The sequence below is a fragment of the Podarcis pityusensis genome (assembly GCF_964106645.2).
Source record: "Podarcis pityusensis genome assembly, chromosome: 6".
Classification (NCBI taxonomy): Eukaryota; Metazoa; Chordata; class Lepidosauria; order Squamata; family Lacertidae; genus Podarcis; species Podarcis pityusensis.
The window spans coordinates 73,669,725-73,724,013 of record NC_138030.1 but is presented as its reverse complement, the minus strand read 5'-3'; the positions used below and the strand labels follow the sequence as shown (position 1 = coordinate 73,724,013).

Here is a 54,289-nt window from a genome sequence, read left to right as displayed (position 1 = left end):
CGTGTCGAAGAGTCAGATCATTGGAAAAAAATTTTAAAGGGAACATTGGCAACACTGGCCCAGGGTGCTTGTGTTCGCTGCCGCTTCCCACCACCTTCCCCACCTCTGTGGTTGAGAAAACACCTTGGTGCGCAGCACGAAGAGCCACACTTCCTCAATCTGGCCATTTATCGGAGTCCCAATGCCGTGCACCGTGGCGCTCGGGGGAAATTGCAATTGCAGGGCGCGCGCGATCAGCTCCGGACATTGTTGGACTCCAACTCCCATGAGCCTCCGCCAGCATGGCCAATGCTCGGAAGGAGAAGAACTGTAGTCCGGCAACCGCTGGAGGCCCACAGCACCGGGCCCAGAACCTGGCGCATTTTGGTCCCCTCCTAATAATAACAACAACCACCACTTTATTACTTGTACCCCACCCATCTGGCATCCACTCTGGGCGGCTTCCAGCACATCTGAAAGCATAAGATGGCAAATGATCACGCCGCCTGGGGCTGAAGGAAGCCGGAGCGCAGAGCCGGCAGCCGGGGAAATAGAGCCTGTTTTGCAAGCGCCAAAGGGCGCATTTTGCAACGGCCTTTGCGGCGACTTCCCTCGGCTTCACAGTTCCTCTTCCTCCCTTTTCCCACCTCCTCCTCCTCCCTTTCCTTTGCTGCTAGAGCAGCTCTCGCTGGGCGTGGGGAGGAGGGCATGCCAAAGGCGAAGCCGAGCAACCCTGCGCCGCCGCTAGAGCCAGTCTCCCTGCACGGGGCGAGCGCAGCAGCCTCCTCCTTCCTGGAAGCCCATCAGGCAGGCGGGGCTATTCGCTGCCTTGCAGAGGCCGAGCCTCCTCCCGTTTGGGGCTGCGTCCCTCACTCTTCCTTTCCTTCCTCCCTCCCTTCCCTCTCTCCGGTCCGTCTCTCTTTCGACTCCCTCTTTGCGCGCAGGAGCCGCGTCTCCGGGTGAGTGGCGAGAGGCCGCGCGCCGTATTTATAGACAATCGCAGGCGGGGATAATAGGGGGGGGACTGGCTCTTCAGTGGCGCCGCCGGGGCAGGTCGCATTGTGGTATGTGGGGCAGGTGGTTGGGAGGGGGGGTTGGAAAGGAGAAAGAGTGACAGGCGCCAGCCCCTCAGGCCCCAGAGGAACAGCGCCCTCCTGCAGACCCGCACGGAGGTCCTGGGTGCTTTGCAGCCTCGCCAGATTTGGCTGGGAGAGAAGGGTTTTTTGCGCCCTTGGCAACCTTCCCACACACCGGCCTCCACCTCCCTCCTGCCCGGCCCTCTGACACCGTTCTCTGCCGAGTCGTTTTATTGCAAAGGGGGTGGGTGAAAAATGTAAGTGCCCCTGTGTCTGGGAGACTTCTTCAGGAGGACTTTCAAGGTGACCCCTGCATGCGCCCATCTCCTCCCTTGCCTCCTGCAAAACGCTGCTCTTTTATGTATTTTGTGTATGTGTCTTTTGCTTGCCTAGGAGCCACTCCTTTCTTTCCGAAGCTAATCTCTGTGGCCTGCAAGGGCGGAGAAAGCCAGGCAGCCAAGATGCCCCACGCTAAGCAGACAAGAGTGCTTCTTCTCAACGACATGGAAAAGCTGGACAAGACCCTCTTCCGGCTGGAGCAAGGTCAGTGTCCCAGGCGGCTGCTTGTGTGTTCGGTTTTTTTGTTTAACAAGTTGCGTTGGATCCTTGTGCAAGAAGAAACTCAAACAGTTGTTAACTCTTCCATCTCATCCTGTTTTCCTGTGCACAGAGATTGATGTATGCTTTACAGAGGAAGAAATAGATTTTTTTTAAAATGGAGAGGCCTCTGCCCCAAGCAGCTTACACACAGACAGCATGCAGACTGTAGCAACAGAGGAGCTTACATCTGGGTAAATGGATCACATATGGCTGCCAGGAGTTAAGAAATGGGTCTTGTGAAAAAAGTTGGGTTTTGAGGAAGGCTTTGGAGGAAACGAATTAGGTGCATCATCTAGCTGGGACTATGAACCCTGACATTATAAATAACTTCAATAAATAAATCAGTACTTTAACAGACGTAAGAGGCAATGGGAGAGGTGGGTGGAACCATTTAAGAAATAAGAGTTTAGTTTGCTGAGGAGTATGCATAATGCATAAAGAAGTCAATATGATCCATTAATTTTTCTGAAGCTGCTCCATGCTTTTCAAATGGTTTATGAATACAGCATTCCTCTGAGTGGTCATAAACTGACTAATTATATGTGAGGCTCCAGGCTTGCAGTGTTCTTTTTTAAAAAACAACAACGCTTAAGGGCTAAACTAAGTGTGTGTTGGCAAACAGGTCAAAGAGAACAGATCACTATTTCTTTGCTTTAAAGCAGTAAACAGAGGTGCTCTCAAATTATGCTGTTTGCTGCATGAAACAGGGGTGGGTAGAGAATAGCTCAGGAATGGCAGGGGTACAATAAGCAGGGAAGTATTAGCCACTTCTATCATTTCTGCCATACAAATTGTCCTTAGCACCTGCCAGTTCATTTTTGTCTTTCTGTTTTGTAATGGGAACAGGGTTAGTAATCACAAGTTTGCCACTGAACCCTTAGCATTGGAGGTATGGCATTTTAATGTGCCCTTAATAAATAATTCCCAATGAACACAATGAAAGCGTTCTTCTGAATAAACTTGTGCAGCTGTGTCTAAACATGGCTATAGTCTTGCAGTTAGTTGTAAATCTGCCAGTGTTGTCATCAAGGACATCTATTACCAAGGTTTCTGCTGTAATTCTAAGCAGTTAGTGGGATTGGCTTCCAGCTAATTTTTCTTAAGATGGATGTGCCATCTTCTAACATGGGAAGAACGTTCTGACCCTGAAAGTAAGATGCTAGGATTGCAGTCATCAGAGGGATATACACAGGAACTGACCTCAGTCGGGCCCATCTGCTGTAAGAGGAAGTACAATGACAGTTTAAGCTGTTGTAACTTTGAAGAAGATTCTATTGAAAGTTTGGAATGCAAGGAAGGGCATTTTGGGATGTGGTGGTGAATGACATAGACTAGAAAAAAATTGGAATGCGCTTTCATTCCCCCACAAGAGAGGGGGCATTAAATGTTATCGTAGCCATACTGGAGCCGCTGTTGATAGAGGCTGGTGCGTGGGTTCTGACTGCAGAATTGGCAGCCAAGTCCACAGAGTTGGCTTGCATAAATGTTATCCCAAGTGCTAAGCACCCACTTGCAGAAAATTGGTTACCATGCAGCTACAGTAACGTTTAGGACTGCAGGCGAATGCCCCAGTTAGCTGGGAGTGAGCCCTGTTCAGTTCAGTAGAACTTACAGTGCAATCAATCCTAACCATACCTACTCAGAAGTAAGTCATATCCAGAATTTAAAAGTTACACCTCCTCTACGCAGGAGATGTTTCTGCAGTCTTGGACAGGGAACACACTAAAATAATACAGTGGTACCTCGGGTTATGAACTTAATTTGTTCCTGAGGTCCGTTCTTAACCCAAAGCCGTTCTTAACCTGAGGCGCGCTTTCGCTAATGGGGTATCCTGCTGCTGCCATGCCACCGGCGCGCGATTTTTGTTCTCATCCTGGGGCAAATTTATCAACCCGAGGTACTACTTCTGGGTTAGTGGAGTTTGTAACCTGAAGTGTTTGTAACCTGAAGTGTTTGTAATCTGAGGTACCACTGTGGGTTACATACGCTTCAGGTTACAGACTCCACTAACCCAGAAATAGTACCTCAGGTTAAGAACTTTGCTTCAGGATGAGAACAGAAATCATGCTCCAGCGGCGCAGCAGCAGCAGGAGGCCCCATTAGCTAAAGTGGTGCTTCAGGTTAAGAACAGTTTCAGGTTAAGTACAGACCTCTGGAACGAATTAAGTACTTAACCCGAGGTACCACTGTACTTCATTGACCGTGTAGGCTAGGAAATAGGTAGTTTGAAGCATTTGTGCTTCCTGCTTCATCTGTACCATCTTGGGTGCTCGTTTGTACATTAACAAGGCTATCTGTTGCTCAGAAGGAAGCTCCATTCAGGTTAACAAGACTTACCCCCATGTTACTTGTAAAGCATGGAATCCCAAGTACACAAACTGGACAACAGCCTCCATAGAAAAGAAGTAAACATAAAGCATGGTTAGGTTCAGGCTGTAAGAATTTTAATTGCTGAATGCCGAAGAACTTTTGAAACCTCAAAATGTGTTACTTTTTGAATTTTTATTTTCTTAAATTCCAGCTTTTCATTTATAAATTATGAGTCTCAAAAATGGTTTCCCCACATACATAAAATCAATAAACAACAGCAGTTAAAATTGACCCAAATAGTAATGCAATCTCAACAACTAGCCAGAACCAAAAATAATTCAACTGTGTTTAACAAATTATGCTCCTTTAAAACTAGGAATCAAATCAGGTGATTTGATTTTATAATTTGGAAAATGGCTAGGGGAGCACCTCAAGGGCAATGCACTATGACAGTGAAGGAAAATGAAGCTAGTTCTTATCTGTATTTCTGCTCTGCAAGATAGAAAAAAACGACTTGGGAAAACTTTTAAAATAGAAAAAGCCATGCACTTCCACATAGCAAAAAGGACTAACAGATAGACGGTGTAACTAATATGAGCTATGCATTTTTAGTCTACATGGGTTTTAGGGAATAAGATATCGGTAGCAAACATCTCTGCAGTCCGATCTATGTTTAGCAAACTATAAACAAACTTGTCAAGCCTGTAGCAAAAGCACAAATGACCTGTTCTTAAATTTATTTTTATAGACATTGTTATGAAGGCAAAGAACCTTAGGCTTAACAAATTATTATTATTACAATATTTATTAAATTGGTATACTATACTCTATCCATAAATCTCAGGGCGATTCACAACACAAAAACACAAGATAAAAAAAACAACGCAAAATGCATGATGAAAACAAGAACAAAAATAAACCACTAACCCCACAACACATTTAAGATGGTATTGGATGTAATCAGCCAAAGGCCTTTTTAAAGATGAATGTTTTTGCCTGGTGCCTAAAGTGTAAAATGAAGGCTCCAGCCGAACCTCCCTAGGGAGAGTATTCCACAGACAGGGAGCCACTCCAGAAAAGGCCTTTCCCAAAGATCTTCACACTGCTTACCAATTCATTTCTGTGTCAGTAAATGAAGGTAAACAGATGCAGATGAAATAATCATGGACTACTCATGTATATATTTGTACAACATCATTCTGGCATTGCTTTTGAGCTGGCTCCGTTCCATACGTTCTTTGAAACAGTTATAAAATGTTTCTCTCTTGTATAATTTCGTAAATTGTGTGTAGTACTTTATGAGCTTTGGAGGCCACAGTAGCCAAGGCTGTTTTGTTTTGGATGAACAGATACTTTGTGTGGTGTTGGGTTTTAAAAGAAAATAATCTTTGTGTGAGTGCTTTGTTCTTTGTTGTTCATGGCTCCCTCTCACATATGGTTTGCAAGATCTAGGCCTTGGTCATTAGTGGCTCTTAATGAGTGAACAACTATACCGTTCTGTTCATATCTGTAGCTCAATCGATTGAGCTGGTTGATGTCTAAATATTTAATTTCCAGCATTCATCTGCCCTGAGAGCTAATGCATATAACCACAGTGGGGTCTTTCAACCTGTGCAGCCATTCCTTTCCTCTGTGCATAAACAGAAGAAGAAGAGTTGGGATTTGATATCCCGCCTTTCACTCCCCTTCAGGAGTCTCAAAGCGGCTAACAATCTCCTTTCCCTTCCTCCCCCACAACAAACACTCTGTGAGGTGAGTGGGGCTGAGAGACTTCAAAGAAGTGTGACTGGCCCAAGGTCACCCAGCAGCTGCATGTGGAGGAGCGGGGAAGCGAACCCGGTTCCCCAGATTACGTGACTACCGCTCTTAACCACTACACCACACTGGCTCTCATGGCAAACAAACCAGCCATTTCCTCAACAGTCCTTTCTGGCAGTTGGCTCATTGAGCCATCAGTCCATGTTGATAAGTTTTAAGATATGGGTGTTTCCGCTCTAACCGTTGCCTGTCTTGCTCTGTTCAGGTTTTGAACTACAGTTCCGTCTGGGGCCTACCTTGCAAGGCAAGCATGTTACGGTGCATACCAACTACCCAGCTTCTGGAGAAGGGTTCAACCGTCACAAGTTCAGGTGCCTGTCATGGCACAACCCAACTGGGAAAGAAGATGATTCTGACAAATACTGCAAACTAGATCTCCAGATCTCTGGGTCATACCAGTATTATTTCAGTCATGAGTAAGTAATGGTTGGCTCCAGAGGAAGATAAGCTTGCATCGGCACCTCCTGTTTCTTATGCTGTCATACCTTCGATCTCAGACACCTTGGCTCTCGAACAAATTGGCTTCTGATCGTTCGAAACCTGGAAGTGAGTGTTCCAGTTTCCGAACAATTTTTGGAAGCAGCTTCTCTGGCTTCTGATTGGCTGCAGGATGCCCCTACAGCCAATCAGAAGCCGCGTCTTGGTTTTCAAACAGTTCCGGGAGTCAAACAGACTCCCAGAACACATTCTGTTTGAGAACCAAGGTACAACTGTATTGGGAGTCATTCACATCTTAACCCTGCTGGCAGTCCTTTTTGTGTGACAGAGGAGCAGGCCGCAAACATTAAGATAGCCCAGGAGGCTGGTTCTCCATTCAGAGGTTTGTGTGTGTCTCCCCCCACATCAAAAAGAGATGGGGAACAGTCAAGCAGTTAGATCTATATGTGTATTGACTTACAGTGGTACCTCGGGTTACATACGCTTCAGGTTACAGACTCCGCTAACCCAGAAATAGTACCTCGGGTGAAGAACTTTGCTTCAGGATGAGAACAGAAATCGGGCTCCGGCGGCGTGGCGGCAGCAGGAAGCCCCATTAGCCAAAGTGGTGCTTCAGGTTAAGAACAGTTTCAGGTTAAGAATGGACCTCTGGAACGAATTAAGTACTTAACCCGAGGTACCACCGTACTATGTTGAGTGCCTCCTTCAGACATTGAGTTAGGCAAAGTTAGATGCTACCTTTCTTCTGTGGTTAGCAAACAACAATATATGTTGGTCATTACCCCCCAAAATATATGTTGGTCATTACCCCCCCCCAAAATTAAAAATACTAGGCGCAGTGGGGGCTGGTTCTCATTGGACCACAACATGTGAAAGCAGGAGGTTTTCTTCTCCAGTTGTGATCTCTCTGAAAATGTGCCCTTGTGCTGCAGTTAGCACTGGGGGAGAAGGAAATTCGCATTGGCACAAATGGGCCTTTTCCCTCCCAGTGCTAACTGCAACACGGGGTGTTTTTTGTTGAGAGCGCAGCTGGGAGGGAAGAGTTAAACCTCCCCTCTCAATGTGCTGCAGGCCTAATGAGAATCCTTTTCCCACCCCTTCGCTAGTACTTAATTTGGGAGGGGGGAGAGAGAAAGAGACATGACTGCTAACGAGTCGAGGGAGGTAACATGTAGTTTGGCCTAAGATAATGTTTGACAAAGGCACTCCCCATAACAAGACTATATACGTAGAGACTAAATTTGCTATTTTGTCCTCTACCTCTTTCTGAGCTGAGAAGAGGCACACAAGCCTCAGGTGTGCATTGCTGACACGTGAATTAAGAGAAGTTGCTAATAAAGGAAGACACAGAACTCTGGTTTATTGAAAATGCAGTCCTTGATCTTGAAAAAAATTGGTGGCATATTCTTATTGCATGTGAATGTCAAAGAGGAAATGTAAAACCACATCTGTTTATAAGTCATTTAAAAGAAGATCCCAGTACTGTTTTAAAAGTTAAATTCTCAGATATTGTTTGCTAGATTTGTCATATTGGGAGGCAGTCTGTGGTATTTACAACCTTTAGGTTTGTTTTCAATAAATGTTGCGTGTTAGTGCTGATCTTCAAATGCCAGGAAAAGATCAGTTCAGCGACTTAAGAGGTCAGCAGTTGTGCATGTCATGGTTCTATGTGTTTTCCTTTTTGAAACGCCACAATGAGTTTTTAAAACCTGCATGTCATTAATGTGGCTTTGCCAGCCAAGCGCACCAATACTCCTGAGGTATGCTGCCTTTTGAGTGCAGGGAGTAGGTTCCAGATCAGCTCATTGACCTTGCCCCATTTTCTGGGCTTCTCTACTCAGGTTACTCTAAAGGCAGGGAAGTGTTCCTGCAAGTCAGACAGCTATGAGGATACAGTATGGGAAAATGTAATAGGAGACCCAGAATACATACAGTTTCTCTGCAGGAAGATCCTGGAAACTTCTGTGCAGATTACAAGCTGCTTGCATAAATCTTCGGACGGAGAGATACTTAAAAGCGCACCCATGTTATGGTTGCTTTTTTTTTAGGAGAGACTCTGTATCTCGATAATTTACAAAACAAAAAACCTAAACCTTTTACATCTCTTGTGGCAGAATGGGCAAGCCATCATGTCCCAGCCTGAATCTGCAACAAAGCCATAATAGCCAATATTTTATTTATTTGGGTATTTTTTCATCATTGCTTTTCAGGGCCAAGGGGCAACTCGGGGATATTCACAGTTAAGGAGCATAAAAATATATAATTTAAAACAGTTAAATCATCCAACCACAAATAAAAGCAGTAGGAGTTAAAATTGTGGACAGCCGTCCTATTCAATTAAAAACAACTTTGAATAGTAAAATCTTTAAGGCCTGCTTGAACACAACTGGAGGGAGTGGTCCAGAGGCATGCAGGGCATGTGAAGCATTTTGAACACTATAAATCAGGCTTCCTCAAACTTGGCCCTCCAGATGTTTTGAGACTACAGTTCCCATCATCCCTGACCACTGGTCCTGCTAGCTAGGGATCATGGGAGTTGTAGGCCAAAAACATCTGGAGGGGTGAGTTTGAGGAAGCCTGCTATAAATTGCTTTATAATTATAATAGCAGCAGCAGAGAAACAGTCTCATAATGTCAGGAAGGTCAGAGGTGAATTTGAGATGGTTCCTGGGGGAAACTCCTTGATTCTTTATAAAACATGGGTTAAATGCATTTGACTTTCCTAGCATTCCTATTTCAGCCATTCAACAGTTTTTATTCTATATTTGGCTTCTCTAAAGAACAATTCTATGTATATCTATGTAGGAGTAACATCTATTAAGTACAGTGGGGTTTACTCTTCCGGGCTAGTGAGTACTTGCAGGCTTAAAGGGCTTTTAAAAAGCAGTATCTTTTGAGCTTCAAAGTATTGTAAATGCTTTCGGATTCCCTTAAAGACATTAAAATAATTTTAGAATAGCAAGCAAAAAATATCTTATTAGGTCTTGGTAATAATTGGTGGTTGATTCCAGCATTTATTAGCTTTTGTATTGATAAAAGATGTGTGTGTGTTCTTGCAGAGATAAGAAAAGCGGTGGAGGTTACATAGTTGTGGATCCTATTTTGCGTGTTGGTGCTGACAATCATGAATTGCCCTTGGATTGTGTTACACTCCAGACATTCCTGGCTAAGTGTCTGGGACCATTTGATGGATGGGAAGATCGTCTTAGAGTCGCAAAAGAATCTGGTAATAAACACATTGACTCCCAAATCAAATCTCTGGTACATAGCACTGATTGACTGACTGTATTTAAATTTCCTATTTCTTCCGGAGAGCTCAAGGCAATCCACACATGGTTCCCAGGCAAATCTCCCATTTGGATGCTTACCAGACCCAGACTTGCTTGGCTTCACCAAGCTTGCTGCATGCTTTTATGAAGGGTTGCTTTCAGTACTCAGCAAGGAGCGGGTGGCGCTGTGGTCTAAACCACTCAGCCTCTTGGGCTTGCCAATCAGAAGGTCGGCGGTTTGAATCCCCACGACGGGATGAACTCCCGTTGCTCTGTCCCAGCTCCTGCCAACCTAGCAGTTTGAAAGCACGCCAGTGCAAGTGGATAAATAGGTACCGCTCCGGTGGGAAGGTAAACAGTGTTTCTGTGCACTCTGGCTTCCGTCACGGTGTCCCGTTGCACCAGAAGCGGTTTAGTCATGCTGGCCACATGACCCAGAAAGCTGTCTGTGGGCAAATGCCAGCTCCCTCAGCCTGAGAGCGAGATGAACGCCACACCCCATAGTCACTTTTGACTGGACTTAACCATCCAGGGGTCCTTTACCTTTGCCTTCAATACTTAAGACTGCCCAGTCTACTATAAGTGTCATGTTAATACATTTCATTATTGCTTTGTAGGTTACAACATGGTTCACTTGACACCAGTCCAGAAACTTGGTATATCAAGATCATGTTATTCATTAGCTGATCAGCTGGAAATAAATCCTGATTTTTCAACCCCAAACAAAAAGTGTTCTTGGAGTGAGCTTGGAAAACTAGTGGAAAAAATGAAAAATGAATGGAATATGCTTTGTATTACCGATGTAGTCTACAACCACACTGGTATGTTCATTTTTGCTGTCATTTGAATTTAACCTCAAGGGTGAAAATGCCTAGGGTAATAGTTTCTCTGTCTTATCCACTGCACTTAACAAATGCACAGATTTGTATCCAGCAACTTTTGCATGCATGTGCAAACTTCACAAAGACCAGTCGTGTCCAGGAGTATAAAAAGAGAATTTTTTAAATATATTTTTAAGAATTAGTTCGAGCTAGGCAGTAAATTTCCCTCTAGGCTCTGTGTGTTGTTTAAAACTGTATTTTACTTAAATAACCCAGAAAAAAAATAGGGGATGGCGTTTGGTGGTGATCTTAAGATTTGTAACTATTCAGACATTTTTAATTCACTTGTTTTCAAAATGCTTTGAGGGTAACAGCTACTGCAAGCACAAAACCTTGTGTCTCCGTTACCCAAGAGAAGAAGAAAGCCTTTACTTTTTTCAGTTTCTGAAAGGGGGGAGTGGAGGACATTTCCATGCCAATTTTCAGAACTGGGCAAAAGTATTGCAAAAATAGAAGCATTTGTGCAGCTAAGTAGAGACTGACGAAAGTGTCCAAGTGGAACGCAACCTCATTTTGTCAGTTCAATTGGCTGGCTGCTTTTACCGCTGATGGCAGAGCTCCATGTTTATAAAGGTCAGACCTTCAGTGAAAAGTAAGATCTTCGTGGCTTTAGAATGCCAGGTTCTAAAGGATCTTGAGTTTCAATGTTGGAGGACAATTTTAGGTTAAGGAAGAACACCTTGCACCACAACAGAGGTGCTGTTCTTCCCAAGACAGTTTTCTCTGTTTCCTTGATATCCATGCAAGGGCTAGGTTTTATTTTCTGTCACTTCTATGAGACAGAGAGAGAGAGAGAGCACTTATTGAATGCCCCCCTCCAGCAGGCATACTGAGACACACATGTACCTCAATGATGGGCTGGTGAACCTTGAACTGCTTGCATCAGGAGAAACTTTGGGTCTGGATGATGGTTTGATAGTTAGAACATCATCACTGGATATATTACAGCTATCAAGTGATGAATGCATATTTGAGCTTGCACTTATCCCCGGAGAACTGTATCGCACAAGTCTCACTCAGTGGAATAACCATTTTTTGAGAACTTGCAGAGTTCCTTAGTTCCTAGGTGCGGGTCCTTCAACATTGTCTCCTTTGATTACAAAATTTAATAAACAATGCAATTTCAGTAGTTGGCAAAGTTCTCCCCAAAAAGGAACATAACTTCATGTGTGTTCTTCAGAATTTAAACTTCTAAAGATCTAGGGCTGGATTCAGCTATAAGGTTCCATTAGTGGAAGCCAGTGCAAGGACTGCTACTAGTGCAATGGTTATCCCCATGTGTAACTCTGCATCTCCCCCAGTTCTGCTCTGGAGGGTCAGGAAAAACCCCAGATCACCCCATGATGGGAGGCAAAGATAGATCGTTCTGTGAGCACAATCATTTCTGCTTGCCCAAGAGAACGATCTCGTTAGCACTACGTTGAAGCCTACCCAATACTTGTGAGTGTTCGCGTCAGGCTGATTAGTAATGGCAGGTTATTGGAAAAACACCTGATCAGTTAACATTAGAAAAGAAGTATAACTTTGGCTGATTGCCGCCATTGAAAAACTCACTTGCCAACTGCATCCGGCAAAAGGCCAAGCTACAGATATGGACTTTGAAACTTGGCAAGGCTTTATTGCTTTAGCACTTGGTTGCTGATTCATATAGAAAAGAATGAGCAACAAATCTCACCGCTGTGGAACGGAAAGATTTATAATATCCTAGTAGTGACTCTTGAATGGAGGAGACTATATGTGCTCAGCTTCTTCTGAGTTTTTTACTTTCAGCAGTATTCCTAGACTTCTCTGTAGACCAGGCTTCCTCCAACTCGGCCCTCCAGATGTTTTTTGAGACTACAATTCCCATCATCCCTGACCACTGGTCCTGCTAGCTAAGGATCATGGGAGTTGTAGGCCAAAAACATCTGGAGGGCCGAGTTGGAGGAAGCCTGCTGTAGACAGAAAGCAGTAATAATAATAATAATAATAATAATAATAATTTATTATTTATACCCCGCCCATCTGGCTGGGTTTCCCCAGCCACTCTGGGCGGCTTCCAAAAGAATATTAAAATACTATGTTACATCAAACATTAAAAGCTTCCCTAACCAGGGCTGCCTTCAGATGTCTTCTAAAAGTCTGGTAGTTGTTGTTCTCTTTGACATCTGGTGGGAGGGCGTTCCACAGGGAGGGCGCCACTACCGAGAAGGCCCTCTGCCTGGTTCCCTGTAACTTGGCTTCTCGCAGTGAGGGAACCGCCAGAAGGCCCTCGGTGCTGGACCTCAGTGTCCGGGTAGAACGATGGAGGTGGAGACGCTCCTTCAGGTATACTGGACCGAGGCCGTTTAGGGCTTTAAAGGTCAGCACCAACACTTTGAATTGTGCTCGGAAACGTACTGGGAGCCAATGTAGGTCTTTCAAGACCGGTGTTATATGGTCTCGGCGGCCGCTCCCAGTCACCAGTCTGGCTGCTGCATTCTGGATTAGTTGTAGTTTCCGGGTCACCTTCAAAGGTAGCCCCACGTAGAGCGCATTGCAGTAGTCCAAGCGGGAGATAACCAGAGCATGCACCACTCTGGCGAGGCAGTCCGCGGGCAGATAGGGTCTCAGCCTACGTACCAGATGGAGCTGGTACACAGCTGCCCTGGACACGGATTTAACCTGTGCCTCCATGGACAGCTGTGAGTCCAAAATGACTCCCAGGCTGCGCACCTGGTCCTTCAGGGGCACGGTTACCCCATTCAGGACCAGGGAATCCCCCACACCTGCCCGCCTCCTGTCCCCTAGAAACAGTACTTCTGTCTTGTCAGGATTCAATCTCAATCTGTTTGCCGCCATCCATCCTCCAACCGCCTCCAGACACTCACACAGGACTGTCACCGCCTTCACTGGTTCTGATTTGAAAGAAAGGTAGAGCTGGGTATCATCTGCATACTGATGAACACCCAGCCCAAACCCCCTGATGATCTCTCCCAGCGGCTGCATGTAGATGTTGAAAAGCATGGGGGAGAGGACAGAACCCTGAGGCACCCCACAAGTGAGAGCCCAGGGGTCTGAACACTCATCCCCCACCACCACTTTCTGAACACGGCCCAGGAGGAAGGAGCGGAACCACTGTATGACAGTGCCCCCAGCTCCCAGCCCCTCAAGACGGTCCAGAAGGATGTTATGGTCGATGGTATCAAACGCCGCTGAGAGATCCAGCAGAACTAGGAAACAGCTCTCACCTTTGTCCCTAGCCCGCCGGAGATCATCAACCAGTGCGACCAAGGCAGTTTCAGTCCCATGATGAGGCCTGAATCCCGATTGGAAGGGATCCAAATGGTCCGCTTCTTCCAGGCGTGCCTGGAGTTGTTCAGCAACCACTCGCTCAATCACCTTGCCCAAGAATGGAAGATTTGAGACTGGGCGATAGTTGGCCATCGTGGCCGCATCTAAAGATGGTTTTTTAAGAAGCGGTTTAATAACCGCCTCTTTCAGCGGGTCTGGGAAGGCTCCCTCACGGAGGGAAGCATTCACCACCCCACGAAGCCCATCGCCCAGCCCTTCCCGGCTAGCTTTTATAAGCCAGGATGGGCAAGGATCAAGGAGACAGGTGGTTGGTTTCACTCGTCCAAGCAGCCTGTCCACATCCTCGGAGGTAACAGATTGGAATTGATTCCACGCAATTTGACTAGACAGGACTCTAGCACTCTCCCGCCCCGGCCCTGCTCCCACGGTGGCGTCTACCTCTTCCCGAATCTGAGCGACTTTATCTGCAAAAAACTTTGCAAAATCATTGCAGGAGATCATGTGGCCCGTACTGGGCCCCGATGTAGCAGGTGGTTCCGCTAAATTGCGGACCACCTGAAAAAGTCTCCTGCTGCTGTTTTCTGCAGATGCAATAGAGGCGGCGAAGAAAGCCTTCTTCGCCGTCGCTACCGCCACTTGGTAGGCTCGACACTGAGCTCTAACCTGTGTCCGGTCAGCTTCAGAATGGGTCATCCGCCACCGGCGCTCTAGCCGTCTCAACGATTGTTTCATTGCCCTCAGATCCGTGGAAAACCACGGGGCTGTCCGGGCTCCATGCAATCGGAGAGGGCGCTTCGGAGCCAAACAGTCAATAGCCCTGGTTAACTCCACATTCCAGCGGGCCACCAGGGAATCAGCTGAAAGGCCATCAACATGGGATAAAGCATCCCCTACCGCTCTCTGGAAACCATTTGGATCCATTAAGTGGCGGGGGCGGACCATCCGAATCGGTCCCACCTCCCTGCAGAGGGGAAGGGTCGCGGAGAAGTCAAGTTGCACCAGGAAGTGGTCTGACCATGGCACTTCTTTTGTTTCGCTTTTACTTAGTGTCAGAACACCAACATCCATGGAGGTAAACACCAGGTCCAAGGCATGTCCGTGGCTATGGGTTGGGCAAATATGAGAGATGCCTTAGAATTCTGTACATGGTCGTTTTCTGCATTAAGAAATTAAGAAGCACCTTTAAAAAAATACTTAATTTGACATATCCAATGTAAGACTTCCTAGTTTCCTGTCCATTCAGAATCTTAACTTTCATACATACACTCCATAGAGGTAATTGGCAGGATAATGGAAGTGCCATCCTGAGGTGCTATGTGCTTGATATTTAATTTTCCCCCCCTTGCTCATTGTGTATCTCTTTGTTTTCCCCAGCTTCAAATAGTGAGTGGATAACTCAGCATCCAGAATGTGCATACAACCTTGTTAATTCTCCTCACTTGAAACCAGCCTGGCTTTTGGACCGAGCCCTGTGGCATTTAACCTGTAAAGTGGCTGGTGGGAAATGCAGCGACAAAGGCGTTCCTCCGCTGCTTGAGAACGAACACCACTTGAATGTAAGAAATAAACACATAATATATCGCTTGGTGGGATGCGGGTGGTGCTGTGGGTTAAACCACAGAGTCTAGGAATTGCCGATCAGAAGGTCGGCAGTTCGAATCCCTGTGACGGGATGAGCCCCCATTGCTCGGTCCCTGCTCCTGCCAACCTAGCAGTTCAAAAGCACCTCAAAGTGCAAGTAGATAAATAGGTACCGCTCCGGCGGGAAGGTAAATGGCGTTTCCGTGCGCTGCTCTGGTTCGCCAGAAGCGGCTTAGTCATGCTGGCCACATGACCCGGAAGCTGAATGCCGGCTCCCTCGGCCAATAAAGCGAGATGAGCGCTGCAACCCCAGAGTCGGTCACGGCTGGACCTAATGGTCAGGGGTCCCTTTACTTTTACCTTAACACATGCTGTCACTGAATGAAAGGGAAGTCTAATTTATAATCTGTGGAACTTCTAACCGTTTCACTTTTCGGCTTGCCTTTCTGTAGGAGGACTAAAACTTCATTTCCTTCAGTATGGTAGTAGTCTTTTTATATAACAAAAAAGACGGCATCGTATGCTGACCCTTTCTATTGTACTTCATAATATTTGTCTTAAGTAGAGTTATATTGAGTTAGATCCAATGTGTGGCAATTCTAAGGTTACCAGTTTTTTTTCAGTGAATCCAGGGACACTTTTCAACTTCAATGGATTTTGTATGGGGACTGATTTGTAAATCCGGGACTGTCGCCGGGAAACGGGGACATCTGGGTAACCTTAAATTAGACTCCTGTTTGCACAGCAGGACTTTCCATTCCTCTCTTCCCGCTCTTGCCTCCTCAAGAGATGTCTTGTTGCACAAGGAAGAGAAGTGTTGTTATGCAACAGGACAGGCTTTTCCCATTGTAGTTCCAGGGTATATGGTTTTTTAAAAAAGTTTTTCTTTCTGGCTCTGTATTGCAAGTAGTCTTGCCATGAATATTTTGTAGAATAGTGACTCATAAGTTCATATAAAAGTAAGTCATATAGGTACTAGGGTTCAGCTCAAAACTTTCCCTGTTTGTTTGTTTTGTACATAAATAAAGTATTTGCTGCTGGATTCTGTGCTTTCTTTCCTGTGAAACAGTATAAATGCCTCACAGAGTGTTGTGTATGTAATAAATGAATGATGGCTCAGAACAGTTTTGGCACAGGAGCATTTACAATTAATTTTTGCATATGGCACCGAATTTTGTTTACCTGCCTGATGTGCTGCTTTTATTTTTGCAGAATGTCCGTAAAGTCATTTGGGAGGATATTTTCCCGAAACTAAGATTATGGGAATTTTTCCAAGTAGATGTTAACAAAGCAGTCCAGCAATTTAAAACTCTGTTGACTCAAGGTAAAAAAAACCTTATAACTCTCAGCACGAACAAACGCCACCTGGGATCCAGGTAGCCGCGGTTGGCTTTGGCTAGGCCAGTGGAACTTTTAACTACCTTTCTTGTAGCATGTTGCAAATAAAGCTACTTTCAAAAGTCCCTTCCGTTCCCCAAAGTAGCTTGTCACGGGGCAAGAGGACATCATGGGGAACAGGGTTCAGCTGGTGGGGCAGATTCAGAGCTTCCCCATCCCTGGCAGGCCACTTTGAGAGGGTCTATGCCCTGGTATCTGATTACCTATTCTTCTTTTGCAGTGTGGCCAGAGTTCAAGTGTAGAAAGTAGCTCAAGCTAAATGGGATGTGTCTGTGTACATATGGTTATGTGAGCTGAGAAATGACCATAAGCTACATGGGAGACAGGGGGCAGGTGGGTGCGGGGGACTCCCTGGTCCTGAATGGGGTAACTGTGCCCCTGAAGGACCAGGTGCGCAGCCTGGGAGTCATTCTGGACTCACAGCTGTCCATGGAGGCGCAGGCCAGTTCTGTGTCCAGGGCAGCTGTCTACCAGCTCCATCTGGTATGCCGGCTGAGACCCTACCTGCCCGCGGACTGTCTCACCAGAGTGGTGCATGCTCTGGTTATCTTCCGCTTGGACTACTGCAATGTGCTCTATGTGGGCCTACCTTTGAGGGTGACCCAGAAACTACAATTAACCCAGAATGCGGCAGCTAGACTATGTGACTGGGAGTGGCCGCTGAGACCATATAATACTGGTCCTGAAAGACCTACATTGGCTCCCAGGACGTTTCCGAGCACAATTCAAAGTGTTGATGCAGACCTTTAAAGCTCTAAACGGCCTCGGCCCTTAAGGAGCGTCTCCACCCCCATCGTTCAGCCCAGACACTGAGGTCCAGCTCTGAAGGCCGTCTGGCAGTTCCCTCACTGCAAGAAGTGAGGTTACAGGGAATCAGGCAGAGGGCCTTCTTGGTAGTGGTGCCTGCCCTGTGGAACGCCCTCCCATCAGATGTTAAGGAAATAAACAACTGTCTGACTTTTAGAAGACATCTGAAAGCAGCCCTGTTTAGGGAATTTTTAATGTTTGATCTTTTGTTGTCTTTTTAATATTCTGCTGGGAGCTGCCCAGAGTGGCTGGGGAAACCCAGCCAGATGGGCGGGGTATAAATAATAAATTATTATTATACTATTATTATGCTTTAAGGGCACTGAAAGCCAACTTTGTGTGTGGGGGAATTTTGATTATTTTAGAATGGAAGGAGTCTGTCCACTCTGCAACAGGTTAGACTGCTGGGTAGCATTTGGATCTATGAGTTCCTTGGCTTTCAGAATAATAAAGAACTGCCCAGTCATGTAGGCAATAAAATGCTTTTAAACTCATTAAAAAAATATTCTGTTTCTTAAATCTACAACAGGTGGTTCTAAAGTTAAAACTGACCCCAATCAACATCTCACAATTGTTCAGGATCCTGAATTCAAGAGACTCGGCTGTACTGTAGATATGAACATTGCATTGAACACCTTCATACCTCATAGGTATGTCCTTTCTCAAAGTGTTTTTAAACACTGAAACGTCTTGGTGGCACATGCTTTTCCAAGAGGGGAGAGTCATTTATGGGTCAGAAAATTGGGTCTGCTCCATTCACAGAAAAACGAGGACCCTAAAAAATGTGCTGTGAAAACTGCACACCTAGTGGCACCTCGTTCAATCCAGCTGGCTGTAGCATTTGCATAAAACACACCCACTCAATTTGGTATGAAACAGGTTGCTTAGCACCTGAATTTTCAGTTCTCACTTGGAAGGCTCATTGGCTGGTATGTCACATGTTGTATGGTTCTTCTAGAGTGCTGTTCCCATACATATATTTAATGCAAAGTTCAGTGCAAAAGATGTGCGGAACAAACTATTCCAGATTCACCAAAGGTGAATGTTTGATATCAAAGGTAGCTTGAATGAGAAAAGCCTTGACTGCCTTAGACACAGATGATTCATTTTGCATCGACTCGATGTTGACATTGGAGTGTAAAGAGACACCAACTTCCTCATGGCTGTGCATGAATTAAACTCAAAACTCCCGACACGTTTATTTGAGTGGCATTTCATTGTTTCCATGCATTGTTGTTTTCAGCAATGGGCCTGCAGCAATAGAGGAATGCTGTAACTGGTTCCGCAAGAGAGTTGAAGAACTAAACGGTGAAATGTACAGGCAGACAAACTACCATCAAGAGCAGGTTGTAACAATAAGACATCTTTGAAGTTCATGCTTGCATTCATTTGTTCATTATTTGTAGCATCCACTGAACTGTTAAAGCTGTGCTGAAATGACTGCTTTTACTGGCTTCCAGGCAGCCAATTGCATTGTGGCGACGGTGAACTATGAACGACTGGCTGGGCATGGTCCTAAGTTAGGTCCCGTAACCCGAAAGTTTCCTTTAGTTACGAGGTATTATATCTTCTACACTCAAAATAAAATGTCTTTGGTGATGGATAAAAATGGTTGGTGTATGGTAATATGTAATATGTCAGAAAGTATAGATTGTAGAACAAGGCTCTGACTTGGAGTGCGTGGCATGTGTATTTTTGTTTAATAAGCCAAGATATACACACACCCTCACTCAAACATGCGCACAGCCCCTTCTCTCCTTTTGCAGCATGCATGTGTTAAACCTAGATGTCTCCAATTAATCAGTATGCCAGTGTGGTGTAGTGGCTAAGAGCAGTAGTCTTGTAATCTGGCGAACCGGGTTCGCTTCCCCGCTTCTCCACATGCAGCTGCTGGGTGACCTTGGGCCAGTCACACTTCTCTGAAGTCTCTCAGCCCCACTCACCTCACAGAGTGTCTGTTGTGGGGGAGGAAGGGAAAGGAGAATGTTAGCCGCTTTGAGACTCCTTAAGGTAGTGATAAAGCGGGATATCAAATCCAAACTCTTCTTCTCTGAATACCAGCTGCTGGGGAATGTGAATGGGAGAGTACTAGCGTGCTCATGTCCTTGCAGGCTTCCTGTAGGTATCTTGCCAGCCATGACGAGGATAGAATGCGGAACTAGAAGAGCCTTTGGTCTGATCCAGTACCTATGTTGTAAACATAGCTTCCTGTTGCATCCAACGCACTTTGCATTAAAAACAAAGTAGGATCATAAGACACAGCTTTTGAAGTCTGTTTAAAATCCTGGCTCGTTCTGAACATGTTAGCCACTGTTTCTTGGTTTGGGTAAGAGGGGGAACTATGGTTCATTGGAGACTTCCTCGTTGAAATGCACCATGTGACAAACGGAGGGAAGAAAGGACTCACCTAGGTATTCTGAAAATTTAATTCACCTAGGTATAGTGAAAATTTCAGTCAAATTCTGTGGACATCTAAGATGTGCTGCTGAATGTTGGCAGTCATCTAAATTTGATTGTGTGACTTCACTTGTGCATCTGTTTTTGGATGTTCATGAAGTTTCACTGAAATGGTGAGCGTTCATGTGTGTGGATATATATATTGCACACAGTATCCATCAATTAGAGCAGTGAGATTCAGGTCTTTTTGCAAGGGTTGGTGGATGTCAGTTTTTTTTGGGGGGGGGGGCAATCGGCAATCATTTGACCCAAAGCCTCTTAAACGTATTAAAGGCTTGAAGGCCTTTGAAGGTACGGTTAGAAATTTAAACACACAAATAGTTGAACTTAAAATATGAATTAAAAACTTGTGTTTCACTGTTTGGAAAGATTTGTTTTTAAAAGAGTGTTTACAAGTTTTGAAAGCTAGGATTCATCCATCTACTTGCTTGGTATATGTGAAACTGTAGATGTAATATAATCTTCAGTGAGATCGCTGATATTCATAAAGTAGTGGGTTACTATGTGTGGGATTTGGGTTTCACGGGATAACAGTTTGCTAGAAGAGACAAAAAGCTCAACTCCAGACAAAAGCACCCAGTATTAAGCTGATTGTGGCAGAAAGGGTTTACAATATTGTAGGGACATCCATTATTAAAAACACTTTTTTTCTTTCTGGTACGAGGCATTTCAATTGTCATTTTATACAATCTGATGTTCTAAAATGGATGGGGGACCTGTGGCCCTCCAGATGTGTCTGGGCTGCAGCTTCCATCAGGCCTAGCCAGCATAGGCAATAGGCAGGGATGATGTAGCCCTCAAACATCTGGAGGCCCATGGGTTCGCTACCTCAGCTCTAAAAAGTACTTTCCGTACTTTACAGCTACTTTACATACCCATTTAAAGAGCTAACCCTGGAAGAAGAAGAACGCATGTTGCATCAACCTGACAAAGCAAGTTATTTCATGGCCCACAACGGTTGGGTGATGGGAGATGACCCTTTAAGAAATTTTGCTGAACCAGGTGGGTGATTCTGAAAGTTATATATAACTTTTTAAAAATGCCTTTTGCTAGCGTAGGTGAACAGGGATGTTGTGCCCATTCTCAGTTACACTGCAACTTCTTATTGCAGTACCTTAAGACTTCCTAGACGCCTTTCAATAAGACATTGGCTTCCTAAGAACTGTCTGCATTTCGGGAATTTATTGCCCAAGGATTTCCCCATATAGCATCGCAAGCTGTAGGTGAGGCTGCCATTGCAGGGACTTTGGGGTGATGAAGTACAGTTGGGAACCAGTGCAAGTATGCTTTAAGATCATGTCAATAAGTGCATAGGAAAAGTAAGTCCCCTAAATTGTAATAAATAAACTAACACATTAGCTTTGGAATTTCTGATCACTTAAATAGAGTTGTTGCAAAGTATGACGGGCTTAGATTTGAACTGATATTATTTTTGTACTGTTGTTCTAAAACTGATTTTATGTGCATGGGCATAGCCAGGATTTTTAGCTGCGGGGAAGGCTTGGGGGGTGGAATCTGATTTGTATTGATTTGTATTTATTTAGGGGAGCACCTGCCCCCTCCTTGGCTACGCCCATGTGTGTACATATTGCATATGTACAAATAATTTTAACAGTTGTAAATATATTTCTTGAAAATTGCTTCAGGGTGTCTCATGGAAAGAGGTTCATAAATGAAATAATAAACAAATAAATAAAACTTTCCATTCTGAGTTTTGATGTTACACAGATTAGTTCCGCATGTTTTTCTAGTTTGGCGTAAGTTGAAATGGCCTTTGTTTCCATCACTGGTAAGAAGGCTGAGAACCACACTCTAACATCATGGCGTAAATTAGTATCTCTTCCCCTTTTTACAGGTTCCCATGTTTACTTGAGAAGAGAACTCATTTGCTGGGGTGACAGTGTCAAGCTACGTTACGGGAATAAACCAGAAGACTGCCCTTATCTCTGGGCTCACATGAAAAAATACACCGAGTTGACTGCCAAATATTTCCATGGAGTTCGGCTTGACAATTGTCACTCGACGCCTCTTAACGTAGCTGAGGTATAGAAAAATTTAAGCGTCTCCTTTGCAACTGTGTACACAAACACACAAGAGAGAGGAAAAACTTTGAAACCGTTTTAAAACTTAGGTCTGTTCCAGCCGATGCTCATCACAAATGTTTCATCCTGTTTCATTTTTCTGACTCCTCGGCTGCATGTGCAGGGCTCTTTGAACATGCTTTCTAGATCCTGGGTTCTTTTGGTCAGGTTAGCAGTAGAAAAGCTGCTGTTTTTTCCTCAGTCACATGCAGGTGCACCACAATCATGGGCATCTTAAAAGGTAAAGGGACCCCTGACCATTAGGTCCAGTCTTGACCGACTCTGGGGTTGCGGCGCTCATCTTGCTTTATCGGCCAAGGGAGCCGGCATTCAGCTTCCGGGTCATGTGACCAGCATGACTAAGCCGCTTCTGGCGAACCAGAACAGCGCACGGAAACGTCGTTTACCTTCCTGCTGGAGCAGTATCTATTGATCTACTTGCACTTTGATGTGCTTTCGAACTGCTAGGTTGGCAGGAGCAGGGACCGAGCAACGGGAGCTCACCCCGTTGTGGGGATTCGAACCGCCGACCTTCTGATCGGCAAGTCCTAGGCTCTGTGGTTTAACCCACAGCGCCACCCACGTCCCTTCCTGGGCATCTTACTCAGATGTAAACCCCCAGCGTGCTCCGTGAGGTTTGCAACTAGGCAAGAGTGCAAAAGATAGCAGCGTAACAGTGCAACCCTGTGCATGTCTACTCGGAAGTCAAGTCCAGTTGCGTTCAATGGGCCTTACTCCTGGGTAAATGTCTGTAGGACTGCAGCCAGAGTCGTGGGTTTTGTGTTGCAGCAGCTGGGAGTGTTAGACTTGCGCAGGAACAACCTGCTCAGCTATGAAGCTTGCTGGATTATTTTCAGTTAGGTCACATTGGAAGGATGGAGCTATTTCCCAGGATTTCTGTGAGGTGACATAACTTGAATAACTACACACACACACACACACACACACACACATTGCCTTGAGAGTGATGGGATAAAATAGAAAATAAGCAAAGGTTAGAAGTAGTTAACCTTGTAAACCAATTTCTTCAATAAATCAACTTGGAAAACACAGAAAAATAGGAGTGAGAATAGGGCCTTCTTATCTACACCATGTTGCAATATATATTGTAGGTTTTTCTCATCCGTGTTCTGTTTCATTTTCTGTTCACTGGTTAAGACGAAAACATTGCTCAGAATTTATACACAACTTTTTGAGGTCCAGTTGCAAAGCTAGCCTTATAAGAGCCGCTGAAAGCAGTTAGATTTGATGTCTGTTGTGATTAATTTGGCTCTTGCCAAAAATGGACCTACTCACAAAGAAATATGTGAGATTAATTACAGAGAAACAAATTTCGATATGTAGGCTGAGCACATATTAAAGTTTCTAATTTGACATATTTGAGCTTTATTCTTCCTTCTAGGAATGAATACCCCCCCCCCCGAAGATTTCAGAGTGATAATTTTGTGTATAATCTTTGCAAAAGTTTATCCTGTTACGGGATCCACAGTTGCATTTCTGCACAGTTATTATGGAACGGATCCAGCCAAGCTGGAGGACATTTTAAAGTCACAAAACTATTTCAGTTGAAGAGATAAAAATTGGCAGAATCATGCCGACTCCTTGCGCTCCCCCCCCCCCATCTCTTCAGCTTGTTTTAAGAACTGTGCTGTAACTGGGTAGCATTTGTGCCATATGCTATTGGAAAGCACATGTTGTAAGGAAGCTGATTTTTTTAATATAAAAAAATGCATTATGATCTGTAGGAGATGCTGGCAGCAGCCAGGTCAGTCAGACCTAATCTTTACGTGATAGCAGAACTCTTCACGGGAAGTGAGGTCATTGACAATGTCTTTGTCAACCGCCTTGGGATTACCAGTCTGATTAGAGGTACCAAAACCATGCTTGAAAGGTTTGTTGCAGGATTGCTGTGTTTTGTAGACATATATGAAAGTCAAAAATCTCTTTACGTGGAACTAACTTTGTGTTCTTATTTGCATTTATTCTTGTGTCCTTTTGCCAATTCAATGCCTTTCCCTCTTCCTTCTTTGCCTGTTGTGTGGGTTTTGCCCTCTTTCCCGAATCCTTGGTTTGTGCAAACTTTTCATGCATCTCTCATAACTCAATGTCTTTGGTTCTTTAATCTTGGGCTTTTCGTTTTTGTCTCTTTGCTGTGCGGCATTTTCCCTGTTGCCCAAATCCATGCCTAGCCTTGCATCCTTTCTTTTCTCCTGTTCTGCCTTTCCCCCCTGTCTGTCGCTTCCTTGGCTGTGCTTTTCGCAGTACATGATGGACACGGCTAGAAAATTGCGGCCCAACTTGTATGTAGTGGCTGAACTGTTCACGGGAAGCGAGGAGCTGGACAATATCTTTGTGAATAAGCTGGGCATTAGCTCTCTGATCAGAGGTAGGCTTGCTTCGAATTGCTCTTCCTTTTCTTAACCCTGAATTCAGGCATGATACGCTGCGAGTGAAGAACGTGCAAAACACTGACTCTGCATCCGTTTATTATAAACACATGACATTGCATTCAACAATATGGCTTCTTTGCGCGATAATTGTAGCATTGTGATTGTTAGGAAAGGGTATCTTGTGTATAGAAATAGTTGTGATGGCCACCTCTTCAAACATCACCGTATGAACTGGTGCCTGGAGAACCCATTTCTCATCTTCAACCTGTGTAGACATCACATCGCTTGTCTCTTAACCATGGTTAAGGGATCAGGGATGAGTCATGTGGAACGCCCTCCCATCAGATGTCAAGGAAACAAACAACTATCAGACTTTTAGAAGACATCTGAAGGCAGCCCTGTTTAGGGAAGTTTTTAATGTTTGAACTTTTATTCTGTTTTTAATGTTCTGTTGAAAGCCGCCCAGAGTGGCTGGGGAGACCCAGCCAGATGGGCAGGGTAGAAATAAAAAATTATTATTATTATTATTATTATTATTATTATTATTATTATTTATTTACTTTCTCCTATCAGGAGTATGAATGTGCTCTGCCCTTTCCCTATCAGCCCTAACCATGGTTTATGGTTGCAATGCCACTTACTTTAATCGCAACTAATGCTGACCATTTTCCTTTTTAACTAGGGCTTACTAACCAGGGCTTGACAACAGCAAGCCCTGGTTAAGAAGAAGCCTGGCAAAGTTTACATAACCCATCGTTAAAAGATCTGAGGTTTTCCTTACAATCTAGTGGTATATCAGTTTTCTGAAATAAAATAAATATAGATATAAAAGTGGGTGAACCAGGAGATGGTGAGAAGGGAGTGTGCGATTCTGTGATGTATCACCATGGTTAAGGGACTGTCTTACGTTGTGTTAGTATATGTTTTAGGGTTCAGCATAAAACTTTATTTTTATTTGTTCCTTCTTAGCACACTGTGAGACTCTAGACCTGTTCATATTGTGCTTTTCTCATCCAGATGCAAGGACAAGGAAGCCTTAGGTTAATGCACACCCCATGCAATTCCACCATCCATTCCATGTAAGAAAGAAATGCCCAGACTGTTCATATGTGGAATTTTCCTGTCCTGGCACAACCCATTTTGCCTTCCAATCCAGGGATAGGATTGTGGGGTCACTGAATAGACAAAACGTCTATTAACTGGCTCGAGTATTAGGTTCTACATGTTGTAAAGGGATTGGAAAAGGAGGGCAGCTGTCTCCCGCTCATCATACTATATTGAATCTAGCCTCTCTTAAAAGTGTTTTTGGAATATTGACAGTCCTAGCTGTAAGTAGCTAGAGTGATTATTAAAGCATTCTCTATAAAGTCCCACAGTCTTACCAGGTGTTCAATGGATGATTCTTCGTATCGATGCTCACGTAAGGGCTTTTTCTCGTTCTCTAGAGGCAATGAGTGCTTACAACAGTCATGAAGAGGGGAGATTAGTTTATCGCTTTGGAGGAGAGCCAGTTGGGTCTTTCGTTCAGCCACGCCTGAGGCCCTTAATGCCTGCTATTGCTCATGCGTTGTTCATGGACATAACACATGATAATGAATGTCCAATTCAGGTAAGAAACATAGCTGCCTTGATTGCTCAAGTACTGTTTTAATGGCTTATTAAAGCTATATAGACACTATAAATGACTTTATTACATTTATTAAATCATGAGAGGTAATTAATACTACTTTAAGGTGTATGGGATTTAAGCGTTCTTAATGTTTTAGGCACAGATATGTGTGTGTGTGTGTGTGTGTGTGTGTGTATTTACACACACACACAGTGGTGCCTTGGTTTTCTAACGTCTTCATTGATGAACATTTCGGTTTTCTAACACCGTAAACCCGGAAGTAAATGCTTCAGTTTTCAAACATGCCTCAGAAGTTGAACATGCCACGTGGCTTCCGTATCAAGGCTTCCGTACTGAATTTCCAGTTTCCGAATGTTTCGGAACTCGAATGGTCTTCCAGAACAGATTACGCTCGAAAACCGAGGTACCATTTTGTGTGTGTGTGCGTTATGCAATCGAAACCTCAAAGACATAAAAATTACAATTGCATACAGTTAAAATGTTAAATGCAGTAGGAGAAGTTATTTGATACCTAATGTTGAACTTAGTGCTATCCTACGTATTCAGAGTAAGTTGTATTGAATCCTCTGCACACAATCTCTACAAATTCTGCAGAGCCACAGTGTGCCTCTTCTGGTGCCATGGGTTGCATTCAGTTTTATGGAAATAAAAGTTGAGCCATGTAGGTATGACTCTCTCCCCACCTCCCTCCTCACTGTAGCCTCATGCTGCCCCCAAATGTCTCTTTTAAGGGTGAGGGAGAGTGGGGAGTCCTCAGGAAAGGTCTGGGACACAGCATATGAGCTGCCGGGGGAGAGGGAGAATTGCTTTAATTCGGAGACACTGAGAGAATGGTGCCTTCCCACTTGTGTGCAAGGCGCCTTTGGAGTGCAGGTCAGATTTTTCTGTTTTTTTAAAAAACACCTAGTCTTCTGGGCTTTACTTAATTCATACACACCCTTCTCGTTGTTAGCATCGGTCGGCATATGATGCCCTTCCCAGCTCGACTATCGTCTCCATGGCCTGCTGTGCCTCAGGCAGCACTAGAGGATATGATGAACTAGTACCACATCAGGTATGCATGTTAGCAGTAGGTTCCTCTTTTGTGTCATTGGAGTTATTCTGGCATGTTTTTCCATCCACTATACCTGAAGGAGCGTCTCCACCCCCATCGTTCAACCCAGACACTGAGGTCCAGCTCCGAGGGCCTTCTGGCAGTTCCTTCACTGCAAGAAGTGAGGTTACAGGGAACGAGGCAGAGGGCCTTCTTGGTAGTGGCGCCTGCCCTGTGGAACGCCTTCCCATCAGATGTCAAGGAACTAAACAACCTTGACTTTTAGAAGACATCTGAAGGCAGCCCTTGTTTAGGGAGGTTTTTAATGTTCAATCTTTTATTGTGTTTTTAATATCCTGTTGGAAGCTGCCCAGAGTGGCTGAGGAGACCCGGCCAGATGGGTGGGGTATAAGTAAGAAATTATTGTTTTTATTATTAATTATTCAGAGTTTTGACTGGCCTTGCTTACTCAGATCGTATCTTGCCACTCCTTAAAATTTCACCGACTGCCTGTTTTAAATTTTTTTACTAGCTTTGATATTTTAAATTCTCCACATTATAATTGCTACTCATGTGTTCTGGTTCTTCTGAGTGTATTTGTTAGTTTTTGTAAACCACCTTGAAATATTTAATGGAAGGAGTATAATAGATGTTTTCAATAGTGTGTGGCTACGATATTTAGAACACTGTGCTTTAGACCCTCTAAGAAGAAGTCAAAAGTTTCAGTTCCTACTAAATGCACCATCTCTGTAACTTTTGTGAGCATAGGGAGAGAGAAACACTGCAAATGCTATTTTTGTAACACATTTATTCACAGATTTCCGTAGTCACTGAAGAGCGGTTTTATCCGAAGTGGAATCCAGCAGCGACACTTTCCACACCTGGTGAAGTAAATCTCAAAACCGGAATTATAGCAGGAAGGCTGGCTATCAACAGATTACACCAAGAGCTAGGAGCCAGAGATTTTAACCAGGTAAATGCTGGGCCAGATTCACAGGGCATCAAAATGAGGCGTTTGTCTGGGGTGCTGAAAGGAATAAGAGAATGAGGCAGGGCTTAGGAGAATATTATTATTATTATTATTATTATTATTATTATTATTATTATTACCTTGGTTTAAGAACAACCCTGTTTATGAACTATTTGGTTTATGAACTCCGCGAAACCGGAAGTAGTGTCCCAGTTTGTTAACTTTACCTCAGTCTAAACAGAATCTGAATGCTGGAAGGGCACCAGCGGCGGGAGGCTTCATTAGGAAAAGCGTGCATCAGTGTAAGAAGGGTTTCAGTTTAGGAACGGACTTCCGGAACGGATTAAGTTCGTAAACCAAGGTCCCACTGTATTTATATATAACATGTATGCATGCGCACACACACAGATCTTCATCCCACTTCTGGTTCTTGGCCTGCTTGCATGAGACATCTGAGCAAGCGACTTTGGAGTACTCCCTCTTTATCTTATCTTTCAATGTGGGTGGTGTTGTGGTCTAAAACCCTGAACCTCTTGGGCTTGCCAATCAGAAAGTCGGCAGTTCAAATCCCCACGACGGGGTGAGCTCCCATTGCTCGGTCCCTGCTCCTGCCAACCTAGCCATTCGAAAGCACACCAGTGCAAGTAGATAAATAGGTACCGCTGCAGCGGGAAGGTAAACAGCGTTTCCGTGTGCTCTGGTTTCCATCATGGTTTAGTCATGCTAGCCACATGACCTGGAAAGTTGTCTGTGGACAAACACCAGCTCCCTTGGCCTGAAAAGCAAGATAAGCGCTGCAGCCCCACAATGGCCTTTGACTGGACTTAACCATCCGGGGTCCTTTTCCTTTACCTTTTACTCCCCCTGTTTGTACTCCACTTTGTACTTTAGATTACTCCCCCCTCTACCAACCCTTATCCAGGGCCTCCAAAAACCCTGAAGCCTGCCTTAACATGCCCTGGCCAAGAATTTTGACATGGTGATTATTAAATCTTAATTATAGTATAATCTGAATAATAAGAATCTCTATCCACTTTTCCCACCCAACCCCTAAAAAATGTCCTCTTCAGGTATATGTGGATCAAGTTGATGAGGATATTGTGGCTGTGACGAGGCATTGTCCTAACACGCACCAGTCTGTTGTCGCTGTTTCCCGAACAGCTTTCAGAGATCCCAAAACATCCTTCTACAGCCAAGAAGTTCCCCAGATGTGTATTCCAGGTAAGGTTACCCCTCTGCGCGGGTGGCACTGTCGTCTAACCACTGAGCGTCTTGGGCTTGCCGATCAGAAGGTTGGTGGTTCAGAAGGTTGGTGGTTCAAATCCCCGCAACGGGGTGAGCTCCCATTGCTCTGTCCCGGCTCCTGCCAACCTAGCAATTCGAAAGCATGCCAGTGCAAGTAGATAAATAGGTACCACTGCGGCAAGAAGGTAAACAGTGTTTCCATGCACTCTGGTTTCCATCACAGTGTTCCATTGAGCCAGAAGCGGCTTAGTCATGCTGGCCACATGACACGGAAAGCTGTCTGTGGACAAACACCGGCTCCCTCGGCCTGAAAGCGAGATGAGTGCCACAACCCCATAGTCACCTGTGACTGGGCTTAACCATCCAGGGGTCCTTTACCTTTTACCTTTTACCTTTTACCTACTCATCTGCATCAGGATTTGAATGCAAAGTGTCCCATTACGCATTTCATCTTCGCAACAACCTGAGAGATAGCAACTGTCCCAAGAGTTTTGTGGTTGAGCAAGGAGTAGAGTCTGGGTTTTCCCAGTCTGAACATCTAAACACAACATCATGCAACCTCTCCAGCTGAATTAAACAACGAGAGAGACAAAGATTGGTGTTGCGGGGGGGGGGTGTTTCACCCTTCTGTGCACCCTTTCGCTTTGTCTGGAGCAACTCAGAGGGGCAGGGCATAAGTAATGAATTAATACATCTATTATTATTGTCTTGTATGTTGGGTACCATCCCACTCCATGACTACACAATTCCAGGTATGCCCTCTCAGAGCTATGCACTATTGAACTGAATGGTCCTTATTCCCAGGTAAGTCGGTGTAGGATTTCAACAGAAGCCCAAAAGTGCTGACTTAGGGACAGGACTAAAGCATGAGCACCCCCAGGGCAGATAGCTGGGCGATGTGATCTCAGTTATCAACATCCCTGACAACTGGTCCTGCTTAGCTATGGATGATGGAAGTTGTAGTCCAAAAACAGCTGGAGACCCAAGTTGGGGAAACCCTGAGCTAAATGGCCCCAGTGGTCTGATTCTGTATAAGGTTGCTTCCTATGTTCCTACTTATAAAAAAAAATGCTAGCCGTGGTATTGAGAGTTTTCTGGGGGTTTTCCCCCCTCTTCCACAGGCAAAATTGAAGAGGTGGTTCTCGAGGCGAGGACTATCGAAAGAAGCGCTGCCCCTTATAAAAAAGACGAGCACTCAATCAATGGATTGCCTGATTATACAGTTGAACTCCGGGAACACATCCAGGTAAAAGCTGTGTCTCTTCCTCTTGTTTGGTTAGCCTAAAAATTTGACTCCTGAGATTAAAGTGACTTACTGAATTCATCTGATTTCCTTCTCTTGGCAGCTCAAGGAAAGTAAAATAATAAAGCAAGCTTCAATCGCTACGAAAGGCCCTAATGAATTCGTCCAAGAGATAGAATTCGAAAAGCTGACACCGGGAAGCGTGATCATATTTAGGTAAAACGTCATTACTTTGGTTGGTGTAGAAAATGGCAGACATAGTGATGATTAGCAGAGCAATCTAAAGCCACTTGATGCTGGGTGGTTTGGGTTGAACAGAGATGTCTGTCCACATAGCCCTACCAGCACAGAGCTCCCCTCTCTGCCTTCCAAAGTGGAGCAGCCAGCAGCAAGCCTCCAAACTGCATATTCTGGCAGAGGGGAGGGAGCTAAACTGGTTCCACTGGGCATCATTTTAAGTACAGTGGTACCTCCGGTTGCGAACAGGATTCGTTCTGGAGCCCCGTTCGCAATCTGAGCAGAACGCAACCCACGCATGCGTGGGTCACGATTCGCCGCTTCTGCGCATGCGCGTGACATCATTTTGAGCGCATGCGTGAGCGGCGAAACCCAGAAGTAAACCGTTCTGGTACTTCCAGGTCGCCACGGGACGCAACCTGAAAAGATTTAACCCGAAGCATCTTTAACCCAAGGTATGACTGTACTATATTTTTCTGTGTATAAGACAATACAGTGGTACCTCGGGTTACATATGCTTCAGGTTACATACGCTTCAGGTTACACACTCCGCTAACCCAGAAATAGTGCTTCAGGTTAAGAACTTTGCTTCAGGATAAGAACAGAAATTGGGCTCCGGAGGCACGGCAGCAGCAGGAGGCCCCATTAGTTACAGTGGTGCTTCAGGTTAAGAACAGTTTCAGGTTAAGAATGGACCTCTGGAACGAATTAAGTATTTAACCCGAGGTACCACTGTACTTTTTGCTAAAAAAAATTAGGCAAAAATTGGGTGTTGTCTTATACATGGATAGTGATTGCAGAGGGGGGGCGTGCGATTAATGGCAGCAGCAAGAAGTGGATTGGCAGCGGCGATTGGGTGGGTGATTGGTGGCTGTGGCAAAGCCTGCTGGCGATTGGCTGTGGCAACTGGGCAGGCGATTGGCTGCTGTGGCGAGGCAGGCAGGCGATTGGCGGCTGTGGCAAGTGGGTGGGTGGGCTGTTGGTGGCAGCGAGTAGGCATACAGTTGGCTGCTGCAGCAAGGTGTGCGATCAGCAGTGGCTGTGGCAAGTGATAGGCAGTGTCGGGCAGGCAGGTGAGCAATTGGCAGAAGTAACCTCCCCACCCCCACCCCAAAAAGCTAAACAACTTAATTTCTTAATTTGGGGTTTAAAAAATAGGGGTTGTCTTATACATGGGGGCATCTTATACACGGAAAAATGCGGTAATTGTGTCCAATTCAGCCCCAGTCATTCTGCTATCTCTACATTAGCCTTCCTCCCCATCCACCTCCCTTGGCCGGCTTGCTCTGCAAGGCTGCAGGTGGGATGGTGACCTTGAAACTTCATTAAGCCCCAGCAGGCAACCAGGTTAGGATTTCACCCTTTGCCTCTTCTTTTTCCCCACAATTGACATTTTGTTTTGGCCAATCTTTGCAGGGTAAGCCTTGACCCGAAAGCACAAGAGGCTGTTGGAGTCCTGCGTAACCACCTGATTCAGTTCAGCCCTCACTTTAAATCTGGAAGTCTTCCCGATGATTGTTCAGAGCCGATACTCAAGACGCCATTCTCAGCGTAAGTTCGCCATTCGGTTGAAACCTATGGGGAACAATGCAGAGGCGATGTACGAGATTCACTTCTGCAGCCTCCTTTCCAAAAGCAACCTGTAGCCAAATTAGTCCTGAAGATTTAATACCTCAATAGCATCTTCAGTAGTGTGCAAGTTGTCTGTTTTTGTTGTGAGTGGTTTGCTACTTTCGAAACAGAGAAGCGACTTAAGATGCAATCCTAGGCATGTCTGCTCAAAAGTAGGTCCCACTGAGATTTTGCAACCTTGCACTTAAGGCCGTGTACCCTTTCAGATATATTTTTTTGTTTTAAATTATTCTAAACCAGAAATAAATTTTAACAAAAGTTTGTTTTGTTTTGTTTTTTAACCCGGTCAGTGTATCTCTGTCTCTCTCACAGTATTGCATCGAAATTAACCTTGGCAGACCTAAATCATGTATTATATCGGTGTGATGCTGAGGAGCAAGAGGACGGTGGAGGGTGTTACAACATACCAGACTGGACACCCCTTAAATATGCAGGTCTTCAAGGTAAAAATTGGTTTGAGACAAATATATTATTATGTACATTAGTCAAACCACCTGTATGCTTTCTCTCTGAAAGTCAAATGCAGGCCAGCCATGTACAGTGGTACCTCAGGTTAAGTACTTACCATATTTTTTGCTCTATAGGACGCACTTTACCCCTCCAAAAATTAAGGGGAAATGTATGTGCGTCCTATGGAGCAAATGCAGGCTCCTTGGCTTCAGTGATAGCAACGGGAAGCCTCCGAAGCGCAGAGGGAGCGCTCCCTCTGCGCTCCGGAGCCTTCGCGTTGCTTTTGCTGAAGCCTGGAGAGCGAGAGGGGTTGGTGCGCACCGACCCCTCTCGCTCTCCAGGCTTCAGGGATAGCCGCCTGAAGCCTGCGGAGTGCAGCGCGAGTTCTCACTGCGCTCCGCAGGCTTCGGGTTCCTTTTGCTGACGCCAGGAGAGCAAGACTTTCCTGGCTTCAGCAGAGAGGGAGAGCTGCGCAGCGCCCCTTCAGCCAAGAGGGAGGAGAAAAGGAAGGGGCTCCGTTTCTCCTGCCGCTTCGCTGAAGGGACGCTGAGCAGAGAGGGGGAGAATTTTTTTTCTTGTTCTCCCCCTCTAAACCAAGGTGTGTCCTATGGTCCAGTGCGTCCTATAGAGCGAAAAATACAGTAATTCGTTCTGGAGGTCCGTTCTTAACCTGAAGCTGTTCTTAACCTGAAGCACCACTTTAGCTAATGGGGCCTTCTGTGCCGCCGGAGCATGATTTCTGTTCTCATCCTGAAGCAAAGTTCTTAACCTGAGGTCCTATTTCTGGGTTAGCGGAGTCTGTAACCTGAAGCATATGTAACCTGAAGCGTATGTAACCCGAGGTACCACTGTAGTTTGGACTGAGGGCACTTGAAAAACATCCTCATCTCAGTTGGTTTGTTTTTAGCAATTCCAAGCAGACAGCAAAATAGGATGTTCCTCAAGACCTGGTAGATAGTAGCTCGTCAACTGTGTTTAGCTTGCCATGCCAGACATTGGTTGTCTTCATATTCTGCATTCTGGGGATTAGCACTAGATTCTAAGTTTCAAAAGACAGGGAAATACAAATATCTTTTAGCAAGCAGTACAAAGAGAAGATCAGGGAAATGTTGACAGTAAGTTCAATAGGCTCAATTTCGACTTCCCTCCAAACCCTAGTTTATGCTAATGTTGGTTAAGCACCCCACACACCATCACTTGAGCTTCTAGGCATATAGCAAGCAGACCGTACTTCTGAGCAGCTTGTCCACTTTTATTTTCTTTCTGTTCAGTACTTGACTTCGTACAGTCGCTTGCTTCTCTACGATGCTGCAGCCACTTGAGGTGAAGCAATGGCCCTAACTGCACTTCATGAATCCGAACATAAAGCAGGCCACAAGTAGCACAAACCGTGGTTTGCAAACTCAATTTCAAATGATACCGTATTTTTCGCCCCTTAGGGCGCACCCCCCCATGGGCACACCTAGTTTTTTGGGGGGGGAAATAAAGAAAAAAATTATTCCCCCCCCCCAGGCGCGGGGCTGGCGCGGGGGAAGCCCGAGCTTCCCCCGACCCCAGCCCCGAGAACAGCCTGCTATCCGCAAGCCTAGGGAGCCCGACGGGAAGTCGCACTGGTCTCCCCAGGCTTGCGCAGAGCTGCGGTCTCCCCAGGCTGCGCAGAGCTGCGCGAAGCCCGGGACTCAAGGCAGCTCTGCGCAGCCCTTGGGAGACCGGCGCAAAGTCGCGCCAGTCTCCCAAGGGTTGCGCAAAGCTTCCTGAAGCCTGGAGAGTGAGAGGGGTCGGTGCACACCGACCCCTCTCGCTCTCCAGGCTTCAGCAAAAGCCTGCATTCGCCTCATAGGACGCACACACATTTCCGCTTCATTTTTGGAAGGGAAAAAGTGCGTCCTATAGGGCGAAAAATACGGTAATTTATTATCCTTGTTTAGTAGCTCCTTACAAGCTGGGGTTTGTAACCTTGCGTCTTTGTACATAATGCCAAACCATGGTTTGGCTTCTGCTTATTATGCATGAAAGCAGACTCATATCATAGAACGCTTTCAAAGCTGAGCCTCATGATAGGACCTAACTAAAGAATATGCAAGTTAGTGACCCACTTTATGGTTTTGTTAAACTCACTCGCCTAGGGTGAGCAGTTGGGCAGCATCTCACATGGCACAAGACTGGAATTAGCATGAGCGCCAAGGACAGTAGGTTTTTAAAAAGTAATCAGTCTGCACTCTAGTTTGTCTGCAGAATTAAACTCACCTTGATTTGGGTGTCTGGTATTTTCAGAATATTATTTTGCAGCCGTTGCCTTCTTTTTAGACACTCAACCTACTTTTCGTGATAGTTTCTTGACCTGTAATACAGAATCATGTTTCTATGGTCTTTCAGGAATAATGTCCGTGATGGGAGATATACGACCAAAGAATGATTTGGGCCATCCTTTCTGTGGTAACTTGAGAGCTGGGGACTGGATGATTGATTACGTGAGCGATCGGCTAATTGCCCGTTCTGGCGCCTGCTCGGAAGTAAGTCAAGCGATGCAAAGAGAGAACATTTCCCTTTCAGATAGGCATTTATACGTTACATGGTCATTTTCGATAATTGGTTTTAATTCAGTGCAACAATTTGTTTCCCTTGAAATAACAATAGGTTGGCAAGTGGCTGAAAGCAATGTTTGTCTACCTGAAGAGGGTTCCCCGTTATCTCATTCCATGCTACTTCGATGCCATATTAGTTGGCGCATACACGTCGCTGCTTGACTTGGTTTGGAAACAGATGTCTAGGTATGTTTGTCCATACCAAAAAAAATGTGGTTTCATGCAAACACAATTGTATACATTTCTGAACGTTTCATCCGTTCTCCTAAAGAAGTGAAGGAAGTATACTATGACCAAGCCATAGCAGTCCTGACCAAAGTCAGAAAAAGTTTCCTCTGCCAGTCTTTCCATATCGGTGAAAGGAAAACAGCTAATAGTCTGTTTCACATGCTTCTGTCCCTCACATAATGTCTCATTGCTTATCGCTCAGTGACTCAGCCAAGGGCTTGAAATGTGTGCCCCCAGTCATTCTTGGAATCCGATTCAAAGCAACACCAGCCAGGATAGCCAATGATCAGGGACACTGGGAGTTGTAGTCCATCAACGTCTAGAAAGCCACAGTTTTCACATCCCTGCTTGGATAGTGTAGCATGTCACATATGGTATTTAATTGTGCACATCAGCACACGAGGACTGGGCATGGTGAAGCCTCCTGCGTCCCTGGGATCATGCCTGGTAGAAGATCATAGAATCACTGGCAGATTTGGGTGGTTGGCAGATACTTGCTAGATCAAAAAAGAAAACCCCAGTCTACAATTCTGGTGCAGATCCAAGCAGTTTTGTCTTGAATAAGAACATTTATGCTCATTTCATGAAATGCAACTGAAATGGGGTTAGCTATTTTTGTATCATGTCAGTTTTGTCAAAATAAAAATGAAGGGCAGTACAACAGAACCATCTGTATGAGTTGTGGTATTGTCCATATACCTTACCTCATACTCTGAATTTTTCAAATACCTTGAAGCCACGGAGGATCCGGAACGTTCCATAGATCTCAACAACGCATGCGTTTGAAATCAGCGCTGCTGGTTGCATTGATCTTGGAAGACTGAAAAGAGGGGAATGTTTGTAGGCTTGAGAAATAAATAGTTTTGCTTTAATTGCAGCTTTGTTCAGAATGGATCGACATTTGTTAAACATCTCTCCTTGGGTTCGGTCCAGATGTGTGGAATAGGGAAGTATCCATCCTTGCCCCCTCTGTCTCCCACCATCCAGGATGTTCCTTATAGGCTGAACGACATTACAAAAGAGAGAGAACAGAGCTGTGTTACTTTAGCAGCTGGTAAGTAAAGAAAGAAAGAACATTTTGAATTTGAATGTTTTGAATCTGTTCCAAGTCACCGAATTGGGTGCGCTGGTGCTCTGCAGAAGTTTAGGAAGGCCGGGAGACTTTGCGGAGCAAATATGAGCAGCCTTGCTAAAAACTGTATCGATGGGAAAGGTTGTGTGAACCTAGTAACAAATGCTGGGTTCATTCCCCACTGTGTGCCTGTACTTTGCCTGTCTCCCACATAGAAGAAGTGGGTAGCACCTGGAGGCCCTGAACAGGTCGACAAGCACTGTTAACTAGCCAAGACAAGTGTTAACTAGTCATAAAGGTCCATTTCAGTTGATACACTAACACAGTGTTTCTCAAGCTTGGGTCCCTGGCTGTTGTTGGACTACAACTCCCATCATCCCTGACCACTGGTCCTGCTAGCTAGGGATGATGGGAGTTGTAGTGCAACAACAGCCGGGGACATAAGTTTGAGAAACACTGCCAACCTAGGAGCAACAGCATATTGCATGCTTTTATTTTTGTTGATTGATTAATGGTGGAACAACAGTGATTTAGTCAAGGTGTGTGTGTTATAATACAGGTGGGGAGCTGAGGAGGGATCAACTACAAACAGAAATGAGAACATGTTTGGAGTACCATTAAGTTCTTAAATATATATATATATATATTTACTGTTTTAGGCTTACCTCATTTTTCATCTGGCATTTTCCGCTGCTGGGGAAGAGATACATTCATTGCATTGCGAGGTCTGCTGTTAGTTACTGGACGTTACTTGGAAGCGAGGTGAGATCAGGTTCACATGTCCATAGTGACTAGCTGACGTAGCTGTTGGTATAAGGTTACTCCAGCATAGCCAAGAACTCTTATTTTATTTTATTTTTATTCACTCTCAGGAATCAATTATGTTCTGGTGCTGTGGCTCTTAACATTTTCCTAACTGAAGAAAATATAAACACACATAATTTAAGTTTAAAGAACAGGGGAACATTGTGTATGTATCAGTATTCAAGGGCTGTTAAATAATGGGATCTATATTGTTCTAAAGAACTTGCAGCTCTCAAAACTAATTTTGTGTCCCATGTGTTCCAATTATCTTCATTATTCTAGTCACTGTTTGCACTATTTAGTTTTTTGGAACCTCTAGGTTGTATGTAAATGTGAATTTGGAAACATGTCCTTTTCTTTTCCCTCCCTCCCCCAATTTCAGGAACATCATTTTAGCGTTTGCTGGTACGCTGAGACATGGACTCATTCCCAACTTGCTTGGCCAGGGCACTCATGCCAGATTCAATTGCCGTGATGCTGTCTGGTGGTGGCTACAGTGCATACAAGACTACTGTAAGGTCGTTCCAAATGGCACTGACATTCTCAAGTGTCCTGTATCCAGAATGTATCCTACAGATGACTCCCCTCCTCTGCCACCGGGTCAAAAGGTAATCTATAATTTGCCCTTCTCTTCAAGTTGTGGCTTGACTCTCTTGCTTGCTTGCGTGCATGCGTCACGGGCGTGCTAGCTCTGGGGACAAATCTTCCCGTCATGTACCTCTTCCTCACTCGTGGCACACTATGGCCTTAGACTCATCTGCCAAGGAATGTTCTGCCTCTACTGTTGGAGGCAGGATGTCTCTGGATACCAGTTACTGGAAATCACAAGTGCGGGAGGGGGCTGTTTCTTGTAGCCTCCACATAATCATCTGGTTCTCCATAGTCAACTGATTGGCCACGGTGAGAACAAGATGCTGGTCTAAATGAGCCTTTGATCTGATCCAGCAGAGTTGCTCTTACGTAAACTAATCTTAACCGAGCTGTGACTGTCTCCACAGTTAAAACATAAAACCTTTTTTTAAATATAATTTTGTGATTGTGTAACACAACTTTGGTACTTCTGTTGTGTTGTTTCAGAGGACAAAATGCCAAATAAATCTCTTAAGTACCATAAAGTACTGTGGCTTCATTCTGTTTTTAAGGGTGGATGTACACACAGAGAAATTAAATTGTTATAACAAAAGAAAAAATGCAATGGAAAATCACAAATATTTTTTATTTTATTTTTGCTCTCCAGCACTATCCGGTGTTGCATGTTTATAACGCATTCAGAATACTGTTTTTTCACTAATGTAGCTGAGTCCTAAGTGTCTGGCTTAACTTTTTTTGCTGTTCCCATTTCTTTTCTTCTTCTATATTTGAACCAACCCAAATTCAGGACCAGCCACTGTATGAAGTGATACAAGAAGCCATGCAGAGACATATGCAAGGCATACAGTTCCGCGAAAGGAATGCTGGTCCGCAGATAGATCGGAATATGAGAGATGAAGGTAGACTCTGATCCATCAATTTATTTTCTGCACCAGTAAAAATAAAATTCTTCCTTTTTAAACCACCCTAAATGTTACTTTCAAAGTGTATTGTATTTGCTTAGACGATCTGTCCACACACTTTACAGGCGCATAAATGTTTAAATGTATCTTTAAGGTCTCTCTTGTTCTGGAAAGAGATATTTCGTTAAATGTTAATTGTACTGCACTAGAAATCTTACTTAGTTTTGGCTGGGGTGCTTCTTGGGTCCTGTGTAAGATTCCTGTCTCTTTCTCTCTGTAAGTCTTTGCAAAACATCTGATTTTCACCGTTGGTAGGTTTTAATGTGACTGCGGGTGTGGACATGGAAACTGGCTTTGTCTATGGAGGGAACCGTTTTAATTGTGGCACATGGATGGATAAGATGGGAGAGAGTGACAGAGCTCGCAACAAAGGAATTCCAGCCACTCCGAGGTACAGTATAAAGATTTTACAGCGTTATTGACATCTTAATGGGTATGGCATAAGTACATAGTGGCTGTTTTTAATTCCTCAATAAAAGTGTGCCAAACAATATTTCTTTGGACCTGCAAAGTTATGAAGAAATGGTGTATAGATTTTCAAAACTGTATTTTCAGACCCTATTAGCTGAAATCAAAATGTGTAAAGTGCCCGTTTTGCTCAGTCACTATGTACAATTTAGCTAGTCGTTCATTCACAGCTTCTGTAAGGGCTTATGCGTCCAGAACTTTGAGTGCAGGATTTGTCCTACTTCTGATTTGTCCAACCCAGCATGTTTGAGGAACCAAGCTGCTTTTCCAAAACATCAATTAGGAGCATAGTTGTTTCTTCAACTTAACACATTTTGCCCTGTGCTATTCATTTAGCCTTGTGGGTTAAATAATTATATTTAGTTATATGTGCAAGCTGTCTCCTGCATTTCAAAGGCTGCATGGTTTGCCCAGCTTTTCCATTTTAATATGCGGACACTTCATGAGGCCGGGTTGAAATCGGTTCCCAGTGTTTCCCAAACTTGAGTCTCCAAGTTTGTTTTCGGACTACAGTTCCCACCATCCCTGACCACTGCTCTTGCTAGCTAGGGATGATGGGACTTGTAGTCCAAAAGCAGCTGGAGACCCGAGTTTGGGAAGCCCTGTCCTAGCCCTTTGCAGCCAGCCATGATGTGCCGCTCATCTGCTGGTACAAATTGGTGGGAGGGCGAAGGCCTTGTGTGTTGCTGTTGGGCAGTTCAATGAGTTGAAAATGAGGCGGGGGGAGACAGAAAGCAAAAATGGGAGGCAGAAAAAAGGGGGGTCACTGGGAGGTCATGAGTACAGATGTTTAGAGGCACAAAAAAGAGTAGCAAGCTCTGTGGGGAAGAGTGCATACCTTGGGGGAAAACAAGGGGTTAGTAGAGAATGAAGGAAAAGAGATGCCAAGTTAAAATGGTAACAAAAACACTGGATGCAGCCCCAATTAAAACCTACAAAAGTGGTTCTTGGAGTGATCTGAGTTGTATTCTTGGTTTAGACTCTGAATACATACTGATAGAAGGAATCCTAGAGCAGTGTCATTTATAATCTTGCTTTGTAAATCTTGAAACCTATATCTCTCGTACTTTTAGAGATGGTTCCGCTGTGGAGATAGTTGGTTTATGCAAATCAACAGTTCGCTGGTTACTAGAGTTGTCCAAGAATAATATATTTCCTTATTCTGGAGTTACTATCAAAAGACATGGTAAGTAGTCTCATCTGCAATGTACGATGGGAATGGAGAAAATTCAAACCATTTCACATGCATTATTTAGTTGTAGTATTTACAACAACTCTGCAAGATCAGTATTTTTACTTAAAAATCATAATTATTATTAACTGTGCTGCCCCCAAGGATAATGTTCTGAGTGTGAAGCAATATTTTTGACAGTGGTTTTCGAACTTTCAAGCCTGAGGAATCTTGTTGACTACCACTGAACACCAAGCCATAGTACTTATATAGAGTATATTGTAGGTTCACGTTTGTCTTTGAAATTAAACCAACACAGGTCTTTATATATATATTTTCTGCTGGCACCTGAAGCATTATCAAAACCAGTCTTTCGCGTTACATTGTTTTCCAGGGAAAGAAGAGACCATAACGTATGATCAGTGGAACAGAAAAATCCTGGCACACTTTGAAAAGCTGTTCTTTGTCTCTGAGAATCCAGCAGATCCCAATGAGAAACACCCAACTCTGGTTCACAAGCGAGGCATATATAAGGACAGCTATGGAGCTTCAAGTCCTTGGTGTGATTATCAACTAAGGCCAAATTTCCCTATAGCAATGGTTGTGGTATGTATTGTGTAAACATACTTTTCAAACCATATAACCTTTTTCGCTTCTTTTTTTTAAACTCAACTTCTATTACATAGTTTAGGCTGCAGTCCTAACTCTACTTACCTAAAAGAAAGTTCTGTTAAATTCAATAAGACATGCTTCTGAGTAGACATGTTTAGGACTGTGCTTTTAGTTTAGCTTTTCTTCACTGGCGCTTTACAAGCTATGATGAGCGAAATATGATTTGGGGGAGGAATCCCACTGAACATTACAGTGGTGCCTCACAAGACGAAATTAATCCGTTCCGCGAGTCTCTTTGTCTTGCGGTTTTTTCGTCTTGCGAAGCACGGCTATTAGCGGCTTAGCGGCTTTAAGAAAAAGGAAACAAACTCGCAAGAACTCACAAGACGTTTCGTCTTGCGAAGCAAGCCCATAGGGAAATTCGTCTTGCGGAACGACTCAAAAACCGGAAAACTCTTTCGTCTAGCGAGTTTTTCGTCTTGCGAGGCATTCGTCTTGCGGGGCACCACTGTACTTCTGAAATAACCTCTCCAAAATCTGATGGGCCCGTTAACTCGTTATCATTAGCATGAGCATTTTGGGTGGGATCCTTTTGTACCCTCCCCCAGGCCCTTGCAGGAAGGGCTCTTGATTCCTCTGCTACTGAAGGAAGAAATGAGAAAGTCTTAGGACCCTGATCCACAATTCTGCTGTGTCATGCAGTAGTGTCGGATACTGTGCTATGTTGATCCCATCCCCTTTAGCCAACAAATTCCTATGAATCACTGTATGGAGTTGGAAGGGATCTCAACGGTCATCGAGTCCAACCCCCAACCCAAAAATGCATATATTAGTGCAACTGTATGTTAGTGCACAGAAACAAATGCATATACTGCTGAAAACCAAGATGCATTATATTAGGGGAAATGCATATGGGTCTCCATGCTGACTTTTTAAAAAGATGACAATGACGATAATGATTATAATAATAATAACTTGTACCCCTCCCATGGCTGGGATGCGGGTGTCGCTGTGGGTTAAACCACAGAGCCTAGGACTTGCCGATCAGAAGGTCGGCGGTTCGAATCCCCGCAACGGGGTGAGCTCCCGTTGCTCGGTCCCTGCTCCTGCCAACCTAGCAGTTCAAAAGCATGTCAAAGTGCAAGTAGATAAATAGGTACCGCTCTGGCAGGAAGGTAAACGGCGTTTCCGTGTGCTGCTCTGGTTCGCCAGAAGCGGCTTAGTCATGCTGGCCACATGACCCGGAAGCTGTACGATGGCTCCCTCGGCCAATGAAACGAGATGAGCCCACAACCCCAGAGTTGGCCACGACTGGAACTAATGGTCAGGGTTCCCTTTACCTTTACCCCTCCCATCTGACTGGGTTGCCCCAGCCACTCTGGGTGGCTTCCAACATAATAACACAGCAAAACATGCTCTGGGTGGGCGCATAATCTATTTGCAAACTGGTGTGAAAATTGCCTGAACTGTGATCAGCTGTGAATTTAAGATTGGGAAAATGAGAAATGAAGAGAAGGCAAAGTTCTCAGATTCGTCCATCCTTCAGTGAGGTCTAGACTCAGCAGAGTTCATCTGCCATAGAACAATCAGAAGTGCTCACAAACCCTGCAGAGAACAGCTGCTAGCCTGTGATGTTCAGTTCCCTATCAGTGAGGTGCTTTGAAATATTCCTACCAGTCTCTGCAATGCTGGTGGTTCTCACATCAACTGGGATCCAAAGTCTCTGGGCTCAAGTTTCCCTGGGCTCAGCTTCCTTCCCTGGCTCTGGGGAGTCAAGAGGAAAGGACAACCCTGGCAACTCAGAATATTTGCAAATTGTGCTCTGTTAAAAATTAGGCTATTTAAACACTGCTTTTACACTGAGATTTTAGGTTGCATTGTGGATAATACGGGGGAGGGGGTAAAATATGTGTGAAAACCAGGATGAAGCTTGTTCATTTAATTTTCCAGGGTTTTGCTATTGGTTTTTAAGTGGTTTTTCCCCCCTTGGTTTTTTATCAAGGCACCTGAATTGTTCTCTCCTGAGCGAGCGTGGAAAGCACTTGAAATGGTAGAGGAAAAGCTACTAGGTCCACTTGGCATGAAAACTTTGGACCCAGAGTAAGTGCGATAGAAGGCTGATTAGATCTTGCTCAGAATTAGGAGCTAAATTCTGTGCAAGGCAAACACTGAAGTCTCCGTCTCCAGGGCTTCTTCATTAATAGAAACCTGGAGTTCTGTTGCATCAAATATAAGATTCCTTGACAGAGAAACTTTGTTCAAAACCTCCCAGTGGGTAGCATCTATCTTTCCGATATTCCCATCTCAATCCAGCTAATATGATTTCCCCTGTGCTTTAATGCAACCACATTTTGAATACATTTGCTGGGGGGGGGGGTTAACTTTGAGCATGTAACTAAAATGGTGCCATGCTCCATGGCTTAAATAAGTTTGTGTCCCCATCAGTGTGAAAAGAAATCTTTTGGAAGAAAAAAATAAACAAACAACCATGCCATTTTAAAAGCTTTTTGGGAGACCAAGCTTCCCTGAAGAGGGAATTACGCAACTTGTTGCCACCTCTGGAAATATACGTGCAGAATTGATCTGTGTAATGTTGCTTACAACTAACGGGGGGGGGGGGGTTGGATGGGGGAGGAGATGTTGGAAATGTTTTGATTAGAATTCTTTTGAAATGAGATCTATTCTCCCTAAACAATTCTGTATCTTTTCATTCAGCTTTCTATAATTGTATTTATTTGCCCTTTGTGATTTTTTTTGTCTACAGTGATATGGTTTACTGTGGTGTCTACGACAATGCCTTAGACAATGATAACTACAATGTGGCAAGAGGATTTAATTATCACCAAGGACCTGTAAGTTTTGTGCTTCAGCACTTTTTCCCCCCAACAGATTTTGGTTTTCCATTGCCAAAAATGTGTGTCCTTAATTCTGCTTCTCTTGCCTTTTTTATTTTATTTTAAGGAATGGCTGTGGCCAATTGGATATTTTCTTCGTGCCAAGTTGTACTTCTCCAAGTTAATTGGTCCAGAGATCTATGCGAAGACTGTCTATTTGATTAAGAATGCTCTTTCTCGCCATTACGTCCACCTTGAGAGGTAGCTTTTCATTTAAGCAGCTTGAAGTATCGCTGTTGGACACCCATTTGTTTTGATATTTCTTCCAGAATAATATGGGTCTCTCATCTTGAATAATTATATACACACTGCAGCCAAAAAAAGGGGGGGGAGGGATAATGAAGGAAATTCTTTGCAGAAGAATTACGGGGAATGTGAAAGCTGTTTTTATGAGACCTATAAAATGGAACCAGGACTTTTCGCTAGTACCAGTGTTTCCCAAACTTGGGTCTCTCCAGCTGTTTTTGGACTACAATTCCCATCATCCCTAGCTAGCAGGACCAGTGGTCAGGAATGATGGGAATTGTAGTCCAGAAACAGCTGGAGAGACCCAAGTTTGGGAAACACTGAGCTGTACATTTTAGACAAGAGTGAGACCGCAAGTGTATCACGAGCCATTATTAATTTGTTGTGATACTTTCATGCTTCGACCCTAAAGCCTTTTAAATTGGAGAGATCTACTGGCCTAGTCTCATCAGCCGTAACCTGTATGCAGAAGTAGGAAATCACTTGTGAATCATTGCATACGAGACATACCTTTCTGTGTGTAGGGATGGGGATGGAGAGTAGAATGCCCGCATCAGGCAAGTACCGTATTTTTTGCTGTATAAGACTCACTTTTTCCCTCCTAAAAAGTAAGGGGGAATGTGTGTGTGCGTCTTATGGAGCGGATGCAGGCTGTGCAGCTATCCCAGAAGCCAGAACAGCAAGAGGGATTACTGCTTTCACTCTTGCTGTTCTGGCTTCTGAGATTCAGAATATTTTTTTTCTTGTTTTCCTCCTCCAAAAACTAGGTGCGTCTTGTGGTCTGGTGCGTCTTATAGAGCGAAAAATACGGTACTTTGCTTGCTTATCATGGTTGCCTGGGAAACTGCAATAACAGATTATCCTTGCAATAGGTTGGAAAGCCAGTTCTTGGTTGGGGAAAGATGTTAAAGTTCGTGGGTTGTAAATCCTTTGACCCACTGAGTCTGCTGCAATGGCCCTGCAATAAATTTCATTTATTGCCACTCCGACAAACTTCAATGGCGCCCACACGCTCCACTCGCGCTGCCACTCTTCTCAGTTGCCGGATAATAGCAGAGTTCACACGCAGCGTAAAATGGCTTTGTCTGTGTCTGCGTGGTGTCTTCAATAACTCAGCTCAACACCAGTGCTTCTACTTTAACACTCTTTATTTAGAAGCATAACAAACAGAAAAGAAAACTTACAGAATCTAGCTGCATGTTCGCAACTTTCTGTTTCTAACAAAAACGAAACTACCTTGCTCACATTCTCAGACAGATTGCTCTCTGCAGCCCCCAGAGAGCATAAAGGTAAAGGTAAAGGGACCCCTGACCATTAGGTCCAGTCGTGGCCGACTCTGGGGTTGTGGCGCTCATCTCGCTTTACTGGCCGAGGGAGCCGGCATACAGCTTCCGGGTCATGTGGCCAGCATGACTAAGCCGCTTCTGGTGAACCAGAGCAGCACACGGAAACGCTGTTTACCTTCCCGCCGGAGCGGTACCTATTTATCTACTTGCACTTTGACGTGCTTTTGAACTGCTAGGTTGGCAGGAGCAGGGACCGAGCAACGGGAGCTCACCCCATCATGGGGATTCGAACCGCCAACCTTCTGATCGGCAAGTCCTAGGCTCTGTGGTTTAACCCACAGCGACACCCGCGTCCCCAGAGAGCATAGATCAAAGGAAAATGCCCAGGTCATGTGGGCAATGCACCCAGTGAATAAGAACGCTTCCTGGAGTGTTAACTCTTAACTGTCCAGAACCATAACAAAAGAGAGAAAATGCAAGGAAGGGGGCAGGACTTGGTCTGGGTGCTCTGTCTTCCGAAAAGTTTTTGGTCGCATGCAGGAATCCATCATGATCTCAGTGTTCTTAGTAGTGGCCAACCCCTGTCTTATCAGATGGGCACCGTGAGACACTAATGTTTTCCTTCCCCAGTCTTTGTTGTGTAGATTGTCACTGCAGTAACATGCACACACTGTTCTCTGGGCCAAGGTTTATGCTTTTTGGAAACCAGCAGTTCTGCCTCTACCTGGATCCTGCTGGTTTGTTTTGCTTGGTCCTTGTGTACTGAATAACACAGGCTATTTCACTGAAGTACCAAGACAATGAAAGTAAATGCAAGCCCCAGTAAAAGGGAAATTGGGCAACAATGGAATGTATACACAAAGTCATCTTAATAATTTTCTCTCTGTGTCCAGTGATTGAGTATAATTGATAGCATTGTTTTGTCATTAATATAGAGTAGAGCAATTTCAGTCCTCGACTATTATTTTGCAGCAGCCTGATTCTCTATTTTAGAGAATCTTATTTTGAGTTATGTGGAAATCGTTCCATTTGATTGTGTACTTGGGATGCTTTATTTATTGTTTATGACTATTTGTTATATTTGTAATTATATGAGTTTTTTCATGTTGTATGCTGCCTTGAGCATGGTTTGAACTATGGAAAGGCGGCATACAAATAAAATTATATTTGTATGTAAGAGGCTAGGAGTGAAATTGCTAGTTTTAAGAGTGCCCCTGAGGAAGAACTCATTTCAAAAGGTACTGCTTTTTTTCGGGGGGGGGCACAGGAGTACGCATACCCCTAAACATTTTGTGAACCTTTGTACTTTTGTCCCTTTACTGTATTTATTCTCCCCGATTTGAACTATAAAATGGTGATTTTCTTGAGTCAAAATGAGAGTACCTCTAAACATTTTTTAAGAAAAAAAAGCAATGCTGAAAGGCATTGGGCTTAGTAAAGTTTTGTCGTCTAAATCTGCAATTCTCCTTCATCTTTTGCACAGCTGGGAGCTTCCCACTTTTTCTAATGTACATTAGACTTTTTAAAAAAGGGGGGGGGGATTTGAAATCAGAGCAGTTTGCCCAAATAGTTATAATTCCTGGTCTATACTCTTTCACACACACCCATGTGTGCTGTCCTTTATGTGAGATGGGTTGCTTTAATATATTAAAATGCTTGGTAGTTCCAGTAGTGATGCATTAACTTTTTGCTTGTTTGTTTTGGCAGATCACCTTGGAAAGGTCTTCCAGAACTGACTAACGAAAATGGTCAGTACTGCCCTTTCAGCTGTGAAACACAGGCCTGGTCCATTGCTGTGATCCTTGAGGTTCTCTATGACTTGTAAACGTGTTTGCCTGCCTTGATGAAACTGCTAGCTTTGTCACGAATGCCGTAACCATGCATATCCTGCTTTAGTAGTGGACTGTGCCTGCACTGGCAAGACACTTGTTAGGAGCATTTGATGCCCATCCTTTGAGAATCACACCGTGATATTTGTTTTGATTGCGAGGACTAGGATCAGAAAAACTTTAAAGAACCATCACTTGAGAATATAGTCAGATATGTTTAGATTAAAAGTATTACACATTCTACAGTAACAGGTTTCAAACTCGGTATCTCTCTTTTCCTCAAGGTGACAAGCTAATCAAATGTTGATGTGTTATGTGCATACCTATAACATTCAACCAAAGCTGGTTTCAAGTGGTGAATCGGTGCTCTGGAAATAGCTTGCAGAGTCACCTTGAAGGGAGCTGGTTACCTCCTATGGCAGACATAGGCAAACTCGGCCCTCCAGATGTTTTGGGACTACAATTCCCATCATCCCCGACCACTGGTCCTGTTAGCTAGGGATCATGGGGGTTGTAGTCCCAAAACATCTGGAGGGCCGAGTTTGCCTATGCCTGTCCTATGATAAGGGTTGGTTTTCCTCGTTCAGGTAATTAAGTAAAAGTCGCAACACTGATTCCTGCTTTGCACCAAGGAGCCATCATGTCAAGTAGTTGCATAGCAGTTTTAAAATCTCATGTTGCAGAGGCTTCCTCCATGTGACAGGCTACTTGTCTGAAGCAGCTTGCTAAAACCATGGGAAAAAAATATCTTCTTTCACCCCAAATGCACTTGATCTGGATCTCAGTAGCCTGTATTCAGCTGTGCCATTATATCAGTGCAATTAATTAATCAGCCAGAGACAGATTAGGCAAGGATGTCCCCTTCTGTTGCAAAAAAAGGAACTGGCTTAAAATATACTGTGATGACAATTAAATTTCACTGCCTGTTTCTTTAATTTGTGCCTGTAATAGTAATACTTTATTGATTTCAGTACTTTTTTTAACACTTATCCCCAAAGCAAAAGCATAGTAGTTAGAGGTTTATCGGAGAACATGCTGATCATAGAGGCAGCTTACTTGCATTCTCTGTTCTTAAAATCACACTCAGTGCAGACAAACAGGTTGGAAAGTATACTATGCTGCAGCTATATTGTGATACATATCACTTTTTAAAAGCACAGTATAGAATTTGTCTATATAGGTACTTTGATACTAAGAATAATTTAAGGAATCTGAATGGTTGACATGTGGACTACGGCTTCCATTTGATCATAATTTTGTCACTGAATTTCACCTAATATTTTTTGGTAGGATTTTTTTCATCAATAAACATCAAAAGTTTATATTGTTTTGACATTTCTAATCATTTACAGTTATACTAATGGGTGGTTAATTAAAATATTATGTATCTGATTATTATTATTTTTAAGACTCTTATCAAAAGGACTTTTTCTTAGCCTGGTATATATTTCCTCAATCTGTTGGGGAAATTTCCTAGCCTTAACATATCTCTTGGCATTTAAAATAAATTTCATTAAAACAATTAAAGCTGCAATCCTATATTCATTTGCCTGGGAATCAATCCCTTTAAACTCAGCGAGGCCGAATTCTGAGTAGACTGCACTGTTTCATTGTTAGAAAACAAGCTACTGAACCCAAAATGGAAATTAGAGCCAATTAATATGACCAGGTTGTGATAAGTGTTACTGGAATTGCCACCTTGAAGAAATTTATGGATATTACATCTGCCCTTGTAATAGCTCCACCTAGATTACCTTTCAGCAGGCAATGAATCAATAATACTGACAGTTGTTAGAGACTCTCAGGCAATTAATATTGTCAGAAAAGCAAATTACCGTCATAGCGACATATTTCCAAGTTGTGCTATTTTGTATTGAAATCCCTTGGTGCTTGGAGTAAAAGTTTATATGAAAGTGGCAGCTCTCTTGCATTTTTGCTTCCAGAACACCACTATCTTTCAGGTGCAATTCGGTCACATACAGGCAAATTCACATTGCACAAGTGGTTTTGGCGCTTTTGCACAGCAAACCTTTCCCCCACCCCAAAAATATGGCTTATTGCAGTAAGGAAAGGGATGGGGAAATGCACTGAAAGATATAGGATAACAGCTGCTTGACGCTACATCATATAACCTCACAAACAAATCGTTAGACATTGTATAACCTCCATGCAGATTGTGTGCAAACAGATCTGGGTGAATGCTCAAAAACAGGTTATCTGGAAGTGACCTGTATTGAGCCCTGTGCTGTCCTGACTGCATGGAAGGGCGGGTGTCTGATTTTTAACAGCAAAAGGTTTGTTCACGGCTTAAAATTCAGTTTGCCAAATTGCATTTGTTACTAAATTGATTTGCACATGGTTTGGGCATTTCACAACATTGAACAGGAAGAGTGAGTTGTCAGTGTTTTCTGTTCCGTTGAAGTTTTTCTTAAGTTGCACTGCCCTGTCTGAAAACAACAGATATTTTCATGTTAATATATTTCTTATTTTGCAGTGATGTTAAAAATGCTTAAATACATTTCAATTCTTCACCTGTACAAATAAATAGCATACCTTAAGATTTTTGAATTATGCTAACTGTTACCAAAAAATTTAATGTTTTTAATGTCAATTGAAATGCCTTAATTGCGGGGGTGGAAACTAAGCATTATTTTACCAACAGTGCTGTTGACCTAAATTTCACTGTCCAAACTTGGTTGGGAAGAATGGACACTTTTGTATGAAAATCTCCATTCTGCTATTTAGCCAGTGAACTCAGGCATTCATGATCTTTGTTTCTGTCAAGATGGAGAATAGAAAAATCTGCTGTGGAACTCATAGTTAGTATGTGCTTGGAGAACAATATTTAATAAAGATAAAGAGACTTAACAATTAGGAGATACTAGTATCTTATCCTACTGTGCATCTTAAAGCAGTATGCAGGTAACTCACAACCTATGCAAGGGTTTGGCCGTGGGGTTCCACACATAAATGCAAAAAGATGTAAAGCCAGAAATCCCCAGGACCGCCCCCCCCCTCCCCAAGTTGGAGGGCTTCTTGCTTGGCTTTGGGGCAAAGGCTGGAAGGGCTCTAGGACCTTGCCAGAGCCCTCGTTCCACCTTCCCAAAAGCTGGGTAAGCCTGCAGTTGTAGCTTTGATGGGAAGGTGGGAAATAAGCAAATGGAGAATGGATTTCTTCTGCTCTCCATTTCCCACCCACAAATGCAAAGCTACGATCGTGTAAGTAAAATAAGCCTGTGAGTTACCTGTACACAATGCGAGTTTAAAATGCCACTGAAGTTTACAGCTTGTTCTAGCAGACATTGCAAAGCCAACAGGTTGATGCCAACAACATATGATTAACAATACTCTCTGTAGGTAGACCGAAAAGGTAACTGCATATCTTCCACAGTCTTATCTTCTGCCATGCATCCTAGCAATCAGTGTTTCATTCTCTTTCAAACAATAGAGCAAAAGCCATCTGGGTATCTCATCTGTACATGTTACTGCTGCTGCTTAACTGAAATAGCGATGTAATTTTCATTTCAGAAGGTACTTACCAAACCTGAAAAACAATTTAAAAGGGAATCATAGTTAATGCTGCATGTCATATGATGAGAAGTGCAATTGTTGCACACGTGAGTCCTGTGTGTCTTGTCTGGTACAGTTATTTTTGTTACATGGATGATTATTTTCTGCAGTTATGTGAGTGGCATACAATAAAAGTCTAACAAAGTTGCATGTCCCTTCATTTATTAATGTATAATCATAACTGGTGGTCCTAGCAAGGGATCGTGGTGGTCCAGTGAGAGTTGGAACCTTTTATTAGAAAACAAGAGCCAAATTTGGCATCTCTGGCCAACTGGTGTTCAAAAGAAAATGATGTTTCTGGGCAGGTCAAAAAGGAACTTGATGCTGGAGTGCCTTTTGCCTGTAGTCATTCCAGGAGTTTGCCCTGAACTCATTTTGCAGGAGTCAGGATGATGAGTGGTAAGTGTACACCTTCTCAAATCATGCATTTAGATGATGACCTTGGTTGGCAAAAATAAGCTACTTTCAAGAGAAAGCCTAAGCACCATGGGTTTAATGGGGCTTGCCCTTTAGTAAGCACCTGAAATCCTGGAGAGTCACTGCCTGCCAGTATAGACAATACTGGGCTAATGAACCAATGGTCTGACTCAGTCTAAGGCAGATTCCTTATAGTAGAAACTAAGGGCCAGGGGCAGCTCACCCATGAGGCAAGGTGAGGCAACTGCCTCAGGCGGCAGAATCCACAGGGGCAGCAGATCTGGCCTCTGAGAAAGTCCTCACCCACCGCTGCTGCAGTAACAACAATGACTGTGGTGCACTCCTTCGAGGCCAGATCTGCCATGCCACCCCCCAATGCCACCTCTACAGTGGCCTCGCAACAAATAGGAAGCGCTGCTGGTCTCCCACCCCTAGAGAGGAAATGGTGGGGGCTGCCCTCAGGGGCGGACTTTGGTAATCTGGCCCCCCGAGCGTGGTCAACATTTGGCACACCCGAATGGAGCTTCTCAACTGTGGAGCTTCTCAATTTTGTGCCCCCGTCAGCTCGGTGCCCTGTGCAGGGGAGACGGTGTTCAGACCACCCTAAATCAGGCACTGCTGGGGTCTCCTGGCCCTGCCCAGTGCGATTCAGAGTACCGCCCTCCTGCGACGGCCTTTGATTCTCATTTAAAACATCAGGTAAGGTCGATTTGATTCCCCACATGTACACCTTCCCTGTGTATATAATAACAATTACATATACCCCGCCCATCGGGCCGGACCTCCCCAGTCACTCTGAGCGGCTCCCAACAGAATATTAAAAACACAATAAAACTTCAAACATTAAAAACTTCCCTAAACGGGGCTGCCTTCAGATGTCTTCTAAAAGTTTGGTAGTTATTTTTCTCTTTTGACATCTGGTGGGAGGGCGTTCCACAGGGCGGGTGCCACTACCAAGAAGGCCCTCTGCCTGGTTCCCTTTAGCTTTGCTTCTCGCAGTAAGGGAACCGCCAGAAGGCCCTCGATGCTGGACCTCAGTTTCCGGGCAGAACGATGGAGGTGGAGACGCTCCTTCAGGTATACTGGACCGAGGCCATTTAGGGATTTAAAGGTCAGCACCAGCACTTTGAATTGTGCTCAGAAACGTACTGGGAGCCAGTGTAGGTCTTTCAAGACCGGTGTTATATGGTCTCGGTGGCCGCTCCCAGTCACCAGTCTATCTCCACTCAATCCTTTGTCCCTGGCGGGGAAGCGCCATTTTGTGGTTTGCCTCTGGCGCCAAAATGTCTTCGGCAGGCCCTGCTCTGGGATGTACAAAGTAACTACCTAGACCCCAAAGCAACCACTCAAGGATCTCAGGATTGTGAGTTTGAGCCCCACGTTCGTCAAAAGATTCCTGCGTTGTAGAAGGTTGAACTAGATAACCCACAGGGCTCCTTCCAACTCTACAATTCTACGGTTTAATGGCGGCCAGAAACTGCATTATGCTGCTACATAATTTATCTGAATCCCTTGACATGTTGAGAGGGTGGTACTACTTCTGTCATAAATGCGCCATCATTTTAGAGTACGGATTGCTTTCTTTAACAGTCTGCTAATGGATGCTTTTTGTCATGCAGTTGCATTATGTTTGTATAACATTTAGCGCATTCAAGGCTAAGCACCTGACCTGGGCCGTCTGAGCAGAACTGGAATGCAAGTAAGAAATAATGATTACCACTGGAAACTTAATCTCTTAAGGATCCTGCCAGTATTTGCTTTTGTGCTGGCATGGAAATGAGGCTCTAAGCCTATGATGTGTCAGAACTTGTATTACAAGTACGTTCAGTTTTATGAAAAATTCCTTGCATCGCAAACGTAGTCACACATCAGCCCCGGTGGGAAATCCTTAAGGAAGCAAACCATAATATACCACATCAGTACAGTGGTACCTCAGGTTACCGACGCTTCAGGTTACAGACTCCACTAACCCAGAAATAGTACCTCAGGTTAAGAACTTTGCTTCAGGATGAGAACAGAATTTGCAGGGTGGTGGCAGCGGGAGGCCCCATTAGCTAAAGTGGTACCTCGGGTTAAGAACAGTTTCAGGTTAAGAACGGACCTCCAGAACGAATTAAGTTCTTAACCCGAGGGGCCACTGTACTTTAAATCATGATAAATATTTGTCCACTATCACAGTGACAGTAGCAGTTCTTTTTTCAGCAATTTACATTGGTGCGCATTAGAAATCCATATTCTGTTAATGTTCCATGTCTCTCGGCCAACATCATGACTCAAGGCTGAATGTGAAATTTGCTCAGTGTGCAGTTTGTACCTTGCAACAGCAGAATAATTTACTCACTGTTAAGTTCAAGCACAGATTGTGTTTTTACATCTTGTTTCAAAGACGGCGTCTCTGCCCCCTGCATCCCCCAGAAGAGCATGTGAGTGGAAGGGGTTTCCTCTGGTAAGCTAGATTCTAACGCACTGTCCCTTAGTGTAAAAAAGAAAAACCTTTAAAAACCTGGACGGAATTGAATAATGTGAAAGATAGACATAGATACATCTATCTGTAAGATTGATATATCTATATCTGATCGCCGAAGAATTGATGCTTTTGAATTATGGTGCTGGAGAAAACTCTTCAGAGTCCCATGGACTGCAAGAAGATCAAACCTATCCATTCTTAAGGAAATCAGCCCTGAGTGCTCACTGGAAGGACAGATCCTGAAGCCGAGGCTCCAATACTTTGGCCACCTCATGAGAAGAGAAGACTC

The 54,289-nt window shown here is 44.2% G+C and overlaps 1 protein-coding gene across 4 annotated transcripts; it reads left to right on the top strand.

Annotated features, from left to right (window-relative positions):
* Positions 1-681: 681 nt before the first annotated feature.
* AGL (amylo-alpha-1,6-glucosidase and 4-alpha-glucanotransferase) lies at positions 682-51,264 on the top strand. 4 transcript variants are annotated; one of them, XM_081008497.1, is made up of 34 exons: positions 682-938; positions 1,449-1,598; positions 5,989-6,199; positions 9,281-9,447; positions 10,108-10,311; positions 15,019-15,200; positions 16,438-16,549; positions 17,960-18,080; positions 18,674-18,776; positions 18,891-18,988; positions 20,750-20,889; positions 21,743-21,930; positions 23,714-23,837; positions 25,804-25,967; positions 26,941-27,042; positions 27,839-27,994; positions 29,062-29,212; positions 30,358-30,482; positions 30,583-30,695; positions 32,133-32,267; positions 32,661-32,791; positions 35,175-35,311; positions 35,436-35,569; positions 36,490-36,665; positions 37,343-37,445; positions 37,870-38,095; positions 38,866-38,977; positions 39,296-39,431; positions 40,582-40,694; positions 41,074-41,285; positions 43,294-43,391; positions 44,056-44,143; positions 44,253-44,386; positions 47,425-51,264. In XM_081008497.1, the coding sequence occupies exons 2-34, from the start codon at positions 1,517-1,519 to the stop codon at positions 47,540-47,542; spliced, it is 4,596 nt and encodes a 1,531-aa protein (XP_080864623.1). In that variant the 5' UTR covers positions 682-938; positions 1,449-1,516; the 3' UTR covers positions 47,543-51,264. The 4 variants fall into 4 exon arrangements, with proteins under 4 accessions (XP_080864623.1, XP_080864620.1, XP_080864622.1 ...); XM_081008494.1 differs by lacking the exon at positions 23,714-23,837 and adding an exon at positions 24,231-24,354 and having other exon boundaries at positions 683-938; XM_081008496.1 differs by lacking the exons at positions 682-938; positions 23,714-23,837 and adding exons at positions 953-1,043; positions 24,231-24,354.
* The last annotated feature ends 3,025 nt before the right edge of the window (positions 51,265-54,289 follow it).

Bases quoted from the DNA above. Each gene is read 5' to 3' on its own strand.
- AGL (XM_081008497.1), top strand. From the start codon at position 1,517: ATGCCCCACGCTAAGCAGACAAGAGTGCTTCTTCTCAACGACATGGAA. The intron at 27,995-29,061 runs GTAAATGCTGGG...TGTCCTCTTCAG, and splicing joins GAGCCAGAGATTTTAACCAG to GTATATGTGGATCAAGTTGA. The intron at 30,696-32,132 runs GTAAAACGTCAT...CAATCTTTGCAG, and splicing joins GGAAGCGTGATCATATTTAG to GGTAAGCCTTGACCCGAAAG.